Source organism: Silurus aristotelis, assembly GCF_946808225.1.
Source record: "Silurus aristotelis genome assembly, chromosome: 8".
NCBI classification, from domain to species: Eukaryota; Metazoa; Chordata; class Actinopteri; order Siluriformes; family Siluridae; genus Silurus; species Silurus aristotelis.
The window spans coordinates 2,339,164-2,410,276 of NC_139581.1; the positions used below are offsets into that span (position 1 = coordinate 2,339,164).

General features: G+C 40.5%; 4 protein-coding genes and 1 pseudogene across 8 annotated transcripts; 3 read left to right on the top strand and 2 right to left on the bottom strand.

The window, feature by feature from the left end:
• Positions 1–12,295: 12,295 nt before the first annotated feature.
• On the top strand, positions 12,296–14,407 carry LOC310730485 (tripartite motif-containing protein 16-like; annotated as a pseudogene). The gene is made up of 2 exons (XR_014538392.1): positions 12,296–12,341; positions 13,794–14,407. The product of XR_014538392.1 is annotated as a tripartite motif-containing protein 16-like (transcript).
• Positions 14,408–16,322: 1,915 nt separating this feature from the next.
• Positions 16,323–20,935, bottom strand: LOC310729618 (uncharacterized protein). Of its 3 annotated transcripts, none has more exons than XM_083548029.1 (3): positions 20,383–20,935; positions 19,179–19,470; positions 16,323–18,166 (listed from the first exon to the last, which is right to left on the bottom strand). In XM_083548029.1, the coding sequence occupies exons 2-3, from the start codon at positions 19,309–19,311 to the stop codon at positions 16,980–16,982; spliced, it is 1,320 nt and encodes a 439-aa protein (XP_083404155.1). In that variant the 5' UTR covers positions 19,312–19,470; positions 20,383–20,935; the 3' UTR covers positions 16,323–16,979. The 3 variants fall into 3 exon arrangements, with proteins under 3 accessions (XP_083404155.1, XP_083404156.1, XP_083404154.1); XM_083548030.1 differs by having other exon boundaries at positions 19,179–19,499; XM_083548028.1 differs by lacking the exon at positions 19,179–19,470 and having other exon boundaries at positions 20,383–20,932.
• A 215-nt stretch (positions 20,936–21,150) lies between these two features.
• On the top strand, positions 21,151–37,139 carry inpp5ka (inositol polyphosphate-5-phosphatase Ka). Of its 2 annotated transcripts, XM_083548011.1 has the most exons (14): positions 21,151–21,428; positions 22,090–22,181; positions 27,932–28,036; positions 28,807–28,915; positions 29,913–30,029; positions 30,810–30,985; positions 32,220–32,331; positions 32,406–32,515; positions 32,603–32,629; positions 34,180–34,423; positions 34,661–34,798; positions 35,643–35,726; positions 35,826–35,930; positions 36,308–37,139. In XM_083548011.1, the coding sequence occupies exons 2-14, from the start codon at positions 22,102–22,104 to the stop codon at positions 36,386–36,388; spliced, it is 1,488 nt and encodes a 495-aa protein (XP_083404137.1). In that variant the 5' UTR covers positions 21,151–21,428; positions 22,090–22,101; the 3' UTR covers positions 36,389–37,139. The 2 variants fall into 2 exon arrangements, with proteins under 2 accessions (XP_083404137.1, XP_083404138.1); XM_083548012.1 differs by lacking the exon at positions 32,603–32,629 and having other exon boundaries at positions 21,156–21,428.
• Positions 37,140–38,384: 1,245 nt separating this feature from the next.
• Positions 38,385–44,753, top strand: tekt1 (tektin 1). The gene is made up of 8 exons (XM_083548072.1): positions 38,385–38,492; positions 39,444–39,637; positions 39,757–39,922; positions 40,710–40,838; positions 40,930–41,076; positions 43,104–43,329; positions 43,450–43,646; positions 44,495–44,753. Exons 2-8 carry the CDS (start codon positions 39,448–39,450, stop codon positions 44,652–44,654), a joined length of 1,215 nt encoding a protein of 404 aa, XP_083404198.1. The 5' UTR covers positions 38,385–38,492; positions 39,444–39,447; the 3' UTR covers positions 44,655–44,753.
• A 15,328-nt stretch (positions 44,754–60,081) lies between these two features.
• On the bottom strand, positions 60,082–66,859 carry xaf1 (XIAP associated factor 1). The gene is made up of 8 exons (XM_083548158.1): positions 66,725–66,859; positions 63,919–64,054; positions 63,745–63,801; positions 63,443–63,638; positions 62,654–62,703; positions 62,392–62,574; positions 60,746–60,824; positions 60,082–60,574 (listed from the first exon to the last, which is right to left on the bottom strand). The coding sequence occupies exons 1-7, from the start codon at positions 66,760–66,762 to the stop codon at positions 60,765–60,767; spliced, it is 720 nt and encodes a 239-aa protein (XP_083404284.1). The 5' UTR covers positions 66,763–66,859; the 3' UTR covers positions 60,082–60,574; positions 60,746–60,764.
• Positions 66,860–71,113: the final 4,254 nt, after the last annotated feature.

Genomic DNA, 71,113 nt, shown 5'->3' on the forward strand with positions numbered 1-71,113 from the left:
CACGCCTGACTCGTGTGTGTAGAGCAGGTGAGATGAACACACACCTGACTCGTGTGTGTAGAGCAGGTGAGATGAACACACACCTGACTCGTGTGTGTAGAGCAGGTGAGATGAACACACACACCTGACTCGTGTGTGTGTGGAGCAGGTGAGATGAACACACACCTGACTCGTGTGTGTGTGGAGCAGGTGAGATAAGCACACACCTGACTCGTGTGTGTAGAGCAGGTGAGATGAACACACACCTGACTCGTGTGTGTGTGGAGCAGGTAAGATGAACACACACCTGACTCGTGTGTGTAGTGCAGGTGAGATGAACACACACCTGACTCGTGTGTGTAGAGCAGGTGAGATGAACACACACCTGACTCGTGTATGTAGAGCAGGTGAGATGAACACACACCTGACTCGTGTGTGTGGAGCAGGTGAGATGAACACACACCTGACTCGTGTGTGTAGAGCAGGTGAGATGAACACACACCTGACTCGTGTGTGTGTGGAGCAGGTGAGATGAACACACACCTGACTCGTGTGTGTGTGGAGCAGGTGAGATGAACACACACCTGACTCGTGTGTGTAGAGCAGGTGAGATGAACACACACACCTGACTCGTGTGTGTAGAGCAGGTGAGATGAACACACACCTGACTCGTGTGTGTGTGGAGCAGGTGAGATGAACACACACCTGACTCGTGTGTGTAGAGCAGGTGAGATGAACACACACCTGACTCGTGTGTGTGTGGAGCAGGTGAGATGAACACACACCTGACTCGTGTGTGTAGAGCAGGTGAGATGAACACACACCTGACTCGTGTATGTAGAGCAGGTGAGATGAACACACGCCTGACTCGTGTGTGTAGAGCAGGTGAGATGAACACACGCCTGACTCGTGTGTGTAGAGCAGGTGAGATGAACACACGCCTGACTCGTGTGTGTAGAGCAGGTGAGATGAACACACACACCTGACTCGTGTGTGTGTGGAGCAGGTGAGATGAACACACACCTGACTCGTGTGTGTAGAGCAGGTGAGATGAACACACACACCTGACTCGTGTGTGTAGAGCAGGTGAGATGAACACACACCTGACTCGTGTGTGTGTGGAGCAGGTGAGATGAACACACACCTGACTCGTGTGTGTGTGGAGCAGGTGAGATGAACACACACCTGACTCGTGTGTGTAGAGCAGGTGAGATGAACACACACACCTGACTCGTGTGTGTAGAGCAGGTGAGATGAACACACACCTGACTCGTGTGTGTGTGGAGCAGGTGAGATGAACACACACCTGACTCGTGTGTGTAGAGCAGGTGAGATGAACACACACCTGACTCGTGTGTGTGTGGAGCAGGTGAGATGAACACACACCTGACTCGTGTGTGTAGAGCAGGTGAGATGAACACACACCTGACTCGTGTATGTAGAGCAGGTGAGATGAACACACGCCTGACTCGTGTGTGTAGAGCAGGTGAGATGAACACACGCCTGACTCGTGTGTGTAGAGCAGGTGAGATGAACACACGCCTGACTCGTGTGTGTAGAGCAGGTGAGATGAACACACACCTGACTCGTGTGTGTAGAGCAGGTGAGATGAACACACACACCTGACTCGTGTGTGTGTGGAGCAGGTGAGATGAACACACACCTGACTCGTGTGTGTAGAGCAGGTGAGATAAGCACACACCTGACTCGTGTGTGTAGAGCAGGTGAGATGAACACACACCTGACTCGTGTGTGTGTGGAGCAGGTAAGATGAACACACACCTGACTCGTGTGTGTAGTGCAGGTGAGATGAACACACACCTGACTCGTGTGTGTAGAGCAGGTGAGATGAACACACACCTGACTCGTGTATGTAGAGCAGGTGAGATGAACACACACCTGACTCGTGTGTGTGGAGCAGGTGAGATGAACACACACCTGACTCGTGTGTGTAGAGAAGGTGAGATGAACACACACCTGACTCGTGTGTGTAGAGCAGGTGAGATGAACACACACCTGACTCGTGTGTGTAGAGCAGGTGAGATGAACACACACCTGACTCGTGTGTGTAGAGAAGGTGAGATGAACACACACCTGACTCGTGTGTGTGTGGAGCAGGTGAGATGAACACACACCTGACTCGTGTGTGTAGAGCAGGTGAGATAAACACACACCTGACTCGTGTGTGTGTGTGGAGCAGGTGAGATGAACACACACCTGACTCGTGTGTGTAGAGCAGGTGAGATAAGCACACACCTGACTCGTGTGTGTAGAGCAGGTGAGATGAACACACACCTGACTCGTGTGTGTGTGGAGCAGGTGAGATGAACACACACCTGACTCGTGTGTGTAGAGCAGGTGAGATGAACACAAGCCTGACTCGTGTGTGTAGAGAAGGTGAGATGAACACACGCCTGACTCGTGTGTGTAGAGCAGGTGAGATGAACACACGCCTGACTCGTGTGTGTGGAGCAGGTGAGATGAACACACGCCTGACTCGTGTGTGTAGAGCAGGTGAGATGAACACACACCTGACTCGTGTGTGTGTGGAGCAGGTGAGATGAACACACACCTGACTCGTGTGTGTGGAGTAGGTGAGATGAAAACACACCTGACTCGTGTGTGTAGAGAAGGTGAGATGAACACACACCTGACTCGAGTGTGTAGAGAAGGTGAGATGAACACACACCTGACTCGTGTGTGTGGAGCAGGTGAGATGAACTGGAAAAGCAGGCAGTGGGTCAAACCACTGTGAGGAAGGGGAGGGGGAACTGTTTCTAAATGCATTTTTGCGTTGTTTTTTTCTACTTACACAATTATTTAGGTATACATAGATATATTGTTTACAATAGAGAGTGCGATATTTTTTAGATATTTTTTTTTGGGGGGGGGGGGGGGCAGTACGCGCAGTAACAGGAAATCAGTTGTTCGGCTCAAATCAGCGCGCAGTGAAAAGAGAAATTTGATATTTCACCAAATCAGTGGATTAAAACTAAAGTAACGAGTCTGTTTTGAAAATGTAAGAAGTAAAAAGTACAGATATTTGTGTAAAAATGTAATGAGTAAAAGTAAAAAGTTGTCTGAAAAATAAATAGTGGAGTAAAAAACTGATACCAGAAAAATCTACTGAGGTACAGTAACGAAGTATTTGTACTCCGTTACTTCCCACCTCTGCTCCTGAGCAGTGCAGACGACTCGTCTCTCCATACAAGAGGCGTCTAGAAGCTGTAATCACCAACAGAGGCTTTTCTACAAAGTATTAAATAAAGTGTGTTTAATACTTATTCCCTGTGTCATTTCACTTTATTTATTATGACTCAACTTTTATACTTAAATGTTCTGATTTCTTTGTATGAATTCAATATTTGGCTTGATGGCTACATCTGGTGGAAATTTTGTGAAATCCCCTTAATGATTAAAATGCTGATGTGTTAAATATTTATTTTTCCTGCAGTTGGTTGTCCCCAACGAGCTCCATGAAGATCTGCTTTCCATGATTCGGAGTGGAAGATCTTCAGCGGCCTGCCATAGAGCTCTGATCTCAAATCTACCAAACACTTTTGGGATGAATGTGAACACTCCCCTCAGCATAGACATACCTTTAATCCCAGGCCTGTTCTACTCAGGAACAACATGCTGGCTGAAGAGTTGGAGAAACAAAAGAGGACTGAACTCCAAGCTGCTTCTGCTGCTCACCATTACACAGGATCTGGAGATGTAGACTGAGATTGCTGCACCGGGAGAAAACGCAAAGCCATTCAATCCTGTCTGGTGTGTCTGGTCTCGGTTTGTGAAGATTATCTTAAACCTCACCTCATTAGTCTGGGGCCTTTAAGAAGCACAAGTTTAGACTCACAAGTTCAGAGCTGTATAGCAGGAGATCTTCTACTCCAACCCATGTAAAGCAGATCTTCATGGAGCTGGCTTTGTGCACTGGTGCATCGTCAAAATGACCTCACATTAATATCTGTTCTGTCAGGAACAGGAGTTTCAAACGGCACGTGTGCTTCAAGATCGGAACAACATCAACGGAAGATGACGAGAGTTCAAAAAGACCTTCAACGAACTCGACCCCTGAAAATGTTCAAAACCGTTCACCAACTCCTGCATGACGATCATCTGAGAACAATCCACATCATCTCACTTCCGCACCCAACCTAGTCACCAGATTCAGCTCCTGCGGACTTCATCCTGTTTCCGTAGATATAATCCAGCTCGCCGTTTTGACACCGTTTCGAAGAGCCGGCGCGAATAGCAGAAGTTGTTTGACGCTTCAAAAAAGAGGACTTCCAGGACACATTCCAGAAGAACGCTGGAGGTGCGGTGTTGCTGTGGGAGGGGACTATTTTGAAGGTGATAATGTGTAAACATAGATAAATTAAGTACTTTCTTGAAAGCAGAGCTCTTTTTGATCCCACCTCGTACACTTCTTGGTGTCTCTGTGACTGATATTCCGAGCCTGTATTGGAGAAACTGACCAAGAACGAGTTGGATGACACACTCCATTTGGAGAAGCAGTTCAAATAAAGCATAAAGTGTAATATAAAGTATTTATCAATAAAGAAATGAATAACATTACAGGTAGTCACCAACTTGGATGTGTGTTCTAATGACCCATCGCCCCTGACCCGAGTCGAGACGTGGCCTGCTCTACCCAGGAGTCTTAAAGATTGGTGATCAGTATGGGGTTGTATTCCATAAGTTATTAATAATTTAACATATTACAGTATATAATTTAGAAAAACAAAGCAATATACAGTACAACTCTACAGTACGCTTGGACGAGCGCCGGTTTGCTACGTTTGCCTGCTGCGTGAAACTTTAAATATTTGTACATTTTTGTTGTTTCGTCATCACATGGACAAAACATCGTAACTCAGTAGCGTTCTTTTAAAAAGTCTATACTGAAGTTTTCTCTGAGATAAAATGGAGTAATTGTGTGTTTAATTGAAAAGTACTGAACAAGATTCATATCCAGCTCATGAAGGTGTCTGATTGATGAGTCGTTCATGGACGACTCGTTCAGTTTTAAACGAGTCTTTAATATGACTCAGAAGAAACCCAGCCATTAGGGGGGCACAAGCCAGTGTACTCTTAGTGCCGGTCCCAAGCCCGGGTAAATGGGGAGGGTTGCGTTAGGAAGGGCATCCAGCGTAAAACATGTGCCAAATCAAATATGCGGATCACAAATGAGAATTTCATACCGGATCGGTCGAGGCCCGGGTTAACAACGACCGCCACAGGTATCGTTAGCCGACAGGGTACCGGTGGAAATTGGGCTACTGTTGGCCGAAGGAGGAGAAGGAGAGGAGGAAGACGTCTACAGAGACGGCAGGAAAAGGAGAAGTGTAGGAGAGTAGAGGTTCGGGTTGGTACTTTAAATGTTGGTACTATGACGGGTAAAGGGAGAGAGATAGCTGATATGATGGAGAGGAGAAAGGTAGATGTGTTGTGTGTTCAGGAAACCAAGTGGAAAGGGAGTAAGGCCAGGAACATTGGAGGTGGGTTTAAACTGTTTTATCATGGTGTGGATGGGAAGAGAAATGGTGTAGGGGTGATTCTGAAGGAAGAGTACAGTAAGAGTGTAGTGGAGGTGAAGAGAGTTTCTGATAGGGTGATGATCGTGAAGGTGGAAGTTGAAGGGATGATGATAAATGTCATCAGTGCCTATGCTCCACAAGTTGGCTGTGAGATGGAGGAGAAAGAAAGATTCTGGAGTGAATTAGATGAAGTGGTAGATGGTGTACCTAGGAAAGAACGATTGGTGATTGGGGCAGACTTTAATGGGCATGTAGGTGAAGGGAACAGAGGTGATGAGGAGGTGATGGTAGGTATGGTTTTAAGGAGAGGAATGTGGAAGGGCAGATGGTGGTAGATTTTGCTAAAAGGATGGAAATGGCAGTGGTGAACACTTATTTTAAGAAGAAGGAGGATCATAGGGTGACGTATAAGAGTGGAGGAAGGTGCACACAGGTGGATTATCTTCTGTGTAGGAGATGCAACCTGAAGGAGATTGGAGACTGTAAGGTGTTGGCGGGGGACAGTGTAGCTAGACAGCATCGGATGGTGGTCTGTAGGATGGTTTTGGAGGCGAAGAAGAAGAGGAGGAAAGTAAGGTTTGAAAGAAGAATAAGATGGTGGAAACTGAAGGAGGAAGAGTGTAGTGTGAGGTTCAGGGAAGAGGTCAGACAGGGGCTTGGTGGTGGTGAAGAGGTGCCGGATGATTGGGCAACTACTGCAGGAGTGATGAGGGAGGCAGCTAGAAAAGTACTTGGTGTGACATCTGGAAATAGAAAGCAAGACAAGGAGACGTGGTGGTGGAATGAGGAAGTGCAGGAGAGCATTAGGGGAAAGAGGTTGGCAAAACAGAAGTGGGATCGACAGAGTGATGAGAAAAGTAGGCAGGAGTACAAGGAGATGCGGCAGCAGGTTAAAAGGGATGTGGCGAAAGCCAAGGAAAAGGCATATGAGGAACTGTATAAGAGGTTGGACACTAAGGAAGGAGAAAAGGATTTATACCGATTGGCCAAGCAGAGGGACTGAGCTGGGAAGGATGTACTGCAAGTTAGAGCAATAAAGGATGGAGAGGGAAATGTGTTGACTAGTGAGGAGAGTGTGTTGAGAAGATGGAGGGAGTATTTTGAGCAGCTGATGAATAAGGAAATTAAGAGAGAGAGAAGGTTGGAGGATGTGGAGTAGGTGAAGCAGGATGTAGATAGGTTTAGTAAGGAGGAAGTGAGAGCAGCGATTAAGAGGATGAAGAATGGAAAGTCGGTTGGACCAGATGACATACCGGTAGAAGCGTGGAGATGTTTAGGAGAGATGGCAGTGGAGTTTTTAACCAGATTGTTTAACAGGATTCTGGAAGGGGAGAGGATGCCTGAGGAATGGAGAAGGAGTGTGCTGGTACCGATCTTTAAGCATAAGGGAGATGTGCAGACCTGCAGTAACTACAGGGGAATTAAGTTGATCAGTCACACCATGAAGTTATGGGAAAGAGTAGTGGAAGCCAGGTTGAGAGAAGAGGTGACCATCTGTGAGCAACAGTATGGTTTCATGCCGAGGAAGAGCACCACAGATGCCTTATTTGCTTTGAGAATGTTGATGGAGAAGTATAGAGAAGGACAGAAGGAGCTGCATTGTGTATTTGTGGATTTAGAGAAAGCGTACGACAGGGTGCCGAGAGAGGAGTTGTGGTATTGTATGAGGAAGTCAGGTGTGTCAGAGAAGTATGTGAGGGTGGTGCAGGACATGTATGAGGACAGTGTGACGGCAGTAAACTGTGCAGTAGGTACGACAGACTGGTTCAGGGTGAAGGTTGGACTGCATCAAGGATCGGCCCTGAGCCCTTTCCTGTTTGCAGTGGTGATGGACAGGTTGACGGACGAGGTCAGACAGGAGTCTCCCTGGACTATGATGTTTGCAGATGATATTGTGATTTGTGGTGAGAGTAGAGAGCAGGTTGAGAAGAGCCTGGAGAGGTGGAGATATGCGCTGGAGAGAAGGGGAATGAAAGTCAGTAGGAGTAAGACAGAGTACATGTGTGTGAATGAGAGGGAGGGCAGTGGAGTGATGCGGTTGCAGGGAGAAGAGGTGGAGAAGGTGGAGGAGTTCAGGTACCTGGGGTCAACAGTGCAAAGTAATGGAGAGTGTGTTAGGGAAGTAAAGAAAAGAGTGCAGGCAGGGTGGAGTGGGTGGAGAAGAGTGACAGGAGTGATTTGTGATAGAAGAGTATCTGCAAGAATGAAAGGGAAAGTTTATAGGACTGTGGTGAGACCTGAGATGTTGTATGGATTAGAGACAGTGGCATTGAGTAAAAGACAGGAGGTGGAGCTGGAAGTAGCAGAGCTGAAGATTTTGAGATGTTCATTGGGAGTGACGACGATGGACAGGATTAGAAATGAGTTTATTAGAGGGACAGCACATGTAGGACGTTTTGGTGACAAGGTGAGGGAGGCGAGATTGAGATGGTTTGGACATGTGCAGAGAAGGGACATGAATTATATTGGTAGAAAAATGCTGAAGATGGAGCCACCAGGTAGGAGGAAAAGAGGAAGGCTAAGGAGGAGGTTCATGGATGTGGTGAGGGAAGACATGCAGGTAGTTGGTGTAAAAGAGGCAGATATAGAGGACAGGGTGGTATGGAGACGGATGATCCGCTGTGGCGACCCCTAATGGGAGCAGCCGAAAGAAGAAGAAGAATATGACTCAGAAGAACGAGTCGTCTCAAAGAGTGAGTCGTTTATTTTCTAATGGACGCTCATGAGCGAAGCTTCGCAAAATCTCTGTAGGTTGTGTACAGAATTACATTAGAATTCGACTCTCGATTTCGAATGAACTAAATGACTCGAACAAAGATTTGTTCGTTTTGATGAACCGTTTGAAGAACCGAGTCACTACAATGTTCCGATTTTCCCATCACAAAGATAATTAGATTGAATTAGTTATCAGCTTTTTTAGAGTAGTAGAGGAAAAGTGATCTAATATAAAATCAATGATAAAAATAGTCATTAATATGTTTTTTTTTTTTACATTAATTTCTATTCACACCATTGTTCGAAGTTGCCACTATGTATTCCAGTCCATCCCTGTAGGGGGCAGTAAAGCACCTTGAGCGTTGGTGAGAGAAGAAGAACTCACGCTTTCTCTCTCTCTCTCTCTCTCTCTCTCTCTCTCTCTCACTCACACACACACACACACACACACACACACACACAGCAGGAAAATGACAGAATCCAGTATTTCGATAGATCAATTATCAGCTGATCAGTTCATCTGTCCAGTGTGTCTGGAGCTCCTGAAGGATCCTGTAACTACACCATGTGGTCACAGCTTCTGTAAGGTGTGTATTAACGGCTTCTGGGATGAAGAAGATCAGAAGAAGGTCTACAGCTGCCCCCAGTGTAGATAAACTTTTACTCCAAGGCCTGTTCTACGCAGGAACAACATGCTGGCTGAAGTGGTGGAGAAACTGAAGATGACTGAACTCCAAGCTGCTTCTGCTGCTCAGTGGAACACAGGATCTGGAGATGTGGACTGTGATTCCTGCATTGGGAGAAAACACAAAGCTGTCAAGTCCTGTCTGGTGTGTCTGGCCTCCTTTTGTGAAGATCATCTTAAACCTCACTATCAGTCTCAGGTTATAATGTTACAGCAAACGTGGAAAGAACTGAAAAACAGGTGAGAACTGAAGGTTGAGTTGGTCACGTGACAGTATTATTGTTTTTATTGGAGGTGTAACGGTACACAAAACTCACGGTTCGATGTACCTCGGTTTTTGAGTCACGGTTCAGTTTCCTTTTTTTTTAAAATTTATATTATAAAATTAAATACTTTTTAATTAAAGCAGTTTATTGTTAACTTTTGTGAACATCAGCAGTTTATATATATTTTTTAACAATTTAATTAAAATGCCTGTTTGCTTAAATATCAAATAATATTTAATAAAAAAATACAATATAGGAAAATAAAAAGAGAATAAATCGAACGCAATGTACTTTGCTGTTATATTGATTTAATTGAGTAAACAATTAAATTGGCACAAATTAAATTGTTTAAATAAAATGAAATAAATAGAACATTTGTATTAAGTATATGGTTTGGTTGTTGGACCCCATTTGGGTGATACAGATGTGTATATAAGTGTGTGTTTGTTTTACATTTAATATAAAATCTTCTAATGATATGATCTACTTAACTGTTCATTCCATCCATCCTTCATTCTTTCACTCGCTTGATATGAAACCGTCGTTAAAAACTGACGTGATTTTGCGTTCGCTCAAACCGACACGCGACACGCTTTCTTTTTTATACCCCTGACATCGCTGTGTATGTGTTCATGTTTAATAATAATAATGGCGGTCCGCCGCTTAATACGTTCCTGAAGGAATTCCAATTGTAACTACGTTCCGCACGTCAAAAAGGATAGCGTTTGTTACACCTGAAACCCCGTACCGACACGTGTGCTGTTACACCCATACTTTTTATTATTGTATTACCATTCGCTCTTTTGTGTCTGCTGTCCAGAGCAGTGTATAAATACACCCTTATTATTGTGTATTCACTGGAACGCTGTACAGGTAAAAGGTGAAATCGTTATCCTGTAGAAGTACGAGATGGTGAAACGGGTCATAATCACATGGGCATCAGATCTACTTTCTTCTAAGATCGAAAGACCAATCCAAGAACATCTAAATGTGATCATTAGGTTCTTCGTGATTAGTATCGCAGGATTGAGCCTTTTAACATAATTGTGCGTTCACGTGTGGTCCATAGCAGTGCGATAAAGGTGCAGCACTGTGATTGGCTGGTGAGCGATACAGTAGCCAATAAGTACAAGGTTTGTTATTGCTGTAGAGCAGGAGTTATTGTTCGAATGTTATGTTATGAAGAACCTGGAAAAAAAAGTGACAGTTATTATATACAGGGGCAGGGGTCACCCAGAAATCACGTGGGTTACGTTCTAAAACACGCGAAAATCCGTAGATTTTGGATTATGGTATCTTAGGGATCCGTCTAGACACTATGTCTCAATAATACAATAATGTGTTGAAAATTTGTATGAAATTTGTTAGTGAAAATTGTTTAAATTGTTATTCCTGACGTTCCTGAACATTCGGTCCCGCTTCGGATTCCCGCCAATTTCAAAATAATCTGCTGTTAGTCAGGTTAGGAGATCTCTGTCGACTGGCACGTGAAGTTTTAAGTATTTTTTACAATTTTGTCGTACAGCCATTGTAAGAGTAAAAATTCGAAGTCAGACCATCATAACGTGGGGACTCGCTGTATATATAAACATTACGATCAATCGAGAAAAATATTTAATCGCACATTTTTATCTGTTGTAAATGTACCTTAAATGAAGCTTTTAATACTCTAATCAACATGGAGAAATATTGACGCTTTCTGCAAATGTGTGTTTGTTATCAGTGAAACAAAACTCCACATAGAGCATGAAGAGAAAATATTCTTGTGAATGTTTTAAAGTAATTATTGGTGTTTTAAATGACGCTAATCATCAGGACAGCAAACGGAACTTTTGCTTTGTTTCCACACGGACGGTTTTAATTGGCGGATTTTGGCGCTTGATTTAAAACCTTGCATCAGTCAAACATTTTTTTTTAATTTCCGAGTAAAAGGTTTCCTTTTCGTTTTCGTCTCTTTTATATTTACTTATTTATAATTTTTTAGAAAAATAATCAGAACTAAATGCAAGAAAACTCAAAATGGTAAATTTTTCAGTACTTATACTGCACTTGAAGGTTTTAGATGAGGGTGGTTGCTCAGTGGTTGAGGTTCTGGGTTACCGATCAGAAGGCCATTGGGTTTAAGCTCCAAAATTGCCAAGCTGCCCTCTGTTGGGCCCTTGAGCAAGGGCCCTTAACCTTCTCTGCTCCAGGGGTGCTTGTTTTATCGTGGCTCCGACCCCAGCAAAAAAAGAATTTCACTAACTTCTGATGCAGGAATAATAAACTGTATCTTCTTCAGTGGCAAAATAATGAGCTGAAGGATGAGAAGATCAAATCCCAGCAGAAGATCCAGGAGAAGCAGAAGAAGGTGCAGGAGTTGAAACAGACTGTGGATATTATAAAGGTGAGGAATGAGCTGCATATGTGTGGACAATAGAGTCACCATACGATGAAGATTTACTTGTTAACCAGACTTTCATCTTGCACGTGTGTTCTAACAGAGACGTTCCCAAGCAGCAGTAGATGATAACGAGAAGATCTTTAATGAGCTGATCCGTTCCATGGAGAAAAAGCGGCAGGAGGTGACGGAGCTGATCAGAGCTCGAGAGAAAGCTGAACTGAGTCAAGCTGACAAACTTCTGAAACATCTGGAGAAGGAGATCGCTGGTCTGAAGAGGAGAATTAATGAGCTGGAGCAGCTTTCACACACACCTGATCACATCCACTTCCTCCAGGTAACACTCACTGTCTGATCTACAGAGGGCGCTGTTTCTCACAAAGTTTAAATGAATCTCCCCGTCTGAGATTCAATCGTTCCTTTCCTTCTCTATGATTCGTTTCCTTCTCTGTAGAGTTTCTCATCTCTCTTTGTGCTTCTCCCGGACTTGACGACTCGCCCGGCTTCACCGTCAACGAACGGCTCTCGTTTGACGGCGTGAAAAAATGTCTCACGGATCTGAAAAAACGAGTCGAGAAAATCTGTCAGGAAGAATTCAACAAATTCCGTTCACAAGGTAACAGAAGCGAAGGTTTTTTTCTGAATATACGTGTCGTGTTTGCGTTTCAGTGCCATTATTCACGTCTCCATTTTTATCTCCACCCCTGCAGCAGTTCACCTTTAGCTGCTGATGATTTCACTTTCAGAACCGAAGAGCAGAGAAGAATTTCTGCAATGTAGGTCTAAACAAACAAACAAACAAACAAACAAACAAACAAACACGAATAAATGTTCGCAAAATGATTCCTCATAACATTTTAAAGCCATGATGTGCAGAACATAGAAGAACTTATATTTAAATCATTTTGGATCAATAAAAAATACAAAAAAGGGAAACTAATAAACAAGAAGAAACAAGAAGAATTGACCTTTACAAAAATTGCAGACATCGTCAAATATTTAAATCTCCGCCGCCTTAATGCTCCTGTATCGATTCATGGACCATTGAAAGTCAAACTTTCATGGACGGGGGGTGGATCTGTTCACGCACATTAATAATATTTATTAAAGGCTTCTTTCTTTTTAAATTTTTATTTTAAAAAAATAAAAATGTGTGTGTGTGTGTGTGTGTGTGTGTGTGTGTGTGTGTGTGTGTGTGTGTGTGTGTGTGTGTGTGTGTGTGTGTGTGTGAGAGAGTAATGTTGCATATATGGAAATGGAGACAGAAATATAGAAAACTTTTGCCGACCTTTCCACCACTGCAGCTCTATGGACTGCTCAGAATAAAAGTTCTCTGTGGGAGACACATGTACGATGCCATTACAGCAGAGAAGCAGAGAAGCAGAGAAGCAGAGAGAGAGAGAGAGAGAGAGAGAGAGAGAGAGAGAGAGAGAGAGAGATAAACTGCCACGGTCACTGATAAAAGCGTGAACTTTGTAAAAGCGTTCAGAATGTTTGAAGCTGATGATGAAGCAGAGAATGATGTAGACGAGGACGAGGTGATATTTACGGAATTGCACGATGTTTTACGAGATGACGGCGAAAGGTATGTTCTCCCTTCACATCACCGGTGTGCAGCCCACACCCTCAACCTTATATACACGAACGATAGTTACATTCCTGACGGCGAAGGCAGATTGAAAAGCAGTGTACAGAAGTGCGACTGGAAAGTGTTCAGCCTTGTGGTCAAACTTTAGTCGATCATCTTATTGTTCTCTAAGAAGTTATTAAACATTTTAAATGTTTAGGAAATGTCTTTTGCTCTAATATAACTTATTTCTTAATGGCAATGATCTATATGACACCTGTTACACCTGTAAGGCGTGAAAGAGATACAAGTAACGCAAAAGTAACGCAAAAGTAACGCAAAAGTAATATAAAGCACTACTTTCCATAAAAAGTAACTAAGTAACGTAATTAGTTACTTTTTTGGGGAGTAACTCAATATTGTAACGCGTTACTTTTAAAAGTAATGTTCCCCAACACTGTTGATTGGTAATCGAATCAGATGCCTCCTATCATCATAGCATCAAATCTTCAACGATTCACAGTTTAAATCTAAATCGCATTTCAGATAGAGCAGCATTGTGAGGACTGAAGGAGTGCATTATGAGGACCGAAAGACTGCATTATGAGGACGGAAAAACAGGTGAACTCTGTGACTAACATCTGCCCTTTGACTCTTTTAGATTACTGTCATCTGACTCTGGATCCAAACACGGCTCATCGGCAGCTCGTCCTGTCTGAGAAGAACAGAACCCTGACGTTCAGCCGCACCCGTCAGCAGTACCCTGATCACCCGGGCAGGTTCGATCTCAGGCCTCAGGTGTTGAGTACGGAGAGCGTATGTGGACAAGCTTACTGGGAGGTGACGTGGACCAGTGACGTCGGCGTGTCCCTGTCAGTCGCGTATAAAGAGATTAGCCGGAAAGGCCAGTTTAACGAGTGTGAATTCGGATACAACCCTCAGTCCTGGACTCTGGGCTGTTTCTTTCATTCTTTTTTTTTCCAGCACAACGAAATCAAAACGGAGCTCGAGGATCCTGTAGCCTTCACCGTAGGAGTGTACGTGGATCACAGTGCAGGAATCCTGTCTTTCTATGGCGCCGGGGAGCCCATGAGGCTCCTGCACTGAGTTTACACCACCTTCACGCGACCTCTGCACGCCGGCTTCAAGGTCGTTCATTTGGACTCGGTTATAAGTTTATGTGATCCTAAGGAGTTCAGCCTTTAATACACAATATGGACAAAAGTATCGGGACACCTGACCTTTTCTACAAGTTGTGGTTCTTCTTCAAACTGTTACCCCAAAGCTGGAGGTACAAAATTGTACAGGACGTCTTTGGATGCAGTGTAATAAAAGTTCTCGTTCAATTGAACTTGGAAACCCAAACCTGTTCCAGCATGTGCACAAAGCGAGCTCAGATTAGAATATGTTTTTTAAAGTGTGGAGAGGAAGATCTCCTGCTGTAGAGCTCTGATCTCATCACTTCCGAACGCCTTTAGGATGAATGAAACCGTTGACTGCACCCAGGCCTCTTCACCTTCTCACCTACATCGGTACCTGACTTCACTCAAACCCTTGTAGCTGATGAACACAAATGTCCACAAGCACACTCCAAAATCTAGAGGAAACATCTTCCTAGAAGAGTGGAGGGAATTGTGTGGAATGTGATGCTTAAAAAGCACATACTATCCTAATGGCCAGGAGGTACCAACGAGCTCTGGATTTGAAATGTCTGTGGACACCTGGCCATCATGATCTTATGAGCTTGTTGAACATCTCAGCCCAGATTTCAGACATGTTCCGTACACTTCGATTTCTCAACTGTAATGCAAAAACAATCTGATTGTCCTCAAACCTTGTCCATGTTCATCATGTCCATCACAGCGCACTGAGCTTTTCTCAAGACCTTTTGGCCTGCAGGTAGTTTACAACACTAGAGTTCATCCAAGGAGGAAAAAGTCGAAGTCAAATGCAGCAGTGCAAATAGTTTGTTTACGTTGGATTTTTTTATCCAACTGGATTTCAGCCATTGCCCAAAGAACCTCAGGATTCAGCAAAGTCAAGTCAAGTTTATTTGTATAGCACTTTTCACAACAGACATTGTCTCAAAGCAGCTTTACAGAAATCAACAGTGAAGGTGAATGGTGTGCGTTTATTCCTGAAGAGCAGCCGTGGCGACAGTGGCAAGGAAAAACTCCATTAGATGTAATGAGGAAGAAACCTTGAGAGGAACCAGACTCAAAAGGGGAAAACATCCTCGTTTGGGTCCGTACTCAAGCAAAGCTTGGTAACGTAAAATACACAATAATGAAACTGTTGCTTTAACCAGTCGTAGTGCGAGTTTGCGACACCGGGGCCGTCTAGCAGGCGTCCGAAAACGTCAGCATTTTCACGCCCTTTGACTGGATGAGCAGCTCGTAAACCACATCTGTAGAAAACTGCACAAGCTCTCAAATATTTATGTGGATTCAATAGCTGGTTTATTTTTCATTCCACAACACTGGACAGAGAAGAATTTAATTTGGACAAACTTTTCCTGAAAAGCTGGACATCGTGAGGAAAGATCGTCCAAAATGGAGAATTTGCACATTAATTCCTTCACTTTAAATCCCCAGGAAAACTGGACCGCACAGAAAAAAGGCAAGAAAAACCCGGGAACATTGTACGAGAATAATATCGATGCTTCCGCTAATTACTATCACTGCTAATAATACGACTGGTTTGAATTTGCTCAATTGATTTTTTTGAGTTGTTTAAAATGGGCATTTCTGTGTTAAAAGAAAATGTAATATTTACTTTAAATTGCACAATATTTGTTTACATTTAAGTACACCATGTTCACCACTTTATTTATGGCATGCCCACTACAAATACGACATTCTTTTAACCAGCTGTTTTTGTGAAATGACTAATAAAGAGACTGTTACTTGAGTCAGGTTTGGTACTGGGCTCCTACACATTTTTCCTTTTAAAGTTTAAAAATTCCAGACTCAAATATGCAGACTTCCCTAAAGATTTTTAAGACCATATTCAACATCTAAAATCATGACTTTAAACTCCAACATGCATTATGTTACAATCTCTGATTCTGTTCTATTATATTACCAAATAAATGCCAGAAGTTTGTAGCTACTGCGGCTCATACAAATTAATACCAAACCATCCTCAATTCAGTTCTAAAGCTGCGATGTAAATCACAGGGTTCCCACTCTTTCAAGAACACCAAATTTTATTTTTAAAGCACCATTTAAACAAAAACATACAGCCAAGACAACGTTCTGATGGTCTTGTAGCCCAATCCAGCCTTGTGAAGGTTTACAATCTCGTCCCTGACGTCCTTTCACAGATCTTTGGTCTTTCCCATGGTGGTGGAGAGGTTTGAATGGAAGAGGTTGAGATTCTGTGACTGGTGTTTTTCATACATTTGTTGATTTTAGTAGGACTTTCTACAGGATTAATTTGGGTGTGTGGGAGTCAGAATTCTTGCTGGTTGGTACGGGAACAAATACTTATTTCACTTCATCAGATACAAATTAATTTATAACCTTTAAAGTTTTTATTATTCTGTCTCTCTGTTAAAATAAACCTGCCATAAACTGTCTAGACTGGGTTCAGTTTTAAAATCAGCAGGGGATCGAATAATAATTTCACCCACTGTACTTTCAAGAAGTGTGGAAACCCAGTAATCATTTATAAATGACTTTTAAAAACATTTTAATTCTACAGCAATAGAAAAACACCTTTCAGTGTGCAAATTCTATGAAGAAAAACACCTTTCGGCCAGTGTGGAACGTGATTTTTATTTTCCCGCCCAACCCTAGTTAATCAATAACAAACGTTTTCTAACCACAAGTCGAAAATATTTTTCCTACTGAATTAATGACGTGTGCAAATTAGATAACGCAGAACATACGAGTAATATTTTATCGACAGTCGCCGCAGTGTCTTTGGGTCTCCGTTTGACAGAGTTCGCGGGAAGCGGTTGCTGTAAGATGCGGTAATGTTTAATGCGGCCGACGGCTCTTTCCACGTGAATCTTCATCCTCGACGTGTGACGGGACACAAACACATCCTGTCCTGGTGTGAGTAGCTGGACCCCTTTTGCTGCAAAATACATAGGGAACCTGAACCCTCTGGGGGCCATGACAATGTCTCCTTCTTCCAAAAGCTCAATTAAACCAGATGATGTGGTGATTATTTTGTTGCTGGCTCTCCCACTCCAAGACTTAGAAAGAAACGTGATGGACCCTGTTGGACTGATGCCAACCAGGAATTTGATGGTGTTGTGGGACTTGTAGTTGGAGTAGGCTGTTGTTCTCGCGCTCTTCGATGTCGCTCGGACAACAGGTATCTCGCTGCAGTCTATAAAACACCTGACTGATTTGAAAGAGGGGCTTCTGAACAAGGCGGGAAGATTTTGTTTAATTTCGCCCCTCGAAGGCCAGTGAATTAAACGGCTGAAACGCTGCGCCATTAGGTCCAACCATTCATGGAATATTGCGGAGATTGTCGTAGAGCTGCAACGAAACCTGAACGCGAGATCTTTATGAGCGAGCCCAAGTCTCAATTTCATTAAGACCAAATAAAACTGGAGCGCGGCTGAAGGACTCTGTATTCTCGGACTCCAAGCGGTGGTGAGGTACGTCAGGAGTGCGAAGAACACTTTTGACGAGCATAGGCCGGTGTAGAAGCGAATGATCTGATCATCCTGTAAATCCACGTCGGATTTCTGGAGTTTCCTCTCACGTGCGAGTGAGCGAACCTCGAACTCTAGGCTTCTCACTCGCTCTTGGGAAGATCTGTTCAGGTTCTGCATGTCTTCGATATCCCTCATGGTGAGATCTGTTCCCACACACGCGTCTCTGTGAAACGTGACTTCTGTTGCATTCGTATCCTTTATTTCCGGCGCAGGCTGAACTCTAGAGGGCGCCTTGTGCACCTCTGGTGCTCGTTTCAGATTCCTCTGATATCGGTCTGTTTTTCTGGAGGGCGAGGGTCTGTGTGGAAGCTTGGATGGAACGTAGTCTGGACTAAGAGGGTCATCTGATGGCTTTCCTACATACAAAAGAAGTAGAAAGACATTATTGGGATAAGCTACAGCTTTCACACATCAGAAATGTGTGGACTATTTACAGAAATAAACGCATCCTTTTCCGCCATCTGTTTTTCTCCGCTGCTACAATTCCATTTAACTTAATTTATACCTTAATATGTATATTTATACTTTGATCTTTTTATTTTAATCTTGACTTTGATCTTTTAGTGTGAGCAACTGCAACCAAGCAATTTCTCTTCGGGATCAGTGAAGGATTCTGATTTAAATACTCGCCAGGATGCACATTTTTGACATTAGTTTTTTATTAATTTAATTCATAATTATTTACATTTATCACATTTATCTTGAAGAGACGTCCTAATTCTAAGAATGTGGATATACATCATGTGTAGGCCTTGTAAAGTAGATCCACTCAGTAAAATATGAGTAAAGTAAAAGTGACCCTTAAAACACTGAGTAAAAGTACAAAAGTATTTGCCTTTAAATGTAAGTCAAGAAGCTTTTATTGTCATTTCAACCACATATATATCTGATGCAGTACACAGTAAAAATGAGAAAATGTTCCTCCAGAACACTGGTGCTACATTAAACAACATAAAGCTACATAACAGAAAACACAGAGCTCAAGACTAGTACGTGTCCTCGCCTCATAAAGTGCATCGTGTGCAACCTGGTGCAAACAGAGCGAGACAGACAGTGTAGGACAACACAAGACAAATACATTTACATCTGCGGCATTTAGCAGACGCCCGTATCCAGAGCGACCTACAAAAGTGCTTTGAGTCTCTAGTAATGAATAAATCTACACTGGTACACAAGATTACAAACTTAATATAAATATAACTCTTGAATTCTACAAACTTGGAAAGTGCTAATTTAAGTGTTTCAGGAAGATGAAGGTCTTCAATCGTCGCTTGAAGATAGTCAGGGACTCCGCTGTGCAAACATCTAGGGGAAGTTCATTCCACCACCTCCGTGCCAGAACAGAGAAGAGCCTTGAAGTGTACTTACCTCTCATTCTGAGAGAAGGTGGTACCAGTGGAGCAGTGCTGGAGGATCTCAGACAGCGTGGTGCAGTGCGAGATGTGATGAGGTCTCTGAGGTACGATGTTGCTGGACCATTTTTGGCCTTGTAGGCAAGCATCAGTGTTTTTAATCTGATACGTGCAGCTACTGGAAGCCAGTGAAGGAGCAGCAGTGGGGTGGTGTGGGGTGTTTTGGGAGAACTTGGGCAGATTGAACACAAACCTTGCAGCTGTGTTTTGGAACATTTGCAGTGAATGAATAGCGTTCAGGGGAAGACCTGCCAGCAGAGAACTGCAATAGTCAAGTCTTGGAATGACAAAAGAATGACAAGACAGTGCAGGACGACGCAAGGCAGTGCAGGACGACGCAAGGCAGTGCAGGACGACGCAAGGCAGTGCAGGACAAATACACAAAACACAAAATAGCACCACCAGTAACCCTGCTGTATACCACACAGTGCGGTGTGTAGCACATTCATATGATCATTTTATCACAAGATTCTTCACTGAATTTCCTCAGTTGATGTGTAAAGACTCGAATGTGACTCTCAGCACACTGATCTATTAATAGAATGATATTAATGACTCAAACACTGATTGATTTCTATTATAATCATCATGAACGAAAAAAAAACAAATGTGTAAATGAGGTCACGTGTGTGGTGGTGAGTTCGAGTCTGGAGTTTCTTCATCATTTATTCCTCTCTAAATGTTCTGCTTGATGTTGAACTGATGCTGAACTGTATGTCGGTGATCAGTAGATGCACCGAGCGCCGATCAGAACACGTGTAAAACAGAGCGTGCGCTCGATCCTGATTGGTGGCTTAAAAGGGAACGCAAAAAAAGAAGAAAAAAGTTCAATATTCGAACGTATTACATTCACTTCCTTACTGTCCGACGGCGATATACCAAATAACAAAATGTTTGGCTGTAAAAAAAAAGGAACAGGTGATTATATATATAAAAAAAATTTCAGTTGTTATCAACAATGTGTAACTGTGACATTCTTTTAAAAAAGTCTGATATTATTAGTGCGCTTTTTCTCTTTATTTTATATCGGATTATTTCTATTCGCAAGCTCGAATTTTAGATGCAATATATTTAAATATGAATATTCAGGAATGCAGATTAATCCAGAAATTATGATAATTCAGTAAAAAAACAAACAAAAAAAACCCTTGTTTATTTACCGGAGATAAAATGTGTGCTGCAGATCCTGGAGTTACTGGTGGGGATCCAGCCTTCTCGCTTCACGGCTGCGATCCACGCGTCACGCTGCGCTTTAGTTTTCGGGAATCGAAAAACTTTAATTTCCGACAGTAAGTTAGTTCCTGGCCTTAAAGAGCATCCAACTACCGAACAACACGGTCCTAGTTTTACTTTTGACATTTTTAATCGCAGGAATAAATCAACTTTCGCCTGCTAATGTTTTGGAATGTCTGCGTTTGCTAACCGGAAGTGACTGAGGACCAATGACGTCACTTCCGTGCACGAACGAACGGCGCTTGTAGCTACTCGAATCGCGCCGGAAACGCGATTTGTACTGCGCATGCGCGTAAAATGTCGAAACAATTTAAGACAGCGTCACGAAATTTATTTGTTCATTTATTTTTTTATTCAATTTGTTATTTTTTTTTTTTATTCCGAGTATTTATAATACTGTTCTGGTTGATTTTACCGGATCCGTACCGGAAATAGTTATTTACATGTGATTCTCTTGATATAAATAATTTTCTAAGGGGGGTAAAATATGTAAAAAATAAAAATAAAAATTATTATATTTATTAAATTTAGTAATCGAGTAGTTAAAAGTAAAATAAATCGATTAAATAAGTAAATAAATAGTTTACTTTGGTTAGACTTTATTTGGGCAATAGAGATGCATATGTGTGTATGTGCGCGTCTTTTCATGGGACTCTTATTTTAAAACTCGGCGGCCATTTTAAATAAAATAAAAAAGCAAACAAACATTTCCTCTAGTCCCGGTACGTGCTTAACCACGGGCCGGGTTTTAAATCCACCAGAACGGCAAAACAAGTGCCCTTGGTAGGTTGTGCACTTCGTGACGCGTAGTGTGCGAGTATAGGGAGCATTGCGTGATTGAGGAGTGATCCGGCATGGTGCTGTGAGTGAGGAAGTGGGCGGAGCTTTTGAAGAGTTTATACTCCAGTCCTGATCCAGGAGAGAAGATCAGAGAAGAGCTGTGGAGCTGAAGAGAATTATTCTGTATTTTATGGTAATTATTCGCGTGTTTATAATATTATATATATTTATATATATTTATTTTTATTTTGAATATGTTGCCAGGTGTTTGTTTATTCATTAATATTAGTTGTCGGATCAGACGCTGCTTGTGTCATAAACTGCAGCCTGTTTTCACTTCTGGATCATTTAATTAACGTTAAATATAATTTACAATTAAATACAGGTAGTTTTAAAACTTACATTTAAGTATATTGCTCCGTATTTTTATGTGGTCAAATAATATAGTGTGTTTAATGTACAGTGTTAATTGTATTATTAATTGATATATATAATGTATGTATGTGTGTGTATATATATATATATATATATATATATATATATATATATACACATACATACACACACACACACACACACACACACACACACACATATACATACATACACATATATATATATAATGTGTATGTATGTATATGTGTGTGTGTGTGTGTGTGTGTGTGTGTGTGTGTGTATGTATGTGTATATATATATATATATATATATATATATATATATATATATATATATATATAGATAGATAGATAGATGTGTGTGTTTATATATATGGGTGTGTGTGTGTGTGTGTGTGTGTATATATATGATTTATGTGTATATGTATGTATGTAATATATATAATTTCTTCTGTTTAGTGTTTTTAGGTGATGGAGACGGAGCAGGAGACTTTAAATGCACTGAATTCTCTCATTCTGGAGCCAAAAACGCACAATATGGAGACTTTCAGGTTAATTTATTAACTTGTTTTATTATTTGATTGATTGATTGATTGATTGCAAAACAATCGACAATCTGGCAACCAGATAAAAAAAAAAATCTATAAATATTTTATTAAATTAATCGCGGATAAATATTTAACTTGATTGACATCCCTAATGAATATATTTATATATTAGGTCTGTCATATTTAATATTATGTAATGTAATATTAAAGGCATATTAGGGCTGTCTATCGAGTAAAATATTTAATCGCGATTAATCACATGGTTCGCACAATCGTACCTGTTCTAAATGTACCCTACATTTATACTTTTCAACTTTTATAATCCTGTAATCAACATGCGCAGGGACAAACACTGAGGCTTCATGCAAATGTGTGTTTATTATCAGTGAAACCGAACTCAAAATAGATCATAAACAGAAAATATTCTTGTAAATGTTTTAAAGTAATTATGTTTTTTCAATGATGTAAATCATCAGGACGCCAAAGGGAACTTTTGTTTCCACACGGACGGTTTTAATTGCCGGATGTTGCATCATGGCGGATTTTGGTGCTGATTTGAGACTCGGCACAGGAGTAAAACAAATGTTTAATGATTTAAAATTATTTGTCAGTGGATTTTTATTTTAAATCTCAGTAAAGGATGTCATGAATAAATGTGTTGCGTTGAAGTTTTTAATTTCACCTCGTTTTTATTAATATTTTTATTTAGAGGGTTAAAGGAATCTGCGTTAATGTGTCGATTTTTTTAGCTCTAATATATATATATATACAGTGAGGAAAATAAGTATTTGAACACCCTGCTATTTTGCAAGTTCTCCCACTTAGAAATCATGGAGGGGTCTGAAATTGTCATCGTAGGTGCATGTCCACTGTGAGAGACATAATCTAAAAAAAAAAAAATCCAGAAATCACAATGTATGATTTTTAAACTATTTATTTGTATGATACAGCTGCAAATAAGTATTTGAACACCTGAGAAAGTCAATGTTAATATTTGGTACAGGAGCCTTTGTTTGCAATTACAGAGGTCAAACGTTTCCTGTAGTTTTTCACCAGGTTTGCACACACTGCAGGAGGGATTTTGGCCCACTCCTCCACACAGATCTTCTCTAGATCAGTCAGGTTTCTGGCCTGTCACTGAGAAACACCGAGTTTGAGCTCCCTCCAAAGATTCTCTACTGGGTTTAGGTCTGGAGACTGGCTAGGCCACGCCAGAACCTTGATATGCTTCTTACAGAGCCACTCCTTGGTTATCCTGGCTGTGTGCTTCGGGTCATTGTCATGTTGGAAGACCCAGCCTCGACCCATCTTCAATGCTCTAACTGAGGGAAGGAGGTTGTTCCCCAAAATCTCGCAATACATGGCCCCAGTCATCCTCTCCTTAATACAGTGCAGTCGCCCTGTCCCATGTGCAGAAAAACACCCCCAAAGCATGATGCTACCACCCCCATGCTTCACAGTAGGGATGGTGTTCTTGGGATGGTACTCATCATTCTTCTTCCTCCAAACATGTTTAGTGGAATTATGACCCAAAAGTTCTATTTTGGTCTCATCTGACCACATGACTTTCTCCCATGACTCCTCTGGATCATCCAAATGGTCATTGGCAAACTTAAGACGTGCCTGGACATGTGCTGGTTTAAGCAGGGGAACCTTCCGTGCCATGCATGATTTCAAACCATGACGTCTTAGTGTATTACCAACAGTAACCTTGGAAACGGTGGTCCCAGCTCTTTTCAGGTGATTGACCAGCTCCTCCCGTGTAGTTCTGGGCTGATTTCTTACCTTCCTTAGGATCATCGAGACCCCACGAGGTGAGATCTTGCATGGAGCCCCAGTCTGAGGGAGATTGACAGTCATGTTTAGCTTCTTCCATTTTCCAATGATTGCTCCAACAGTGGACCTTTTTTCACCAAGCTGCTTGGCAATTTCCCCGTAGCCCTTTCCAGCCTTGTGGAGGTGTACAATTTTGTCTCTAGTGTCTTTGGACAGCTCTTTGGTCTTGACCATGTTAGTAGTTGGACTCTTACTGATTGTATGGGGTGGACAGGTGTCTTTATGCAGCTAACGACCTCAAACAGGTGCATCTAATTTAGGATAATAAATGTAGTGGAGGTGGACATTTTAAAGGCAGACTAACAGGTCTTTGAGGGTCAGAATTCTAGCTGATAGACAGGTGTTCAAATACTTATTTGCAGCTGTATCATACAAATAAATAGTTTAAAAATCATACATTGTGATTGCTGGATTTTTTTTTTTAGATTATGTCTCTCACAGTGGACATGCACCCACGATGACAATTTCAGACCCCTCCATGATTTCTAAGTGGGAGAACTTGCAAAATAGCAGCGTGTTCAAATACTTATTTTCCTCACTGTATATATATATATACACACTTCGGACACTTTGTTTCTCCAGACATTCAGCTGAAACACTCTGCTGTGCCTCTTATAAAACGCTCCACAGATGTTCTTCACTAGTTGGACATTTCTTTCTTTCTTGTGATGCAGTTGATCTCAGAGCAGTTCAGTAGGATTGAGGTGTGGTGACTGTGCAGCTCGTTCCATAATAGATAAATAAGACGTACAGAACTCAGACGTGCGCTTCTGATCATCGTCTTGTTGTACGGTGAAGTCGCTTCTGATGAGCCGCAGTCCAGACGGAACTGTATGGTGTTGAATTGTGGAACGGGAGTCATGTTGGGCCGGAACCTTCACTGCTCCAAAACAACTCCAAACCATTAATCTAAAGTGTGGGGGTGAGGGAGTCTGATCACATCTTCTCTCCTGTTCTCCTTCTTACACAAGTTCTTCTGGTAGAGACACAAATGTCCCCTTTGGACTCCACAGAACATTCTTCCACTCATTCACTGTGCTTCAACTCTACTTTGAATGATGCTGTTGTTGATGCTTTTGTCTCGCAGTGTTATATTTCTAGTTTGAGGATAAACACCAGTCCTTAAATGTGCCTCTGTGTTGAGTATTTGGAAGTGGTCACCGATCTCCACACTGATATTGGTGTACAGTAGGACATGGTTGTGTCACATGAGTGTTGTTTTTTCTCCTAACTATATTTTTGCTGTAATTCACTGTTCTCTGAATTTACAGCCTGAACACTAAACTCTTTCATTCAGTTCTTAAAGAGGATTAGACCACTGGGATTACGCTCCTCAGGCGGAACAAGTGGATTAAGGTCTTGATTAAAGGCGTGAGTTGTGGTCTGTGGGAATGGCGTGCAGGTCCTGTAACACAGCAATGGCAATGGCAGGGTCACATGTCATCTAAAGGGGCTTTAGAGTATCACACCCCTATTTTTTTTTTTTAAATGTCACGTGTTTCGGGGTGAGGATTGAGTAACGGAGTTTGAACGCAGCGAACCTTTAAATGTTGCAGAACCATAAATGACCACTAGGTGGTGGTGTACCGTGTTTTAGAGCGTTGCGGTACATACTGCATAGAGGAAAATAAAACACAACCTCATTATGGGATTGATTGATTGACTGATTGAATACAATGGAAACAAGTGTAGTGCTTCAATTTCCAAGAGGAATCCAGTAAAAATTAGTGTATTGAAGAAGTTCACTGTGAACTAAACGCATCTTTGCAGTATGGGACGGTTTTGTGCTGTGTGAATCTGGACATGTTTACTGCATGTTTAATAGGTTTAATGTCGATCTCGTCTTCGGTTATTTATTACACGCTGAAAGACATGATTTTGTTTTGTGAAAACTGAAACTGGTCCAAAAATCAGAACACAAAACAGGATAAAAACCTGAACATCGTCGAACATAACTGTAATACTGCTTGAGCTCCTGCCACCATCATCATCATCATCATCATTATTATAATCATCATCATCATCATTATTATAATCATCATCATTATAATCATCATCATTATTATTTTTTTTCTTTCTTTCTTTCTTTCTTTCTTTCTTTCTTTCTTTCTTTCTTTCTTTCTTTCTTTCTTTTTTTCTTTCTTTCTTTTTTCTGTCCTACTATTCTTTCTTTCTTATCTATAGTTTTCTTTCTTTCTTTCTTTCTTTCTTTTTTCTTTTTTTCTTTCTTTCTTTTTTTCTTTTTTTCTTTCTTTCTTATCTATAGTTTTCTTTCTTTCTTTCTTTCTTTTTTCTGTCCTACTATTCTTTCTTTCTTATCTATAGTTTTCTTCTTTCTTTCTTTCTTTCTTTCTTTCTTTCTTTCTTTCTTTCTTTCTTTCTTTCTTTCTTTCTTTCTTTCTTTCTTTCTTATCTATAGTTTTCTTCTTTTTCTTTCTTTCTTTCTTTCTTTCTTTCTTTCTTATCTATAGTTTTCTTCTTTTTCTTTCTTTCTTTCTTTCTTTCTTTCTTTCTTTCTTTCTTTCTTTCTTTCTTTCTTTCTTTCTTTCTTTCTTATCTATAGTTTTCTTCTTTCTTTCTTTCTTTCTTTCTTTCTTTCTTTCTTTCTTTCTTTCTTTCTTTCTTTCTTTCTTTCTTTCTTTCTTTCTTTCTTTCTTTCTTTCTTATCTATAGTTTTCTTCTCTTTCTTTCTTTCTTTCTTTCTTTCTTCTCTTTCTTTCTTTCTTTCTTCTCTTTCTTTCTTTCTTTCTTTCTTTCTTTCTTCTCTTTCTTTCTTTCTTTCTTTCTTCTCTTTCTTTCTTTCTTTCTTTCTTTCTTTCTTTCTTTCTTTCTTTCTTATCTATAGTTTTCTTTTCTTTCTTTCTTTCTTTCTTTCTTTCTTATCTATAGTTTTCTTTTCTTTCTTTCTTTCTTTCTTTCTTTCTTTCTTTCTTTCTTTCTTTCTTTCTTTCTTTCTTTCTTTCTTTCTTTCTTTCTTTCTTATCTATAGTTTTCTTTTCTTTCTTTCTTTCTTTCTTTCTTATCTATAGTTTTCTTTTCTTTCTTTCTTTCTTTCTTTCTTTCTTTCTTTCTTTCTTTCTTTTTTTCTTTCTTTCTTTCTTATCTATAGTTTTCTTTTCTTTCTTTCTTTCTTTCTTTCTTTCTTTCTTTCTTTCTTTCTTTCTTTCTTTCTTTCTTTCTTTCTTTCTTATCTATAGTTTTCTTCTTTCTTTCTTTCTTTCTTTCTTTCTTTCTTTCGTATAATTTTCTTCTCTTTCTTTTATTTCTTTCCTATGTATCTATTTATTTAATAGTTGTTTATCTTTATTTTTATTTTTTCATCTCTCTCTCTCTCTCTCTCTCTCTCTCTCTCTCTGATCTAGTATATATTTACAGTGATGTTACAGTATAAGAGTATCACAGTAATAATGGTAAATATATCAGTGTTGTTGCTCACTGGGTTTAACACAAACTCAGTAAGTGTATGAAAATGAAGTGAACTTGTTGTTGGACTTGTTCTTATGGCAGCTTTCAGGAGAAAAGATCTCCCTGTTTTTCTGATGTAAATGATGAGGCGAGTGATTCCTGAGTGATATTTGAATAAAACGTGACCATGTTAAATGTTGGAAAGGGAAAAGAAACGTGCTGCTGAGGAGACGTGAGTTTTTATACTGCACGTTGTTTCCAATCACCAAAAACCTCTGGCTTTAATCGATTCATCCACACAAAGGTGTTTTTATTGTAACAATTTAATTACATATTAAAGTGACTGTAGAAAAGACTTGTGGGTATTTTAACATCCTATTCAGTAGCATGGCAGAGGTTTGTAACGACGTGAGCTGGAAACGTGACCCAAAACGAGACTTGAGCATTGAGAAGCAAACGGTAATTGGATTGCGGTATTCCTTTCTTCTGATGCATTTCTTTTCTTTTTTAAGGCTCTTTATGGTCACATGGAACGTTGCTACAGCAGAACCTCCAGACGACATCATGTCTCTTCTGCAGTTAAATTCTCAGGAGAAAGCAGACGTCTATGTGATCGGGTTCGTGTTTTTCACAATATATAATATGTGGAAAGAAGGTTTTGGGACACTTGACTTTTCCAGCATACACACAGTTGGAGTCACACACTTGTATAGGACAGCTTTGGATGTGATTCATGGAGATCTGCTTTTCATGGTTTGGAATGGAAGATCTCCTGCTACAGAGCTCTAAATCCTATTAAACGTGAACATGATGAATGTAAATGCTGACAGCACCCCAGGCTTCCTCAAGTCCCTCAGTACCTGACATTAATAACACCCTTGTTGCTGAATGAATCAAATCTCCACAAAATCTAGTGGAACATCTTCCCAGAAGCGTGGAGCTCATTATAGCAGTGAATGAAGACTAAATGTGGAGTTTCATGACACAAACATTTGTCTATATACATTATTTATTTCAACGGTCAATAAAATTGTGAAAATAATGGCTTTAATGGTGTTACATTAAAATGTGCTGTTCGGGTCACGGCACCAAGTTCCAGGAAGGATCGACAAGTCAGGAGATCGGATCGAGAAATCCAGATCTGCAATCTTAATGATTAAAAAAATCACAATTTCTTAAATATTTCTATATTCTTAGTTCTCAGTTCAGGATAAAAGGAATTGCGTCATTTTTTTGAGAACTTAAAAATGCATCTGTGTGGAGAGAAGGTCAAAAGATGCCTTTTCTGGTTCATCCAGATTCATGCAGATGTGGCTCCTTCGTTTCCATCTTTATATACATAAGTGTTTGTCTAAACCTCTGCTGATGTTCTGCTTTTCTTTTCCAGTTTACAGGAAGTGAGAGCAACACCTCTGAAGTTCGCTACAGATGTGGCTTTTGGAGATTCTTGGAGTTGCTTGTTCATGGACACCTTGACTCCTCTGGGCTATATTAAAGTACGTCTTATTGGGTTTTTTTTACTCTGGCCTGACCGAACATCGGAGGATATGGTTAAACCAGTGAAGTTCTACAGACCTTTTCACCCTTCTACACATTCCCTGTTATAACAAGGAGAAGGGAACCGATATCGATATCACTCCATGTAAAATAGTACTGAACTTTTATTATTTTTAAGCACTGACTCAGGAAAATGTATAATATATAAAATAAATAAAAACTTTAAAAGTTACATCCAAAAAAAAAAAAGACACTTCAACATAAAATATGGTGTCGGTGATTCGGCTCTTGAGGCTGCTCTCGTATAACGCAACCCTGAAAAACTATCTTTTTTTTTTTTTTGCCGATTTTTCCAGCAATCAACAGCAGATTAATCTGCAGAATCTATGATTCGGTCAACCATTAATGTAGAGTTAATCTGGCAAATGATGGAAAGCTCGAGATCCAGCAAGCAGGGTTTTGGAAAGGAGGAAGGAATGGAGAGAACAGGAGAAAATTTTCTAGAATACAGGTCAGGGAGAAACAGGGGTACTGTAGGAGGAGGCTCATGCATGCAGATGCTTTGAAGATGCAGAGATCTGTATTATCTACACCAGCCTTGAAGAGCAGAACAGTGATGTTTTTAAGAACAGAATTAATGAGATGTTAAGGTGGAGGGTAACAAGGAGGCCAGCAGAATTCTGGACCAGTTTTTGAGGGAATGTCTGATCCAATCATTTTTAAGAAACCTTGAGAGGAACCAGACTTTATCCAAGTAGACTAGTGATGCTCCAAAGCCGACTGATGAGATGTGGTACATATAATGAGAATAAGGTGTTAATCTGGATTCTGTGTGAGCATGAACATCTCCAGATCTTTGGTAGGAAGAGTATAGGCACAGGGAGGTTTAGAGTAAAGGAGAAACACAACAGATATCGGTGACATTTTCCCTGCTGATCTGGAACTGACTTGATCTCCTTTTTTTTCTTCTTCTCTGCTTTCTTGTTCTTCCCTCAGGTGTCGTCTGTGAGGATGCAGGGTCTGCTGCTGCTGCTTTTTTCTAAGTTAGAGCATGTTCCTTTTATCAGAGATATCCGGACCACATACACTCGCACTGGGATCTGCGGATACTGGGTAAGTGCATACCGTACAGTGGTTCTCCCAGGGGATGCATATGTTCTTGAACAGAGGCTTGTATTTCATGAAATCAGTGATAGAGGATGGGGGGATTAGTGGAGCTGTGGTGGAGGATGGAGGGATGAGTGGAGCAGTGGTAGGGGATGCAGGGATTAGTGGAGCAGTGGTAGATGATAGAGGGATGAGTGGTACAGTGGTAGAGGATGGAGGGATGAGTGGAGCAGTGGTAGAGGATGGAGGGATGAGTGGAGCAGTGGTAGAGGATGGAGAGATGAGTGGAGCAGTGATAGATGATGGAGGGATGAGTGGAGCAGTGATAGAGGATGGAGGGATGAGTGGAGCAGTGGTAGAGGATGGAGAGATGAGTGGAGCAGTGGTAGAGGATGGAGGGATGAGTGGAGCAGTGGTAGAGGATGGAGGGATGAGTGGAGCAGTGGTAGAGGATGGAGGGATGAGTAGAGCAGTGGTAGAGGATGGAGGGATGAGTGGAGCAGTGGTAGAGGATGGAGGGATGAGTGGAGCAGTGGTAGAGGATGGAGAGATGAGTGGAGCAGTGATAGATGATGGAGGGATGAGTAGAGCAGTGGTAGAGGATGGAGGGATGAGTGGAGCAGTGGTAGAGGATGGAGGGATGAGTGAAGCAGTGGTAGAGGATGGAGAGATGAGTGGAGCAGTGATAGATGATGGAGGGATGAGTAGAGCAGTGGGACTCTCAGATGCAGATTGAAAACACAGCACTGAATTTATGTAAAATGTCTGCTGATCTGTCCTTCTCAGGGGAATAAAGGAGGAGTGAGCATGCGTTTCTTCTTCTATGGTCATTCACTCTGCTTCCTCAACTGTCACCTGACAGCCCACATCCATTACGCCTCTGAAAGAGTGGAGGAATTCGAGCACATCCTCAACTCCCAGACGTTTGACAGCAAAGACGCCCCGTCTGTTTTAGACCACAAGTAAGTGGACAGTAATGTGCAGTGAGTCTCATTAGGGGTGTAACGTTTTCATACCGAACTGTTCAGTCCACATGTGTACCAGATGCAGTCCTTTCAACATGTGGAACATAGTTACAATCTGAGGTCTCTAAGGAACGTATTAAGCGGCGGGCCGAAGTTTGTTTAGTCTCCGCCTTTCGCTTCAAGAATTTCTCTTAAAAGGAAAAAATCCTGACAAATCCGTATCTCGAGGGAGTGAACGAATGAAGGATGGAAAGGATGAAGACATTCATTAAAGTATACTGAAAGCAGTAGAACAGTTAAGTAGATCATATCTTTAGAAAATTCAGTATTAAATGTAAAACACACACACACTTACATACACATCTGTATCACTCAAAAGGGGTCTAACAAATATAAAATATTTAATGAATTTTAATTTTACATTTGTTCATTTCTATTTAATCAAATTAATTTGTGCTAATTTAATCAATAAAATAAAAAAGTGTATTTCATTAAATGTATTTATCCTATTTAATTTGTAGAAATTCTTTTGATCAAATATTATAGAATTGTTTTTTTTATATATTATTAAACCAAGCCCTGTCTGTCTGTCTGTCTGTCTGTCTGTCTGTCTGTCTGTCTGTCTGTCTATCTATCTATCTATCTATCTATCTATCTATCTATCTATCTATCTATCTATCTATCTATCTATCTATCTATCTGTCTGTCTGTCTGTCTGTCTGTCTGTCTGTCTGTCTGTCTAATTTTCCAATTGTCCATCTATCTGTCTGTCTTTCTGATTGTCTGTCTGTCTATCTATCCGATTGTGTATCTGTCTATCTATCTGTCTGTCTATCTTTCTGATTGTCTGTCTGTCTGTCTGTCTGTCTGTCTGTCTGTCTGTCTGTCTGTCTGTCTGTCTGTCTAACTGTCTATTTGCATGTCTCTTTCTATCCATTTTAAAATATATTTTATTAATTCATATTTTCATTAAATAATTCTGTTCTTTTAGATGAAGGTGATGAGTAATATTTCCACTTTTACAAAGTATTAGATGCATTATTACAAAACTTTCCTTGTTTTGTTTTTTTTCCCAGACGATTATTGAAAATAGTCTTAAAGGTTTGCGCCTAACCATGAAGTTTATTTACCGTTACACCCCTATCATGTAAAACGAGACGTCGCTGACCGTGGTGCTGTTCTTACTCCCCGAGATCGATCCGCTTCGTGATTAACCCCGCTCTATTTACAGGCTTGTCTTCTGGTTCGGAGACTTGAATTTCCGAATCGATGACCACGGCATGCACTTCATCCGCAACTGCATCAACAGCAAGAAATTCAACCTGCTCTGGTCCAAAGACCAGGTACGTCCCGAGTCTTCATCTTCTCCACCCCCAGTGTTTGGACTTGCCAACTAATCTTCGTTTCTTCTCCTCAGCTGACTATGATGAAGAAAAAGTTTCCCAAACTGCAGCAGTTTGAAGAGGGACCTCTCGATTTTCAGCCCACATACAAATACGACTTGAACTCTGATGAATACGACTCAAGGTGGGTGTGACATGAGCGCCCCCTGTGGCGGGTTCTAGCAGTGTATACAGTGTGGTCACTCAGGTTTGTCCTCTCTCATCCTCACAGGCTACAGACAGCATGGTTTGGGCTTATGTAAGAACTCCATTCTTAAATAAAGCTCCCTTGTAGATAGAACTTCACATACTCTTTATTAACACTTCCCTCTGGAGTCTACTTTCGCCTTGACCAACTGACACACACACACACACACACACACACACACACACACACACACACACACACACACACACTTCACTGCTCCTGTTGGTCAGAGCTGAAAGTCTCCTCGTAGCCCCGAGCTGCTTTAGTATGTGCTGTGACATGCCGTGTGCTCTCCCTCCCTGTAACATTCCTCTACTCACTCTTTAACTGCGTGTGTTACGGGATTAACTGTAGCCCAGATCTTTACACCAACACTGATAACAGAAGGACTGTAGGAGAAAACGAAATCACATTGTGGAATAAAAGAGGTGAAGTGTAAAAGACATGCAATTAATCACATGTTGTAATAAACATTCATTAAAACACTGGGCACAATTCATTCATTCATTACACAAACATGTACGCGTCTGTCTGTCTGTCTGTCTGTCTGTCTGTCTGTCTGTCTGTCTGTCTGTCTGTCTGTCTGTCTGTCCAGCAATCGGATTGTCTGTCTGTCTGTCTGTCTGTCTATCTTTCTGATTGTCTCTCTGTCTGTCTAGCAATCGGGTTGTCTGTCTGTCTAGCAATCGGGTTGTCTGTCTGTCTAGCAATCGGATTGTCTGTCTGTCTGTCTGTCTGTCTGTCTGTCTGTTTGTCTAGCAATCGGATTGTCTGTCTGTCTGTCTCTCTGTCTGTCTGTCTAGCAATCGTATTGTCTGTCTGTCTCTCTGTCTGTCTGTCTAGCAATCGTATTGTCTGTCTGTCTCCCAGCAATTGGATTGTCTGTCTGTCTGTCTGTCTGTCTGTCTGTCTATCTTTCTGATTGTCTCTCTGTCTGTCTAGCAATTGGATTGTCTGTCTGATTGTCTAGCAATCGGATTGTATGTCTGTCTGTCTAGCAATCGGATTGTCTGTCTGTCTGTCTGTCTAGCAATCGGATTGTCTGTCTAGCAATCGGATTGTCTGTCTGTCTGTCTGTCTGTCTGTCTGTCTGTCTGTCTATCAGCATGTCTCTGTCTATCCATTTTGAAATATATTTTATTCATTCATATTTTCATTAAATAATTCTGTTCTTTTAGATGAAGGTGATGAAGAGTAATATTTACTTTTACACAGTATTAGATGCATTATTACAAAACTTCACCCTTTTTTCTTGTTTTTGTTTTTTTCCAGATGATTATTAAATAATCCTGCATGTACACTTTTAGATTCGCTGAATTCTTCCTCTGTGTTTTAACAGCAGAAACAGATCCATACTCGGAAAACAAACAAACCAATAAACCAATGAGCAAACAGATCACTCTAAAATATCTCTAATCAGACTGTGTCGTTTCCTCCATGTAAATCTGGCCTGTAATACATGCTACACCGCCACCTACTGGTCATTTAAGATTCTGTAATATTGAATAGATTCACTCCATTAAAAAACCTGTTCTCAAGTCCCACACCAGCAGCTGGTCTTCACACCTTTCTCTCTTCTCCATTCTCGTGTTTCTGAGCAGCGGGAAAAAGCGCAAGCCTGCATGGTGCGATCGGATCCTGTGGCGGATGAACCCCAAACCTCCACCTGAGAATGAAGATAAAGAGCACGATGGTGATGATGATGATGATGATGATGATGATGAGGAACGGTTTAAAGAGGCGATGGATGAATTTCCTCTCGGGATTGTACAGGACACTTACACCAGCAAGATGGAGTACAGCATCAGTGACCATAAACCCGTCATGGGCATCTTTAGACTGGAGGTGATGGACACGTTTATATAATGATATGTTTCATAGTGTTTAGGAGAACATTTAGGAACGTAGGGAACAATAGTGATACACAAAATGGACAAAAGTATTGGGACACCACTCTTTTTTTCTCCAGTCTTTCAGATACAATACTGACAAATAATACCTCGTGTGTGTGTGTGTGTGTGTGTGTGTGTGTGTGTGTGTGTGTGTGTGTGTGTGTGTGTGTGTGTGTGTTTATCCCTCCAGTTGAGGAAGATGTATGAGACTCCTCTGGTGCGTGTGAGTGCTGAGGGTGAATGGAGCCCAGACATGGACGCCGTGGTCACTTACAGAATTCTGGAGCAGTTTTTATCCAGTACCTGGGACTGGATTGGCCTTTATAAGGTCCAGTATCTATCTATCCACTATCTATCGTTCTATCTATCTATCGTTCTATCGTTCTATCTATCGTTCTATCTATCGTTCTCTCCCCCTCCTTTGACTTTCTTTCTGTTTCTCCTTGTCTCTCTCACACTGAGTTTCTCTCTCCCTTTCATCTATCTCTCTTTCCCCCTCCTCCGCTTTTGCTCTTTTCCTCCATCGACCTCTATCCATCTTTCCCTGTCTACCGTTTTTCCTCTTTTCCTTCATGTCTCTTTCCCTCTCTTCCTTTCTCACTCACTCTCTCTCCATCTCTATCCCTTTTTTCTTTCTTGCCTTCTTTTTTTCTTTTCCTTCATGTCTCTTTCTCTCCCTCTGCCGCTCCCTTTCTTTTCCCTTTCTTCCCTTCCCTCTCTCCCTCTTCTCTGCCGCTTTCTCTTCTAATCTCTCTTTCCCTCAATCTCTCTCCTTCTTTTTCTTTGTCTTTTTCCCTCCTTTTCTTTATATTCCCTTTTCTCTCTCTCTCCCTCCCTCTCTCTATCTCCATCTTCTTACTATAACTAACTTTCCCTCCCATCCTCTCTTTTCTTTATCTTCGCTCTCCCCCTTTCACTCTCAATGTCTCTCTCTCTCTCTCCCTTATCACTCCTGTCCCTTCTTGTTCTCCCTTCATCTCTCTTTCTCTCGCTTTTGCTCTTTTTCTCCATCTCTCTCTCTCTCTCTCGATAATGTTCTTTGAGTGCTGGGTTGAAAAATGTGCTAAAACTTTATTTTTTTTAAAGAAAAAATCTCCCTCCCTCCCTCTTTTTCTCTCCCTCTCTCTCTCCCTCTCTCCTCCCTCTCTCTCCCTCCCTCATAACAACCCCAGGTGGGATTCCAAAGCGTTTTAGACTACATCACCTACACCTGGGTAAAAGACGACCAAGTGGCCTTCAGTAACGATGTCATCCAGGTAACCTGCTGCGACTCGTCCACATTCCCTCAATTCTTCAACACTAGAACGTGTTCGATGCGTCTTTGTGCTTTTCTTTGTTTTTATTTATGTTTGCAGGTTTATGTGAGTAAGGAGGAGATTCCTGTCCAGGGCGGTGAATGTGTGCTCTGCTACTACAGTAGTAACCTGCAGTGCATTGTGGGAATCAGCGAACCTTTTAAAGTGAGTAAAGTATAAGCACTTACAAATACACGCAGGGACCAGAAGTATGTGGACACACAACTATAGGAGTCTGTGATGTATTTATTTTGTTTTGTTTTTTTAAACATCACATTTAGTCCTCATTTGCTCTAATAAGCGCCACTCTTCTGGGAAGATGTTTTCATTCGTATGAGATGAGATCGTATGTTCAACAGGGTTGGAGATCTACAGCAGAAGATCTTCCACTCCAACCCATCCACTTGATGGAGCTGGCTTTGTGCACAGATGCATTGTCGAATACTTTTACCCACGCCGTGTAAACCCTGGTTTCCGTAGTTACTGTAGACCTGGTCATGTGATCATGAATTGGGGTTGAACTTCCCGTTTTTGTCTTGTAGGTTCACGAGTCACAAGCGGCGATCGAGGAAGGTTTCCTGTTTGAGAATACGAGCCGACTGGACCGGGCGTTGCAGAGTTAGGACCACCACACGTAGGAAGCTGATCATCCGTGGAAGCTCTTCCTGCATGAGGGGGGAGGAGGAGGAGGAGGAGGGGGGTGCTGAGCAATTTATTAAGCAAGTGCAATTTTATCTCAAAACGAAGGCTTTTGTTTTAAATCAGTTTCGAATGTTGATGTTGATTTTTCTTTAACAATGAAATGTTTTTCTCCCCGTGCTGCCTTTTTCCTACTGATGATCATGATTTTATTTCCAGAAGTCTATTATAATTGTTTTTTTTTTAAGAGAATACATTAACTATGGAGCGGGACATTTTATTCGAATAGCGTTAGAGTAATATTTATATAGAGAATATTCGACTCCCGGCTCTGTTTCACTGTCAGTGTTATCACGTTTCTTTAAATCCGTTGAATATTTCTTCTTTGCACTGATTTCTTTGGCACAGGATGTGTAGATTGAATTAATTTACTCGTATTTTCGTTTATTAATGTTGTTTTTTCCCTAAGCCAGATGTGCTGGATTTGTCTATTATTACAGATGTTGTTTGTACATAAACAGGTGGACGCTTATTTAAACATATTATCATTTGTATAATTTATATAAACATATACACACAAATAGAGAAAGAGATATATATATATATATATAGTACATTGTGTGTGTGTGTGTGTGTGTGTGTGTGTGTGTGTGTGTGTGCGTGCATACTGTGTACTATGCAAAAGTCTTATGCAGGTGTTAAAAAAAAAAAATGCAGTAAAGATGCTTTTAAAAATACGTGTTTATTTATATTTTTTTATCAATCAACATTGGAAAGTAAATAAACAGCTTCAGTTTTTGAAGGAACTCTGCAGGTAAGTTGCTCCAAACATCCTGGAAAACGAACCCCAGATCTTCTTACTAGACTCCTTCTAGTCCTTCCGTCTCTTCATGTAATCAATAATGTTGAGATTGAGGCTGTGTGAGGGCTGAAACTTCACTTCCAGAACTCCTTGCTCTCTTCACTGAAGATGTACCGTTCCTGAAGACATTACCTGGGAGACACCTTGCTGATGCAGTAGAACTACTTTGTGTCTTATTAATGTGCTCAGTCTTGCCATGGTGTAGGACCTGGGGTATGAAACTCCTCTTAGTAGCAGAGGTTGGATGTTTCTTATCAAGTCTGAAGCTCCTACACAATTGTTCCTGTTTCAATAATGACTAGGTTTCAATCTACAGATGAAATTAAGGATCTGTTTGGTAGAAATGGTTCTTCACACACTTGACACCTCTGATCCTACAAAATCCCTGACTTTGTGCAAGTGTAAGAATTGAAAGCGAAAGTGTCGAGACACTAAATATTAATTTGATTATATGAAATAAGTATTGTTTTCTTAGTAAATAAAAAAAAAATTCAAACGCATTCTTAAAATGTTTTGAAGTTATTTTGGTATTTTAAATTAAGTCAATCATCAGGACACCAAACGGACCTTTTGCTATGTTTCTACACAGACGGTTTTAATTGCCGGATCTGTTGCATAATTTTGGTGCTGATTTGAGACGTGGCTCGATGGTAAAAAAACAAACAAACAAATGTTTAGTGATTAAAAAAAAGATTTTTCAGTGGCGTTTTTTGTATTTTGTCGGGATGTCGTGAATAAAAGTTTATTGCATTATTTATATTTTTTATTATATTTATCACGCACTAATAAAATGTGGGCTATAAAATAAATTAAAATAATACAAAAATAATTACATTGCGTTAACTCGTTATTAACGTTAATTTTGACAGCGATTTTATTTTATATATATATATATATATATGATTGAGATGTTATACCTGATCAAATAGATTTGACTTTTATGATTTTTTTGCCACAATTTATTTCCTAATTCTTTAATATTGTTTCGTTAAATTGCTTTTAAACAAATATACAAATAAATAAATAAAGAGGGGTTTCGCTGGCCGTAGCCCCGCCCCATCCGCGTTAATTTACACCAGTTTCCATAGCAACTGTTGTTGTCCCGCCCCTTCCCGGAACTGACAGTGACGTTGCTACGGCAACCGTTTGTTTACTGGGTGGAAAGTTAATGTCGGCTGTGTATCTCAGGAATTAAACTTCTTTTACCCCTGAAATCATCCAGAAAGGTGAGTTTAACCTCATAAGCATGTATATATAGTGTCATTTTGTGTATATCGTCATTTTAAAATAAATTAAACTAATACATTTATTACAAGATTTGATCGAAGTGTGCAGGCAGGACCCCCTGCTCAGACTACAATCAATCAGACCCGGAAGTAATTTAGAGCTTATTATAGTTATGATTATTATTGTTAATATCGTACAGTGATTATTATTAAAATTATTATTAAAACAAATTTGAATGTTGCTCTACATCTAAAATCAGGAACAAACATTGTTTTATTGATTTCAAAAAATATTATTTTTATTATTATTATTATTATTATTATTATTATTATTATTATTATTATTATTTACTACTTTCAATATAATCTTGTAGCTGAAATGGGTTTCACACTCAATCATTCAGATTTTTTTGTCACCTATTAAAATTAATCCGAATATAAAATGAATATTTTCTAATTGAAATTAAACTCTGATCAATCTTTAAATCCTTTTGCTTCTTCTTTTCTTATCAGATTTCTTGATTACAATATCATAAACATGAAAATAGCTATAAATCATAATAATATTTAGGAAAAATGAGTTTGAGCTGGAGATTATTATTATTATTATTATTATTATTATTATTATTATTATTATTATTAAAAGCCCAATTGCAAAAAGATGGGACACTGTGGCACATCATGAAGGGAAAAAATGTAACGCAGTAAACCCAGAACTGTTGAGCAGGTCGAATGGTGTAGATGCTACACAGTGGGAAACATGAGCCTTGTTCTTTATGTTCTTTATGTTCAGTCGTGAATACATTTTGGGTTTATCAGATTTGCAACTGTTATTTTACATCGAACTTTGTTTGGAATTTGGGTTTTATTCTTCTTATTATTATTGTGTTATTTCTGGACCTTCTAACTGCTTGGTCATCTTATCTCAGATCTTTTTTATTTATTTTACAGTATAATGTCTCAGTTATTAAAAGCACCTCCTAAGTTCCTGCCTTCTGAGTGGAAATATGTGAACCACATGCTCTTCAGGAGCGCGGAGGCCGAGCAAGAAAGCTCGGAGAGACTCACGGCTGAGTGTAAGAGGCTGATCGAGGAGACCGAGAAGTCGGTGAGACGCATGCAGCAGGAGGCCAAAAACCAGCTGGGTAACTGTGCCATTAAAGCAGTCAAAGATTTATTTTAGTATAAAGCTGCTGAGTGATACCATCTGATGGTGTGTGTGTGTGTGTGTGTGTGTGTGTGTGTGTGTGTGTGTTGATCTCAGAGCAGAGAATCAAAGATGTTAAGTTCTGGAGGCAGGAGTTGGAGCAGAAACTGCACGAGATGGTGCAGGAGATCGAGCTGCTCCTGACCGTTAAGAACCGAGTAGAGAGATCTCTGGCGAGTTGCTCCGAGCCTCTCCAGGTCACTCTGGACTGTCTGAACGAGAGGTGAGACGTTAATGGAACTCGTAAGAAATTTTCTTTTGTGAAAGAGCTCTTTACAAACGGTTACTCATGACACTCGTTGTGACAGTCTTTTTTCTTAGGACCAGTTTTTTAGATGTTTAAGGAACTTTCTGGCAGTATTATTATTTTAAGACTTGCACAGTGGCTGTGAAGAGTTTGAGTTTATGGTTTTTGAGACACATGCGTGTTCCTTTCGTTTCTATGCAACAAATTCAGCAAAAGACAAAAACACACAAGAACTGAACAGTGAATGAATGGAAGAAAGTAAATGGTAAATTTTAGGTAAATGGAATCCTGAACCAACATGACTCCCGTTCCACACTTCAACACCACACAGTTCCGTCTGGACTGCGGCTCATCAGAAGCGACTTCACCGTACAACAAGACGATGATCAGAAGCGCACGTCTGAGTTCTGTACGTCTTATTTATCTATTATGGAACGAGCTGCACAGTCACCACACCTCAATCCTACTGAACTGCTCTGAGATCAACTGCATCACAAGAAAGAAAAATCTCCAACCAGTGAAGAACATCTGTGGAGCGTTTTATAAGAGGCACAGCAGAGTGTTTCAGCTGAATGTCTGGAGAAACGAATTGTTCAAATGTGAAAAGCTGTTCTTCATGCTGAGGAAGGATTTTATAGAAATAAAGTCTGGACAGTTTCTAGATTTGTTTGGTGAATGTTAAAGGAACATGCATGTGTCTCTCAAAAAACCATAAAAGAGTTGTACACCCTGAGATTGCTAAAACCTGTTGAGGGTTCCTCAGGCAGAAGCGAGTGGCGATAGACCTGGTCCATGATGAGGTGGAGAAGGAGCTTTTGAAGGAGAAGGACGTGATCGAAGGAGTGATGACTCTCCTGCAGCGCACTCTGGAGCAGGTCACCGAGCAGATCAGGTGAACATGAACAAACTTTACAGTCGTGTGTGCAAATACGAATGAAGAATCTATCTGTATTTCAGTGTTTGCTCATTCGCACTCTCTCCAGACTCAGCCGCTTAGCCAAATACTACCTGGAGAAAGATCTGCGTGATAAATTTCAGGCCGAACGCATCGATGATTTCTGCTCCCTGCTCAGCAGCACCACGGAGAGCGCTGACTATCCGTCCGGAGCGGGACAGAACACTGACGTAGGGTAAAGACATCATTCTGTAGAGCAGAGGATGTTATTTAGGAAACACCTGCTCTTGGCTTTTATAGTATAATCAGTGGTGGATGAAGTAAAAAGAGAGTTGAGTAGATCCACTTGGTAAAATGTGACTCCATTAAATGCAAAAGTGCTCCTTTTAAACTTTAAGTAAAAATACAAAAACATTCGACTTTAAATGTATTAATTTATCCAAAGTAGTGATTTATTATAACTATAATGTTCCTATGATCATTTTTATCACAAGACTCTTCACTTAATCACCTCAGTTGACGTGAAAAGACTCGAATGTGACTCTCAGCACACTGATCTATTAATAGAATGATATTAAAGACTCAAACACAAGTAACAGTAAATGGCGAGGTTTTGACTGTGGTTTCGTTTTTAAAGGGGAATTGTACATGTACTGTAGTGTAAACTCAACAAAAATTGTGAATTACTTGTCATAAATGTTTTATTTAGTACTTTAAATGAATAATAAAATAGTACAAACTCTGTTTTGAAATGTTTCTCCGAACTTCCGAGCCGCTCGCGGCTTCTCGCCAACTCGCCAGTTCGAGTCTGGAGTTTCTTCATCATTTATTCCTCTCTAAATGTTCTGCTTGATGTTGAACTGATGCTGAACTGTATGTCGGTGATCAGTAGATGCACCGAGCGCCGATCAGAACACGTGTAAAACAGAGCGAGCGCTCGATCCTGATTGGTGACTCGCTGCGTGTTTCACCAGTTACGTTTTTATTCTCAGAAATAAAAAGAAACCACTGATTTCGCTAAAGTGTAGTTGAGTAAAAAGTCAAATATTTGACTTTGAAATGTAGTGAAGTTTTAGTAAAAGTGAGGTAGAGAATAAAACTGTATATGGTAATGTTTGAGCTTTTATTGCTAATTGGATTTTTTTTTTGATAGATTTTTTGTAGTTTTTGTCGTATTCGCTAATCTGATTGTGTATGTGTAGCATTATGCTCGTCATTCAGGGTTGATATGAATGTTCAATGAATAATTAAATTTTTATTGTATATCATTTGGATGGACTTTGTCTTAAAGCAGAAATAATTAGATGACAATTTTCATCATTGTTGAGGTTATGAACTGTTCAGTGATTTATATTATACATTTATAGCATTTATTTAACGCTCTTATCCAGAGCAACCTACATTTACTTACTTCTGAGCAGTTAAGAGTTAAGGGCCTTGCTCAGGGGCCCAGCAGTGGCTACATGGTGGTGGTAAACTTACGACCCTGCAATCAGACGTTCAACATCTTAACCACTGAGCTTACACTTTCACACAAATCCCTACATGGCAACTGTAGTAAAGCATGGACTTTTCAGTTAAACCCTCCACAGTAACCTCATGGATCTTCAAACAGGTCATGTCGAGAACATCTTGAATGATTTCTAATTAAAAAGAACTCCATCCAGATGTGAAATCGGGTGTTCCATTGCTCCTGTTCCCTTCTTCTCGATTCTCGGATCGTCCCGATTCATCCCGACACCCTACCTCTGGATGGAGTTTTCTTCACATGTAGACCACTCTGTGTGAGGAGGGTTCCACATAAACAGCCTTAAGATCCATGAAGCTACTGAGCAACTCAAAAACTTTGAGGATGGATTTGGATCGTAATTGGGATCAACAGTCTGCTACATTGTTCTCAGGACCACAAGTTGCCTGAGCAGTTCTGCATTTAAGCGTCCATCACTGAACACCTCAACAGTGATGGAACTGTAATGAATGGACTTTAGGTGTTGAAGATGAGATTCTCTGAAGGCTTCTTTCTCAGGGAGTTTTCATAATGAAGAACAAACTTGAACTAAAGATGCTTTGAGACCATGTCCATCATTAAAATCACTGTACAAAAAAAAAAATTCATTGAATTGAATAAAAAAATTACCAGACATGTGACACAGTTCTATTGCATGGGAATTAATGAGCGAAAGAATAAAACATTATATACCGATTGTTCTACTATGATATTTTGCTTTTACCATTCCTCTCATCGCTTCCCTTGTTTTCCAGACTTGCCGTGACCCCTGAGGAATGGGAGACGTTCTCCGACGTGAACATCATCCAGGCTGAGAAGGAGAGGAGCAAATCTTCGTCTCTGCGGGCTCTGGTGGAGAACCTGCTGGTGCAGACGGCGGCAGACATGCGCAGACAGCACGAGACCACCGGCTCAGCACTGGCGCTGCGCATACAGGAGACCAGAAACGCTAAGGCCGAGCTAGAAGATCAGCTGTTCAAGGTGCACTTTCATTCTAACTTGGGGTTCATTAGCCATCAGTCAATCCCTTTATATGCGACATATGTTTCTTGAATGAAAGAATAACCGACAGTCCCGCGTCCCGTTTCCTGTCTGTTAAAGCTCCTCGAGGAGATCGCGAGCCAGGAACAGAACCTCGACGCTCTGAAAAGGGCCGTGGCGGAAAAAGAACTGCCACTGAAGGTGGCGCAGATGCGGCTGCAAACGCGCAGTCAGCGGCCCAGAGTGGAGCTGTGCAACGATCACGCTCACACGCGGCTGCTCTCTGAAGTGCAACAGCTCACGGACCACATCTCCAGGTGAAAACACTGACACTTTTACTCTTCAACTCAATTCATGTTTACTCGTATTGCGCTTTTAACAATGGACACAACACAGCTTTCCACAGATAATGTGGTGATAAAGAATAAATAAGATTGTTCTTTAGAAGTGTAAGTCTGTCCCTAATGAGCAAACAGGTGGCGACTGTGGCGAGGAAAAAACTCCCTGAGTCGATTTAATGCTGGTGGAGGTCATTTCAGTTCATCCCAGTGATGCAAATCTTTTTATTCTGTTCACCAAAATCAGTTGAAACTCTTTCACTGATCATGTGACCCAACAGCACATAAGCCTTATTTTACTCGACTTTCTAAACGCACTGTCGTCCCCTCTCTAAATGTGGCATGATTGCACTATATTAGAGTCTGTAGACACCTGTGCTTTTTAAACATCTCTAGTTTGAGCAACTCTGTTTTAGAAGGTATCTTTCTGGATTTTAAATTAGGTTCAGGACCACACAGTGGGCGAAGGTGTTGCTGCTATAGTAACACCTCATTCAGAGGAACCTCTCAAACTACCTCCGCGTCTGGAACGCTAATTTCCCTTAGTTATTAACGTAGCCTAATTATCAGACAGACAGACAGACAGACAGACAGACAGACAGACAGACAGACAGACAGACAGACAGACAGACAGACAGATAGATAGATAGATAGTTAGAACGAATAACGGATAAGTACCGAGGTATTACTGAAAATTTTCTTTCAAACTTCACGTCACGCCACTGTTCCAAAAAACAGCACCCCCTAGTGTTTTATTGACTGTTTCCTTGTATGAAGTAAATTGTTATCCCTAAACCCTCACACTCACTCTATACGTTTCCGTGCAGGCTGAAAGATGGTCTGTCCGAGTCAGAGATGGCGATCCGAGCCCTGACCAGAAGCCAACTGCTCCTCGAGGAGGAGATCCAGATCAAATCAAACTCTCTGTACATAGACGAAGTGATCTGCACTCAGCTCCGTGAGCCGATCACCATTCACGACTTCTGACGAAATCATACAATTGTCTAGGAAAATGAATGGTTTAAGACGAGTGCACCGGTCTTGCCCACCTCTAAAGTATAATAAAGTCTTACTGTAGGATAAAAATTTGATGTTGGTGTGAAAAGTGATGGGTATTGATGGGGTTTTAAATCAAATGTTCTGAGAAGAAACTTCATACATCATCTGCATCTCAGCCTTTTGCTTCACTCTGGGTGGAGCTCAGTCTCACACGTTAAAAATATTACCACTTCTTTCTTTTAACATTTTTATTTAGAGCATCATAATAGACTGTATATTAATTTATTGGGAGAAAAACAGGTAGTTCTATGTGAACTTAGACATTGTGCACCCCCATATAACCAAAATGGTACATCCCTCATTTTATAACAGCTCTGTGAAGATTCAACTGTGAGATTGGAAGTCGAATCAGGATCCTCCTATCAAACATCGAATCTTCCACTATATAAGGCCATGAATCCCGTCAAGGTCCCGGCAAACAGTTTTGTAAACAGTTAATCGGATCCAAAAATAACAGTTAAATCAATCAGAAATACGGGTCATTTCGAGCCCCTTTTTTGAAGAAAGATGTCACAATATCAACACTAAACCTTTTACCATACAATGGGCATTAATTATAAATTCATGAGTGTCGTCTTCTTCTTTCGTCTTCTCCCATTAGGGGGCGCCACAGCGGATCATCCGTCTCCACAACCCCCTGTCCTCCACATCTGCCTGTCACCCCAACTACCTGCATGTCTTCCTTCAACACATCTATGAACCTCCTCCTTGGTCTTCCTCTTTTCCTCCTTCCTGGTGTCTCCATCCTCAGCATTCTCCTACTGATATACCCCATGTTCCTCCTCTGCACATGTCCAAACCATCTCAATCTCACCTCCCTCACCTTGTCTCTAAAATGTCCTACATGCGCTGTCCCACTGAAAAACTCGTTTCTAATCCTGTCCATCGTCGTCACTCCCAATGAACATCTCAACATCTTCAGCTCTGCTACCTCCAGCTCCACCTCCTGTCTTTTACTCAATGCCACTGTCTCTAAACCATACAACATCTCAGGTCTCACCACAGTCCTATAAACTTTCCCTTTTACTCTCACAGATACTCTTCCATCACAAATCACTCCTGCTATCACTCTTCTCCACCCACTCCACCCTGCCTGCACTCTTTTCTTCACTTCTCTAACACACTCTACATTACTTTGCACTGTTGACCCCAGGTACCTGAACTCCTCCACCTTCTTTACCTCTTCTCCCTGCAACCGCACCCCTCCACTGCCCCCCCCTCTCATTCACACACATGTACTCTGCATCTCCAGCATCTCAGCCTGCATTTAGACGGTTGTTCTGTAACTACTAGTTCAACGGTAAAAGACCTGGGAGTTATTTTAGACAGCAACTTATCTTTTAAAAATCACATCAATCAAGTTACAAAAACAGCCTTCTTTCACCTTAGAAATATTTCTAAGCTAAGAAATATGTTATCTATATCTGATGCAGAGAAGCTCGTCCATGCGTTTATGACCTCTAGAATAGACTACTGTAATGCATTACTAGGTGGATGTCCTGCATCATTAATAAACAAGCTTCAGTTAGTTCAGAATGCCGCAGCAAGAGTTCTTACTAGGTCAAGAAAATACGATCATATAACCCCAATCTTATCGTCCCTACATTGGCTTCCTATTAAGTTTCGAATAGACTACAAACTACTGCTACTCACTTATAAAGCACTAAATGGTTTGGCTCCCATGTATCTATCCAGTCTCTTAACACGCTACAATCCGTCACGCTCCCTGAGATCTCAAAACTCTGGGCTTCTAGTAGTTCCTAGAATAGCAAAGTCCACTAAAGGCGGTAGAGCATTTTCACATTTAGCTCCTAAACTCTGGAATAGTCTTCCTGACAGTGTTCGGGGTTCAGATACACTCTCCCAGTTTAAGTGCAGATTAAAAACATATCTTTTTAGCAAAGCCTACACATAACACACATCACACACATCACATCACAACCTTGTGCTCCAGAACATCTGATCACATGCACATTATCAACTTGTGCTGTTAATATCATGAACAGCAGCTACGCTAATTCCTCTCCACTGCTTCTCTTTCTCTCCCCATCCCGAGGCTTCCTGAGGTTTGGCCAGCTCCAGTCACGTCCCACCTCGTGAAGATTATGGACCTATGGATGATCATGGAGAAGTAGATGCCGAGTGTTTAAAGGCCCTGGCATGGAGAAGCTGATGCTGGATCTATGATGATCACAAATTGTTCTGTATTGTTGAAAGATTTATGACCAAACTTTTGATGTCACCCATATGAGGATGGGTTCCCCTTTGAGTCTGGTTCCTCTCAAGGTTTCTTCCTCATATCATCTAAGGGAGTTTTTCCTTGCCACTGTCGCCACGGCTGCTCATCAGGGACAAACGCACACCATTCACCTTCACTGTTGTTTTCTGTAAAGCTGCTTTGAGACAATGTCTGTTGTGAAAAGCGCTATACAAATAAACTTGACTTGACTTGACTTGACTCTGTCTTACTCCTACTGACTTTCATTCCCCTTCTCTCCAGCGTGTACCTCCACCTCTCCAGGATCTTCTCAACCTGCTCACTACTCTCACCACAAATCACAATATCATCCACAAACATCATAGTCCACGGAGACTCCTGTCTGACCTCGTCCTTCAACCTGTCCATTACCACTGCAAACAGGAAAGGGCTCAGAGCCGATCCTTCATGCAGTCCAACCTCCACCTTGAACCAGTCTGTCGTTCCTACTGTACACTTCACTGCTGTCACACTGTCCTCATACACCACCCTCACATACTTCTCTGACACACCAGACTTCCTCATACAATACCACAACTCCTCTCTCCACCCTGTCGTACCCTTTTTCTAAATCCACAAACACACAATGCACCTCCTTCTGACCTTCTCTATACTTCTCCATCAACATCCTCAAAGCAAATTATGCGTCTGTGGTGCTCTTCCTCAGCATGAAACGATACTATTGCTCACAGATGGTCACCTCTTCTCTCAGCCTGGCTTCCACTACTCTTTCCCATAACTTCATGGTGTGACTGATCCAGAGGTGGGAAGTAGTGCAGTACAAATACTTCGTTACTGTACTTAAGTAGATTTTTCTGGTATCAGTTTTTTACTCCACTTTTTATTTTTCAGACAAATTTTTACTTTTACTCATTACATTTTTACACAAATATCTGTACTTTTTACTTCTTACATTTTCAAAACAGACTCGTTACTTTAGTTTTAATCTACTGATTTGGTGAAATATATATTTTTTCTTTTCAATACTGATTTCCTGTTACTGCGCATCTTTTTCAATCCGCTGGTGTATAAAGTCCTGACCCTCACTCTTTACGAAGATAAGAATCAGCAGGCAGAAGGCAGTAAGAAGTTTGGGGTTCATGTGGATGAGACAGAGGGAGTCAGTGATGTAAAAATGACTGAGAACAGAGACATTCCTGATCATCATCATCTTTTCTCTGCTTGTGTTCTATAAGTGGATCTTCAGCCTGGATACATTCATTAGGTAACAACATTTTTAATTAGTTTTGTATTAATATATATATATATATATATATATATATATATATATATATATATATATATATATATATATATATATATATATATATATATATATATATTTGGCTGTCAAAATTTTATTTATTTTAAACGGCACTAAATGTTATTAACACGCCATCAATTCAGCATTTCTGTTGTTACCATTTTTATAAAAAAGCATAAATACAAAAATAAATAACTAAATATAAAAAAGACGAAATTAAAACCTCCAGCAAAACATACACTTATTCACGACGTCCCTTCTTTACTTAGATATACAATAAATAAATAAACTCCACCGAAAACTAATTTTTAATCAGTAAACTTTTGTTTTATTTCTGCACAAAGTCTTAAATTAAACACCAAACCTGCCATGTTTTACACAATTTACCCTCTGGGTGGCGTTTTGTGGGGTTTTCCCTCATAATGGCGACACGAACATAAAATACTGTCTTTACTGATCGTACAGATAAAAACAATACATCATTAAAATCTGTAAAATGTCTATAATCATATATAAAAGCTTCTTGACTTGAAGAGGTGCAGTTTCTCCGGTATCACCTCATTAACTGTCCGTGTGGAAACATCGCAAAGGCTCTTAATGATGTCCACACATCTCTGCACTGTTATAGCCTTTATATTTAATCACTGTACATATGCTTACATACATATCACATGCTGTACATATGATACATGTTTATCTGCACTATTTGCACGATTGCTACTTTTTGCACTTCTGGTAGATGCCAAACTGCATTTCGTTGCTGTGTAGCTGTACTATGCAATGACAATAAAGATCTATCTATCTATCTATCTATCTATCTATCTATCTATCTATCTATCTATCTATCTATCTATCTATCTATCTATCTATCTATCTATCTATCTATCTATCTATCTATCTATCTATCTATCTATCTATCTATCTATCTATCATTAATATGATGTAAGGTCCAGTTAACAGCTAAAACAGGTGGAAGTAATAACTACTTTTTACTTAAGTACATGTCAGAGCCAAGACTTCTTTACTTTCACTTGAGTCTTCTTCTTCTTCTTCTTCTTTTGGCTGCTCCCATTAGGGGTCGCCACAGCGGATCATTCGTCTCCATACCACCCTGTCCTCTACATCTGTCTCTTTCACACCAACTACCTTTCTACTTTCTACACTTTACTACTTTCACTTGAGTAAAAACGTTTTATCAGTACTTAAACTTTTACCCGAGTATTTTAAAACATGAGTATCTGTACTTCTACTTAAGTAAAGGATAAGTGTACTTTTGCCACCTCTGGACTGATTCCCCTGTAGTTACTGCAGGTCTGCACATCTCCCTTATTCTTTAAGATCGGTACAGTAAAACCCCGTTGGACGAGCATAATTCGATCTTGAAAATTGCTTGTAACCTTCTTGGTTTCCATGGTAACTCTATTTACTTTCGTTTTCACAGCACCATCACTGATTTTCTTGGGAGACATTTTTCAAGATTTCTAGTGAAATAAAAATATAAAACTAAAAAAAGTTATGTTTTTGCTGGACTGAACGAGAGCAACCGAGTGATACGTCACCAACTAAGCGACTGATGCTTCCCTCCGGCAAAAACGGGGAACCGGCAGCGTGGGTTTGTTCGTGCCTTTGAAATTTGCTCGTGAAATAGGGTAAAATTTTGCGAGTAAGGTTGCTCGTATCTCCGTTTGCTTATACTATTAGTTGCTCGTACAACAGGGTTTTACTGTACCAGCACACTCCTTCTCCATTCCTCAGGCATCCTCTCACCTTCCAGAATCTTGTTAAACAATCTGGTTAAAAACTCCACTGCATCTCTCCTAAACATCTCCATGCTTCTACCGGTATGTCATCTGGTCCAACCGACTTTCCACTCTTCATCCTCTTCCTCCTTACTAATCCTATCTACTTCCTGCTTCACCATTTCCATCTCCATCCTTTATTACTCTAACTTGCAGTACATCCTTCCCAGCTCGGTTCCTCTGCCTGGCCAATCGCTACAAATCCTTTTCTCCTTCCTTAGTGTTCAACTTCTCCTACAGCTCCTCATATGCCTTTTTCTTGGCTTTCACAACATCCCTCTTCACCTGTTGCCGCATCTCCTTGTACACCTGTCTACTTTTCTCATCACTCTGTCGATCCCAATCCTCTTTCTCCTTATGCTCTCCTGCACTTCCTCATTCCACCACCACGTCTCCTTGTCTTGCTTTCTATTTCCAGATGTTACACCAAGTACTTTTCTAGCTGCCTCCCTCATCACTCCTGCAGTAGTTTCTCAATCATCCAGCACTTCACCACCACCGAGCCTCTGTCTGACCTCTTCCCTGAACTTCACACTACAGTCTTCCTCCTTCAGTTTCCACCATCTTATTTCTTCTTTCAGTCCTTACTCTCCTCCTCTTCTTCTCCACCTCCAAAACCATCCTACAGACCACCATCCAATGCTGTCTAGCTACACTGTCCCCTGCCAACACCTTACAGTCTCCAATCTCCTTCAGGTTGCATCTCTTGCATAGAACATTGTCCACCTGTGTGCTCCTTCCTCCACTCTTATACGTCACCATATGCTCCTCCTGCTTCTTAAAAAAAGTGTTCACCACTGCCATTTCCATCCTTTTAGCAAAATCTACCATCATCTGCCCTTCCACATTCCTCTCCTTAAAACCATACCTACCCATCACCTCCTCATCACCTCTGTTCCCTTCACCTACATGCCCATTAAAGTCTGCCCCAATCACCAATCGTTCTTTCCTAGGTACACCATCTACCACTTCATCTAATTCACTCCAGAATTTTTTCTTCTCCTCCATCTCACAGCCAACTTGTGGAACATAAATTCATGAGTGTAATATGAGGAATTCATCAAATATCGATGCTTAAAACGTACATTATTTACATTAACATTTACTGATAAAATCACACCTTATGAGGCATTTTAAGCCCTTTATGCATTCTTGGTTAAAGCATTATAAATCTTTTAGATTTAAATAAACTTAGTTTAATCTGTGAAAAAATGCAGAGAGTCATTTATGAATTTTGTGACACATGCAGGTTGTTTCTTTGCAACAAACTTTGGGTAAAAGGCAAAAATCAAGAATTAAACAGTGAACGAGTGAATGGGACATTTGTGTGTCTACCAGAAGAACTTGTGTAAGAAGGAGAACAGGAGAGAAGATGTGATCAGACTCCCCTCACCCCCACACTCACACATAGAGGTGGGTGATTAATGGTTTGGAGTTGTTTTGGAGCAGTGAAGGTTCCGACCCAACATGACTCCCGTTCCGCACTTCAACACCATACAGTTCCGTCTGGACTGCGGCTCATCAGAAGCGACTTCACCGTACAACAAGACGATGATCAGAAGTGCACGTCTGAGTTTTGTACGTCTTATTTATCTATTATGGAACGAGCTGCACAGTCACCACACCTCAATCCTACTGAACTGCTCTGAGATGAAGAAATCTCCAACTAGTGAAGAACATCTTTGGCGAGTTTTACAAGAGGTGAAGTGTTTCAGCTGAATGCTGTTGAATGTTATGTTGATGGCCGTTATAGCTCCACTGCGCTGCTACAACAAACTCTAATACACGTTACAGCGCCAAATACTGGTCATTTATGATTCTGCATTCTACATTCACATATTCACTCAGTTCAAACTCAAGACACAACTAAAGAGAAATATAATTGCAGGTGGACTCGATAGTTTGTATAATCATATTATCACTATAGTTTTATAGTTTTATTCGTTGACAATAATAAGCTTGGAACAGACGTTTGTGTCAAACTTGATTTTGTCAGTAAACCTTTAATGAACAAAACCCAGAAATAATGATTAATGTGTGTGTGTGTGTGTGTGTGTGTGTGTGTGTGTGTGTGTGTGTGTGTGTGTGTGTGTGTGTGTGTGTGTGTGTGTGTTGTGTTGAAGCTTCTGTAAGCATCGGCTTCCATCAGATCTAAAATAAACTTCTTCCTTGTCCCTATAGTCGTCCCGGTGTCATTAATGATTTGGCGTATTATAATAATGACCATTCGGGCCGTAAAATGTCTTGTAAATCATCATTGCAAGGGTTTTGTGGACATTACTGCCATCATCAGCATCAACGCTAACGCTAGACTTCAGCTATTTACTCTAGATTAGGCTTAAACATATCAAATAATATTGACAAACAGTAAATATCTGAGGAGTAAAGTTTGTTTTTTAACTCAGGTGGCTGACTAAAGGTCGTTTCAAGGTTGTTGGGCTCCGACGTCGCAGGATGTTCAACCTATGATGGATCAATACATGTTTTTTTTTTTTATGCGGCGCACCGACAGGACTTTCATCTTTATCCTCAAGGACATCGTGGGGTCGTTTTAGGATGTGCCATATTACGGCCTCCCGGGCCTTACATTTTCTGGCGAATCATCGCCATGGTTTTGAAGTTGTTGTCGCCGTTTTCACCATGACAAGGAGACTTGTGCTTACATTTATGTTGCTCTGTATTAACGCTAGGTTTTGGCTGCTTAGTAACAGTCTCAGACGTATCATCACTGACCTCTGACACCAGAGGATGACCAACATGTGATGAGTCTATCATCACTGTTTTTGCAGGTGGTTGGCTGACAGGACTTTCATCTTTATGATCATTTGCCATATTATAATAACGACCTCCCGGGCCGAAAAAACTTTCATCTTGATCCTGAAGGTCATCCTGGGGTCGTTCACGATTTGCCACTGTATAATAAAGACCATCCAGTATCTGGCGATTCATAATCGTGGTTTAATGGATGTTACTGGTGTCATCAGCATCACAAGGAGACTTGCGTTGTTCGGTAGATGGGACCTCTGTAACGTTGGACTCTAGTTGGCTGTTAGACGGCTTCGGCTCAGACGTATCAACAGTGAGCTTCGAAACTGCAGGATTTTCAACATATGATGAGTCAGACCTTATTTTTGCAGGCGGCTGACTGACAGGACTTTCATCTTTATCCTCAAGGTCATCGTGGGGTCGTTTATGATGTGCCATATTATAATAAGGACCTCCCGGGCCGTACATTTGCTGGCGAATCTGTGCCATGGTTTCGAAGTTGTTGTCATCGTTGTCGCCATGACGAGGAGACTTGTGCTTACATTTACGGTGCTCTGTTCTAACGCTGGACATCGGCTGGTTAGTAACAGTCTCAGACGTATCACCACTGACCCCTGAGACCAGAGAATGTTTGACATATGATGAGTCTATCGTAACTGTTTTTGCAGGCGGCTGATTGACAGGACTTTCATCTTTACCCTCAAGGTCATACTGGGGTCGTTTATGATGTGCCATATTATAATAACGACCCTCCGGGCCGAAGGGACTTTCATCTTTATCCTGAAGGTCATCCTGGAGTCGTTCATGATTTGCCACTGTATAATAAAGACCATCCAGTATCTGCTGAATCATAATTGTGGTTTTATGGACGTTACTGGTCTCATCAGCATCACAAGGAGACTTGCATTGTTCATTACATGAGAACTTTGTAAAGCTGGACTTAAGTTGGCTGGTAGAAGGCTGTGGCTCAGACGTATCACCAAAAAACTTAAAGATGGCAGGATTTTTTGAATATAATGAGTCAGTCCTTGTTGTTTTTGCAGGCGACTGACTGACAGAACTTTCCTCTTTATCCTTAAGGTCATCCTGGGGTCTTTTACGATGTGCCATATTATAATAAGGACCTCCCGGGCCATACATTTGCTGGCAAATCTGTGCCATTGTTTCGAAGTTGTTGTCGCCGTTTTTACCATGACAAGGAGACTTGCGCTTACATTTATGGTGCTCTGTTCTAACGCTAGGTTTCGGCTGGTTAGTAACAGTCTCAGACGTATCACCACTGACCCCTGACACCAGAGGATAATCAACATGTGATGAGTCTATCATCACTGTTTTTGCAGGTGGTTGATTGACAGGACTTTCACCTTTATGATCAAGGTCATCCTGGGGTCGTTCACGAATTGCCATTGAATCACAAAGACCATTCAGTTTCAGGCGATTCATAATCAAGGTTATATGGACGGTACTGGCGTCATCAGCATCACAAGGAGACTTGCGTTGTTTGGTACATGAGAACTTTGTAAAGATGGACTTTAGTTGGTTGATAGAAGGCTTTGGCTCAGACGTATCAACAAAGAACTTAAAAACGGAAGGATTTTTTATATATGATGAATCAGTCCTTGTTGTTTTTTCAGGCGGCTGACTGACAGGACTTTCATCTTTATCCTCAAGGTCATCGTGGGGTTGTTTACAATGTGCCATATTATAATAAGGACCTCCCGGGCCGTACATTTGCTTGCGAATCTGCGCCATGGTTTCGAAGTTGTTGTCATCGTTGTCGCCATGACGAGGAGACTTGCGCTTACATTTACGGTGCTCTGTTCTAACGCTAGGTTTCGGCTGGTTAGTAACAGTCTCAGACGTATCATCACTGACAGGACTTTCATCTTTATGATCATTTGCCATATTATAATAACGACCTCCCGGGCCGAAAGAACTTTCATCTTGATCCTGAAGGTCATCCTGGGGTCGTTCATGATTTGCCACTGTATAATTAAGACCATCCAGTATCTGGCGAATCATAATTGTGGTTTTATGGATGTTACTGGTGTCATCAGCATCACAAGGAGACTTGCGTTGTTCGGTAGATGGGACCTCTGTAACGCTGGACTCTAGTTGGCTGTTAGACGGCTTCGGCTCAGACGTATCAACAGTGAGCTTCGAAACTGCAGGATTTTCAACATATGACGAGTCAGACCTTATTTTTGCAGGCGGCTGACTGACAGGACTTTCATCTTTATCCTCAAGGTCATCATGGGGTCGTTTACAATGTGCCATATTATAATAAGGACCTCCCGGGCCGTACATTTGCTGGCGAATCTGCGCCATGGTCTCAAAGTTGTTGTCATCGTTGTCGCCATGACGAGGAGACTTGTGCTTACATTTACTGTGCTCTGTTCGAACGCTGGACTTCGGCTGGTTAGTAACAGTCTCAGACGTATCACCACTGACCCCTGACACAATTGCAGGATGTTTGACATTTGATGAATTAATCCTCGTTGTTTTTGCTGGCGACACACTGACAGGAGTTTCATCTTCAAGGTCATCCTGGGGTCGTTTTGGCGTATTCACAAAAGGACCTCTCGGGCTGAACATTAGCTGGTAAATCCTCGCCATGGATTTGGATTTGTTGCCATGGTTGTCGCGAGGAGACTTATATTTTCGTTTACGTGAATCTTCTCCAACATGTCCATAGTTTGGAAAATGGCGTATCATAACACGGTTTTCTAAGTGAAAGAAAGAAAATGCTGCACATTAAAAAACATTATCGAACACAAATCTTTCATTCTAATTACAGTGGAACCCACTTTTCTCAACCTCGGTTAACTCGACAACCCTATTAAGTCAACGTTTTTGAAGTGGAACCGCCAAATTCTCGCTTTGTCTAAGCATTTTTTTTTCGGTTATGTCGACTTTTTTATGTCGCTGAACCCTGATATCTCGAGCACAAGGGGGGAAAAATTTGCCATTTAACGTCGGTTATCTCGATCAGCACTGTGCAGCCGCAGAAGAACTCGCGAAAGTGGCGGAAAAATCAAACCTTACAGCTGCTACAGGTGTTGAATTGTATACTGGTTAATCGCTGCTTCAAAAGCGCCTGAGAAAGCACCTGCCACGCTGAAGGGGGCTGAAGGGGGCGTGGCAGGTGGATTCCTGACAGATAAACATGTACTGTATGTATTTTTATAGCATGACTTCATCAAACAAATCGCGGCAACGCTGTTGTGTAAAAAAAACCTTCAGAAACACGTGCATGCACATTCTCATTTATTAACGCACATCATGTACATAAAGAAATTTCAAGCACGTTAATATACTGCCGCCATTTTGATTTTCGTTTATCTCGATCATCGGTTATCTCGATGCTTTTTGGCGACCCCCCTAGGACATCGACATAACCGGGTTCCACTGTATATAGAGTTGTAGAAATAAAATTCACAAACTGAAGCAGCTCCAGCAAATATTTTGACTCTATAATCTAAATATATATAACTGCATTTCGTTGCTGTGTACCTGTGCAATGCAATGACAAAGTTCTATCTATCTATCTATCTATCTATCTATCTATCTATCTATCTATCTATCTATCTATCTATCTATCTATCTATCTATCTATCTATCTATCTATCTATCTATCTATCTATCTATCTCTACACTGTAAAATAATAATTTGCTATTACTTAAAATTGTTTACTTAAGTGAGTTTAAAATGATAACTTTATTATAAATTAATCACATTGACACACTGACTAAATTACCCAATAAACATTTTTGCCTCATCATATACAGTCAAATGGGGTAAAAAGTCATTGCCATGTAACTGGATATGGATATAATTTCCACTCCTCCTGAAACAATACAGACTTTAGATATAATAGGCAAAAAGCAGAGGTGGCAAAAGTACACACATCCTTCACTTAAGTAGAAGATACTTGAGTTTTAAAAAAAACTCTGACTGCACTTTTATACTCGAGAAAAGTAAAGAAGTTTGGGCTCCGACATGTTCAGTAAAAAAGTACTCATCGTGTTTCCACACGGACGGTTAATGAGGTGATACCGGAGAAACTGTACCTCTTCTAAATTTCATACTGATTCAATTAACAGAATGCCTTTCATCATTATCTACGTTTGGATAATCTGAATCTAATCTGCGTAAGGCGGCACTTTTCAACATGCGGTCTGTGAATAACAAGGCGTGATCCTATTGGATTTCAGCAATCGAAGGAAAACTCCACCTGGTGCGTTTAACGGAAACATGGCACAAACATGAGATGTTCATTGGGAGTGACGATGATGGACAGGATTAGTAATAAATTTATTAGAGGGACAGCGCATGTAGGATGTTTTGAGGACAAGGTGAGGGAGGTGAGATTGAGATGGTTTGGACATGTGCAGAGGAGGGACATGGGGTATATCAGTAGGAGAATGCTGGGGATGGAGACACCAGGAAGGAGGAAAAGAGGAAGACCAAGGAGGAGGTTCATGGATGTGGTGAGGGAAGACATGCAGGTGGTTGGTGTGAAAGAGGCAGATGTAGAGGACAGGGGGGTGTGGAGATGGATGATCCGCTGTGGCGCCGCCTAATGGTAGAAGCCGAAAGAGCAAGAAGAAGAAGAAGAAGAAGAAGAAGTAGAAGAAGAGGATGGCACAAATCTTGGAATCTTGTTTAATAAACTTACCCCCGCTGACTACAGACTGTTGATGTCCAACCAAAAAAAAAAAGAACTCCTGCTATTATTCTTCAGATTTGTCATGTTGAGTTTGTTTTTTTATGCCGGAGCAAATAAGAAGGTCGTGAATAAACGTGTGTTGCGATTTTTCAATGGTTTTAATTTCTCCTCTTTTATAGTTATTTATTTATTTCTCTCTATTTGCAATAATTAAAAAAAATCTGGTCAAACTGAAATGAAATGAATTGCCGTAAAATGAAAAATTTGTCCGAAAAATCAAAGTGAATAAAATACTGATACCAGAAAAATCTAAAGTACACGAACGAAGTGTTTGTACTTCATCACTTCCCACCTCTGCTTAGCGCCGGCCCTGAAGGAACCAGACTCATAACGGAACCCATCCTCATCTAGGTGTGTGTGTGTGTGTGTGTGTGTGTGTGTGTGTGTGTGTGTGTGTGTGTGTGTGTGTGTGTGTGTGTGTAATCTCACGTACTCGAATTTCTGCCTTCATCATCAGCTTTTTCAGTATCTAAACTCTTGACAGTCATGATGTAAGATGTGAGGTCTCGAGGAGAGAAAGAGAGAGAGAGAGAGAGAGAGAGAGAGAGATGTTTCACACATGAACTCTGAAAGTCGGTCTGTCACCTGCGCCCCTGCGGCTCTTTCATACTGGATACGCACTGTGACGTCACTCCGACCCGCTACGTCTTCTAGAGCGCGGGAGTGACAGGCGGAATGAAGAAAAAAAAAAAATAATAAAAAAAAATAAAAAAACAAGAAAAGAAAAGAAAAGAAAAACGAGGAGCCTCGCGGAGAACAGAAACATGGGCGCCGACCTCAATTCACGTGAAGCACTGATGGTGTTCAGGGTCTTAGTTTAAACACCGAGTTGATTTAATCCGAATTCAACTCGTTTCTTTGCTCGGAATTTGCTCGGTTCGTAAAAGATTGATTTTACCTTATAACAACAACAACAACAACAACAACAACAACAACAACAACAACAATAATAATACTAATAAGAGTATTATTTGTTAAATAATGCTGAATAAACGCATTTTTCACTGCTGTTCATTCCCTCCGAATAGACACATTTCACTCCGCATTAAAGCACCAAAAAAAGCGGAAAAGAATCCGGATTTATTGAACACTTGCACGTGCTTCATGAAGCATTTGAATGTAAACGACACAAACAGGAGCAGTGTTGGGGAACATTACTTTTAAAAGTAACGCGTTACAATATTGAGTTACTCCCTAAAAAAGTAACTAATTACGTTACTTAGTTACTTTTTATGGAAAGTAGTGCGTTATATTACTTTTGCGTTACTTTTGCGTTACTTGTATCTCTTTCACGCCTTACAGGTGTAACAGGTGTAATATAGCTCATTGCCATTAAGAAATAAGTTATATTAGAGCAAAAGACATTTCCTAAACATTTAAAATGCTTAATAACTTCTTAGAGAACAATAAGATGATCGACTAAAGTTTGAGCACAAGGCTGAACACTTTCCAGTCGCACTTCTGTACACTGCTTTTCAATCTGCCTTCGCCGTCAGGAATGTAACTATCGTTCGTGTATATAAGGTTGAGGGTGTGGGCTGCACACCGGTGATGTGGAGGGAGAACATACCTTTCGCCGTCATCTCGTAAAACATCGTGCAATTCCGTAAATATCACCTCGTCCTCGTCTACATCATTCTCTGCTTCATCATCAGCTTCAAACATTCTGAACGCTTTTACAAAGTTCACGCTTTTATCAGTGACCGTGGCAGTTTATCTTCCCACAAAGAGCAAATGAGCTGTGAATTTACTCTCTCTCTCTCTCTCTCTCTCTCTCTCTCTCTCTCTCTCTCTCTCTCTCTCTCCTGTAATGGCATCGTACATGTGTCTCCCACAGAGAACTTTTATTCTGAGCAGTCCATAGAGCTGCAGTGGTGGAAAGTCGGCAAAAGTTTTCTATATTTCTGTCTCCATTTCCATATATGCAACATTACTCACACACACACACACACACACACACACACACACACACACACACACACACACACACACACACACACACACACACACACACACACACACAAACATCTGTAGTGCTGTGCTTTGCATGCAGATGTTTTTTTTTTGAAGTGCTATTTTTTGCAGTTGACAAGAGCTTTTCACCAACACATAATCTACACTTAACCATTATTCCCTTCTCCTTTTCCTCCACTATTTCATAATAATAAGAACACTTCCATCACAGTGATGTAATGCTCTGGTAACTCGCATTATTAAAAAAAAAAAAGTAACTCAGATATTAATGTGTACATTTATAAAGTATTAAACTTTACAGGTTACTCCAGAAAAGTAATATTATTACGTAACGCACGTTACTTGTAACACGTTACCCCCAACACTGAACAGGAGCATGTTTTACACATTCAAGAGCAGCTGATGTTGGGATCAGGGGGAGTGTGTGTTGCTGGAGGTGGATCCAGGTTGAGATCATGAAGAGAAAGAAAATCATCTCCTGCCGCATCTCCTTGTACTTCTGCCTACTTTTCTGTTATTCTGCCGATCCCAATTCTATATCAAACATTTACTGACGCTGATACAATTTTATTCTGCCAACATTTTTATTAAACTATAGTGTCATTTCTTTTACTACCAATGTATTTTTTACACATTTTTTTATACAAACAGTCTCTCCCAAGCCATTTAGATCTTTCTGAATGGAATAAGACAGAAATGTCCCAGTGCGTGGAAAACATCGGCATTAAATCTCCTTTAGTGACGGCTAGAGATTTTACCAGCAAATTCACATCGATAGTGGAAATGATCATATAATTGACCTATCTATCTATCTATCTATCTATCTATCTATCTATCTATCTATCTATCTATCTATCTATCTATCTATCTATCTATCTATCTATCTATCTATCTATCTATCTATCTAATTTTATATTTGGCGAAATTCCTCCGATGTAATAAAGCAAATAAAAGAAAATCATATATAATATTTTAAATGTAATATTTGTGTTTTCGAGGAGTAAAAACTTTTGAAATCAGCTCTGATGTCGGCACTTGTGTTCTTGTAAGCGGTCAAGCTGTGATAATAAATAAATGAAAAACAACAACAATAATTGATCAATAATAATTAACAACAATAGTATAATAATTAACAACAACAACAACAATAATAATAATAATAATAATAATAATAATAATAATAATAATAATGAATGAAAGTCTCTATTCGAGTGTATTTGGATACTCACCGTTTACAGTTTCTTCCCCTCACTTCTTCACATTTGCCCCACTAACCCGTTTCAGACTTTCGAAAATCCTGCACTTGCCCTTGAATGGTGACAAATCACTCCATTTAAACACATGCTACTTCTCCGTCTTGATAATATGGCAATCTGTAATCCATACACTCCGTACACACACCGTATACAAGGCCCCACACTAATATTGGCATCTGGCAGAAAAAGAGCCCTGAAACATCAAAGAGCCACCACCATATTAAACCATGTGCATGAGCTACTTTTTCCATGAGGCTTCCTCTGTGTGTGTCCACCAAACCCACATCTGGATTTATTTCCAAAAAAATCTCTTTTGAGTGTCAACAGTGTCTGGCAAGCTGAAGAGTTTGTAGTTTGGATGAGAGTACAGCATTTTTCTTACAACCCTTTCAAACAACCTGTAGTGGTGATTCAGGAGACATCAGATTGTAGTTTTGGAGACTTTTTTGGGCCCAAAAGATTTTCTGCAATTCTCCAGCGGTGATCCTTTGAGAATTCTGACCACTTGAACCAATGAATCCTCTTCATAATATTGAGGCAATTGGGGTTGATTCTAAACATTTTTAGTACACTTTAACTTCTTAATCATTGCCCTGGTGGTGGAAACAGGCATTCCTTATTCTATTTCTATTTCTTTTGTGAAGCTCAACAACGTTTTTTGCTGCATATCGCAACATATTCTATTTTCTTACACACAGTAATAAATGAATAACGGAATTTGGAGGTTGTGTTTCCTCATATTTACACCACTGTGATGGTTGAATTTCCTGTTCATAATCCAAATAATATCAATAGTAATATATATATATATATACACACACACACACACTGGGGTCAGGGTCAGCCTTGATACAGCACCCCTTGAGCACAGAGGGTTAAGGGCCTTCCTCAAGGGCCCAAGATTGGCATCTTGGCGATACCAGGGCTTGGACCACCAGATCAGTAACCCAACACCTTAACCTCTGTGCTACCACTCCCCAATGAAGATACAGACACAATTCACTCCTATTAATATTCAGTGTGATCTGATTTTAAATCAATTTAATACAAGCGGAATTCTTTTTGTTCAATTAAACTTATTTGGTTCAGACAGACGGCAAATCAACAATTCACTTAAGAGCCTTCTGGCTTTTTACACATGGCCCTTTCACAAACATGCCTTTGTAGTGCAAAAAAAAATTAAATAAAGATCAAATAAAAACAGAGGCTCTATTCCTGTTCTGTCTGCAGGAAGTTGCAGCTCTACCTCTGCCATGTAAATCTGTATATAGCGGTGCTGATCTACATAGAAAATATTGGTCACAAATGATTGGTTTCTAAATAATAAAAGTAAAAAACATCTACAAATAATTTTATGAAATTTTTAAATAACGCAAATATGCTAAAAGCTATACATTGAGATATAATTACCAACTTGCACAATTTATTAAATCTATATAAAACTTATTTTATTATTCATGAGATATTTTTTTTGTGGATTTTTTTGACCGTAAAATCCAGAGTTTAAAAATTAAAGACGATTTTCACAGTTTTCTTCGCTCCTGGGGTGCCAATATTAATGAAGGGCCATGCATTCGGGTGTATAACGCTAAAGGCTGTGATACGTAGCATGTACATACCTCGTGCCATTGCAGTGTGCGTATCGGCAGAATGAGGTGACAATGTGGACAGGTGCTGGTCTGATTCTCGTCCATCCAACCCTTTTTCTCATTCCTCTTCTTCTTCTGCAGATCCGACAGTGACAGAACCGTGTCTTCGGGCTCACAGTGATCTCTCCAATCTTTTGGCAAATCCTTATCAAGCTGTGTATGAAGGGCTGATTTTAATATCATGATGTAAATATCATTCCAGTAATGAAATATGATATAAAGAGAAGCGTACCTGATCATCCTGCAGAGTGTTCACTGGCAGAGGCTTTACATTTTTATTATCTGATCATAATAAACAAAATAAACAGTGGTGTTACAGGTGAGCGTGATGCTTCATTCATGAACAGCTCAATGCTCAACACACAATGTGTCTCATGATATACAGAATGTTTAATTAGAACTATATGGCCAACAGTTTGTGGACATTTTGACCATAAAATCCATTTTTTATTATTTTTTTTTAACATCCCATTCTACATTTAATCTCCATTTGCTCTTATAATAAGCTCCGCTCTTCTGGGAAGATGTTCCACTAGATTTTGTGAAGATTTGTGTGATATTTATTCAACCACAAGGGTATTGAATAAATCAGGTCAGGTACCGATGTAGGTGAGGTGAGGAGGCCTGGGTTCAGTCAGCGTTCATAATCATCCCAAAATGATTGGATCTCTAAAGCAGGAGATCTTCCACTCCAACCCATGTACAGCATATCTTCATGAGCTTTTTGTGCTCAGGGATATTGTGATGCTGGAACAGGTTTGGGTCTCTTAGTTCAACTGAAGGGAAAGTTTTCTCCACATTTTGGTGGAGGAACCACATATGGTTAGTAAAGTCAGGTGTACCAATACTTTTGGCCATATATTGTATATTCGCTATAAGGTAAATAATGACGTTTATATTTCTCTCATACCTTTTTTGCATACGTCAGGATGCACCACACCTTCATCTGAGCTCACCGTAGGATTATTAGATGAGACACAGGACATGTACTACACTCCACAGACTAAAATCAGACACTCACGTTTAAAGCTGAAGTCTTCCTCAGAGCTGCAGATCTTCGCATGCTGGAGCTGATCTTTCAGCCTGACGTACTTCTTACAGTCTGGGCAGAGTTCTGTCCGACTCCCACAGGCCACGGTGTGCTCCTTCAGATCGCTCCAAGGGAGATCCATCTGACAATACTCGCAACTCTCAAGCCTCTTCGTGCATTTGTTTGCCTAAAAGTTGCCACACAGTGAGACAGAAACAAACATGTCGTAAATTTCGATGAAATTTGTCCTCGTTGGACCGAGTGCACGAGTGTAAGATGAACGATGCGTTTACTTCATGATCTGCAAGCTTGCACTTTTCCATCTTCCGATTGCACTTCTTGCATTCGATCTGTGACGAAAACAAACAAATATGACAAACACGATGAGATTTAGCAGAGACAAACAACATAAGAACAATAATAAACAGAGAAAATATAATGATATTGATGGGTAAGGTGTTAGTGACCACAGTGTGCTGTTCCTTTCGATGTTCTTCAAGCTGATCCTTAGGCACCTGGTCATCACAGTCGGGGCAGAGACACAGGAAACGCTGGCAGTGAGCTTCATGCACAGGAAGATTCGTCTTCACCAACTCTTTATTGCTGTGGAGTGATGTGGATATTTAAACTGCAGTCTTACAGAAGCGAACCTGCTGATGTGTATTAGTCTGTTTGATCTGTCTGTCTGTCTGTCTGTCTGTCTGTCTGTCTGTCTGTCTGTCTGTCTGTCTGTCTGTCTGCCTGCATGCATGCCTGTCTGTCTGTCTGTCTGTCTGTCTGTCTGTCTGTCTGTCTGTCTGTCTGTCTGGTCTGTCTGCCTGCCTGTGTCTGTCTGTCTGTCTGTCTGTCTGTCTGTCTGTCTGTCTGCCTGTCTGCCTGTCTGTCTGTCTGTCTGTCTGTCTGTCTGTCTGGTCACACCAATGACAAAAAAACAAAAAAAACATGAAAAGAGTACAGCCATAAAAACAAATCTTTTGTTGCATCACTTTCCCATCATTCCATCAGTATAAATTAATCAGCAGAGTTTAGCTTTTTTGCTCTCTTACAGAACAAATGCTTCCTTCTCCTACCTTTTCACTGTTATTTAAATTCTTGTGTTAAATTTGTGTGTTTCAGGATGGAAATTCCTTTTATCTTTGAGAGGCTTTAGATAATTTCTCCAACTGAGCAAATGGGCAAAAACTCGCACAGTTTCACTTAGATAATAAGCCATGATCAGATGTTTGAATTCTTAATCCTAATGCAAATGACACATCAAATCATAACCACCAGGTGACAATCAACAACAACATTTAAATAATTTGGTCACGGGTCAAAACTAATAACAAAATGATAGTTAATATTTTTAATAATAATAATAATAATAATAAGAAGAAGAAGAAGAAGAAGAAGAAGAAGAAGAAGAAGAAGAAATGAAACCAACAGACATCAATATGATAGATATAATAACATATTTGCTGCAGATGCTATAGCCGATTACAATTCCTTTTAAATGTAGTTATTAATTCTGATTTATGAATTTTTGTTTCTGTTACTCCAAAACAAGTCAATGTTTATTTTTTTTAATAACATAAACATCATTTTGCATTTATTCCTACAGAGATTTGAGCCTCATAGAGTAAGAACAAATCATTACATTACCATTTCTAAATCCTAAATATCTACCGTGTTTAATGAGCCATAACATTTACACTTACACCTATTCACTGCAGCAACACTGTGTAATAGAGTGTCTGCTTTCAGTAGAAAACTTGGACTAGGAGACCAAAATCTGTTCCAGCATTACTGTTTAAGAGCTGCAGTGAATCTCCTTGCTATAGAGCTCAAAACCGCAATTCTACTGGATAAACAACCTACATCACCTACACACCTACCACAAACAAGATCTGGTAGAACATTTTCCCAGAAGAGTGGAGGTTAATATAACTGCTTCTGCTTCTTCTTCTTTCGGCTGCTCCCATTAGGGGTCGCCACAGCGGTTAATCCGTCTCCATACCACCCTGTCCTTTACATCTGCCTCTTTCACCCCAATCACCTGCATGTCTTCCCTCACCACATCCATGAACCTCCTCCTTGGCCTTCCTCTTTTCCTCCATCCTCAGCATTTTTCTACCAGTATAACTCATGTTCCTCCTCTGCACATGCCCAAACCATCTCAATCTCGCCTCCCTCACCTTGTCACCAAAACATCCTACATGTGCTGTCCCTCTAATAAACTCATTTCTAATCCTGTCCATCGTCGTCACTCCCAACGAACATTTCAACATCTTCAGCTCTGCTACCTCCAGCTCCACCTCCTGTCTTTTACTCAATGCCACTGTCTCTAATCCATACAACATCTCAGGTCTCACCACAGTCCTATAAACTTTCCCCTTCACTCTCACAGATACTCTTCTATCACAAATCACTCCTGCTATCACTCTTCTCCACCCACTCCACCCTGCCTGCACTCTTCTCTTCACTTCTCTAACACACTCTCCATTACTTTACACTGTTGAACCCAGGTACCTGAACTCCTCCACCTTCTCCACCTCTTCTCCCTGCAACTGCACCCCTCCACTTCCCTCCCTCTCATTCACACACATGTACTCTGTCTTACTCCTACTGACTTTCATTCCCCTTCTCTCCAGCGTGTACCTCCACCTCTCCAGGATCTTCTCAACCTGCTCTCTACTCTCACCACAAATCACAATATCATCCGCAAACATCATAGTCACTGCAACCGGGTTAAAATGTGAAATGTTTCAAACACACACCAATCTTATGCTCAGGTGTCCACATACTTTTGTCCATATATTGTATTATATTGTACACAATATTAAAAAGGTGGTTTTATTGTTATGGCTGATTGGTGTTTGTATGAAAGAATGAATGAATGCTAAGCAGTACTATAGTACTTTAAAATGAATATTAAATAGAAATAGAATTGATTGTTGACCTAAATGTATCCAAATCACTTTCATTTTCATTTCACACTTCAAATGACGACGCTCACATGTTGATCTTCTCACTCAGAGCTTCACTATGTTTATGTTCATGTTTACTGGTGAGATTTTTGTCGGGGGAAAAACAAAACAAAACAAGGTTAATAGATAAAAATAAACAAATAAATAAAAAAAAACCTGTTACAGTTTACCTTCTTTATGTCACATCGCATGACAGCATTCATGAAAATAACTTCAGACAAACATAATATAATCTGTGAAATATCCATTATCTACATTACATAATACACTTTATATACATGGATATAAAGATCAGCTTAACTCTCACCAGTGGACACAGATGTCCAGCTCCTCTGCAGTGTCCATGTCTCCTGAGCGTCTCACTTGTAGAACAGAAGAACAGCAAACGACGTCTAGTTTCGTTTCGTGATTCAGTTTATCTACGCGCGCATGCGCACTTTCACTTTCCGCACCGAGCAGTTTATAAGCGCTTACATATGCTGTTTGAGGAAGTGCAGGACTGCCTAAGGAGAAAGAGGTTGGAGAAACAGAATTGGGATGAGAAACGTAGGCAGGAGTCCAAGAAAATGCGACAGCAGGTGAAGAGTGATGTGGGGAACAGTGTTGGGGAAAGTTACTTTTAAAATATTGAGTTACTCTCCAAAAAAGTAACTAATTGCGTTACTTTTGCGTTACTTTTGCGTTACTTGTTCATACCTGGTTAAGGCTTGATCTCTTTCAGGACTTACAGGTGCAACAGGTGAGAAGTTCTTGTACTAGTGTTAAATGCAGTTATGCATTAAAACAGTGTAATATATATCATTGGCATTAAGAAATAAGTTATATTAGGGCAAAAGACATGTCTTAAACATTTAAAATGTCCAATAAGTTGATACTAGAGAACAAACAAACATCACCCATTAAAAATAAATCTGTCAGCTTTAAAATGTAAAAAAATTCACATGGCTAAAACAAGTGTATGATGATTCCAATAGATCAAATCTCTTTTTTTCTATTACGTGTCCTCAAAAACAAAATGTGTTTTATGCAAAAAAAAAAAAAAAGTCTAGATCACGTCTACAATGCAAAATAAATATTGTCTTAATGTAATGTTACGGAATTATCCTAATACTGATTTCACAGTAATGCAGAAGAAGAAGTCATTGTCATGATCTTTGCTTTCAGGAGACTGCAGTGGCTCTTTCTGTGGTATCTCCATGGTGAAAGCACGACTCTGTGCTGCCAGAATCATCCTGATGTTGTCTTTTCTTGTTTCATCCCTCAGCCTCCGCAGCTTGAATTTTGGCAGGGTTACTGCAGCAAGCAAAGCTTCGTCAATGTCAAGGATGGAGCTAAACCGTGTCTTGATAGCCTGCAAGAGAATTTTAGACATTTTACACAGTATATAAACTACTAGACATGCATTTATACCAGAATAATTACATTTATGTCAGGAAAAAAGTACTATAAACCGCTACTTTTTTCCCACGGTTTGAACCCCGCGGCTTTAACAACGAAGCGGCTAATTTATGGATTTCGCACCTCACCTGTGTTCTGAGCTTCACGGCTTCGGGAGAAAAAACGTTTTTTTTAAACGCACGACAATGCCAAAAGATAAACTCTCGAGAGAAGTAGTTGTGAAAGGAAGGAGGAAGACAGTGAACAATGACTTTCTTGGTAGGCTACTGTTTAGATACAAGCCGTTGTAACGCGTTGAGTCTGGGTGAAGGGAGAGCTCGCTAACTCCCGTTACAACAGAAAACATATAAGCACAGACAGGTTTCCAAAACTCATGCTTTTTTATTTTTCTTGGCAACAGCGTTACGGGTTAGTCAAAGAAACTTAGAAATGAGCATCAGAAAATAATAAGGACATATTCCTCAGTCTTGCACACATGCAGTAATACCGGAGAATGCAGTGACAGGCTGTTCCCAAAATAACGCTATGCTCCTAAAAGAAGAGCAACATATTTCACCCGTTACACCGTGTGTAACGTGTCTTTCGTTAAAGCCTGTGTAAAGTACATTATAGACAGGTGCGGCTTATAGACAGGTGCGGCTTATTTATGTTAAAAATAAAAATATTTGTAAAATTCAGTGGGTGTGGCTTATATATGGGTGTGCTTTATAGTCCGGAAATTACGGTAAGTAGAATTAAAGTTAAGAACAGATACATAGTGTAAACATACTGACATGAATGCACTGACACTTGTATGAGAACTGAACTGAGCTGGATGATGACATCACCGTTTTCTCCAGAGCCACTTCAGCTATATTCAACTGAGTAGCGGCACCTGGCGCTCATCATCTCCCACCCTACTTAAGACACACTTTCCCAGAAAGTCCCCATCTGTTCCACAGATTATTCTGAGAACTTTCATGGACTATCACCAGGTGGATCCTACTCTTCAATGGACTTTCCTCCCTTACGGATTACCCGAGTTCTGATGGACCTCTACGTTCACAGAACCATATCGGTTCACTCGGATCCTGTCTCGCTCCCTCCCAAAGATTCAGGAGGACATTGGTACAGTGGATTCGTTCTGTGTTCTGTCAAATAAACTCTGCTTCTTAAGTACCTTCGGTTTCATGGCTAAGTTCTTTCAGCCTAACAATAATGACCATGTACCATTTTCTTTTCAGAGCTGCTTTACAGCAAATTGAAGTTTCTTCGCATCATTGAATCATTATTTTCTTGTTGTCCCTGTAAAGCTGCTTTGAGACAATCTATATTGTATGAAGTGTTAAAGAAATTTAAGTAACTTGACATGAAATTAAACTACAATCATAATAATATTAATAAGACTATATTGAATGTTGGAGGTCAGCCATCAGACGAGAGAGGACATCTTTCAGTGCCAAGATTTTGGCCATCAGGATTTCAAGGGTAGGTTGAAGGGTGCCATAGAAACATCATCTTCACCTTGAAGTATATCCAGTGCCATACAGACACGCTTCAGAACCTTGCAGTATTCTTTAAGGAACTGATACTCTCTCTCCATAATGCATCTGATGTCCAGGCGACTGCAACGATGATTGAGGTCCACTAAGGGCATGTCCGTGACTCTGCTAAGCGCATCATGAAATAAGTTCCACCTTGTAGTTGAAGGGACCAGCAACTTTCTTTTGCTGAATTCCTCCATGCTCTCTGATGCCACAGTTGATCGACTGTGGGATGCACACAGGTGATGTGGAGGGAGAACATACATTTCGCTGTCATCTCGTAAAACATCGTGCAATTCCGTAAATATGACCTCGTCCTCGTCTACATCATTCTCTGCTTCATCATCAGCTTGAAACATTCTGAACGCTTTTACAAAGTTTGTGCTTTTATCAGTGACCGTGGCAGTTTATCTTCCCACAAAGAGCAAATGAGCTGTGAATTTGCTCTCTTTCTCTGCTGCGATGGCGTCGTACATGTGTCTCCCACGAAATCTTCTGCAGGCGATTGCAGAGTAACAGGATCGATCCAGTGTACAGTAATGGCCAAAAAGGTTTATTCTGAGCAGTCCATAGATCTGCAGTGGTGGGAACATACTTTAGTTCTTTAGTTTTTTTCTTTAGTTCTGTCTTCATTTCCATATATGCCTTGTCCAAAAAGGACAAAATTGTAAAGTAATGCTTTAGCCTGCCATCTCCGCTTCTGACCAGCTTCTGTTCCCGCAGCTCGCACGTATGAGTGCGCGATTCTACGTGACTACGTTCGTTTTAATTCTGTATTTGATTTTTTTCATGCAAAATAATTTCACTGAAAAGTAACTCGCATTACTTTTTTAAAAAAGTAACTCAGATATTAATGTGTAAATTTATAAAGTAACGCGCTACTTTACACGTTACTCCAGAAAAGTCATATTATTACGTAACGCAAGTTACTTGTAACGCGTTACCCCCAACACTGGGGAAGCTGGAATAGAAGTTGGACACTGAGGAAGGAGAAAAGGATTTGCAGCGATTGGCCAGGCAGAGGAACCGAGCTTGGAGTGATGTGCTGCAAGTTAGAGCAATAAAGGATGGAGAGGGAAATGTGTTGACTAGTGAGGAGAGTGTGTTGAGAAGATGGAGAGAGTATTTTGAGCAGCTGATGAACGAGGAAAATGAGAGAGAGAGAAGGTTGGATGGTGTGGAGATGGTGAAGCAGGAAGTGGATATGATTAGTAAGGAGGAAGTGAGAGCACCAGAGATGGCACCAGATGACATATTGTAGAAGCATGGAGATGTTTAGGAGAGATGCAGTGGAGTTTTTAACCAGATTTTTTAACAAGATTTTGGAAGGTGAGAAGATGCCTGAGGAATGGAGAAGGAGTGTGCTGGTACTGATCTTTACGAATAAGGGAGATGTGCAGACCTGCAGTAACTACAGGGGAATAAAGTTTATCAGTTACACCATGAAGTGAAGAAGGAGTTCAGGTACCTGTGCAACAGTGCAGAGTAATGGAGAGTGTGTTAGAGAAGTGAAGAAAAGAGTGCAGGCAGGGTGGAGTGGGTGGAGAAGAGTGATAGCAGGAGTGATTTGTGATAGAAGAGTATCTGTGAGAGTGAAAGGGAAAGTTTATAGGACTGTGGTGAGACCTGAGATGTTGTATGGTTTAGAGACAGTGGCATTGAGTAAAAGACAGGAGGTGGAGCTGGAGGTAGCAGAGCTGAAGATGTTGAGATGTTCGTTGGGAGTGACGACGATGGACAGGATTAGAAATGAGTTTATTAGAGGGACGGTGCAT

What these genes read in the sequence shown, in the direction of transcription:
- LOC310729618 (XM_083548028.1), bottom strand. Translation starts at nt 20,581, where the DNA reads ATGTCAAAAGTAAAACTAGGACCGTGTTGTTCGGTAGTTGGATGCTCT. An exon ending in CAGCACACATTTTATCTCCG is followed by an intron (nt 18,167 to 20,382) that starts GTAAATAAACAA and finishes TTTTGTATGTAG; the next exon opens with GAAAGCCATCAGATGACCCT.
- inpp5ka (XM_083548011.1), top strand. Translation starts at nt 22,102, where the DNA reads ATGGAGACGGAGCAGGAGACTTTAAATGCACTGAATTCTCTCATTCTG. An exon ending in CCGTCTGTTTTAGACCACAA is followed by an intron (nt 30,986 to 32,219) that starts GTAAGTGGACAG and finishes CTCTATTTACAG; the next exon opens with GCTTGTCTTCTGGTTCGGAG. An exon ending in TCAGTAACGATGTCATCCAG is followed by an intron (nt 35,727 to 35,825) that starts GTAACCTGCTGC and finishes TTATGTTTGCAG; the next exon opens with GTTTATGTGAGTAAGGAGGA.
- tekt1 (XM_083548072.1), top strand. Translation starts at nt 39,448, where the DNA reads ATGTCTCAGTTATTAAAAGCACCTCCTAAGTTCCTGCCTTCTGAGTGG. An exon ending in CTGGACTGTCTGAACGAGAG is followed by an intron (nt 39,923 to 40,709) that starts GTGAGACGTTAA and finishes AGGGTTCCTCAG; the next exon opens with GCAGAAGCGAGTGGCGATAG. An exon ending in GGACAGAACACTGACGTAGG is followed by an intron (nt 41,077 to 43,103) that starts GTAAAGACATCA and finishes CTTGTTTTCCAG; the next exon opens with ACTTGCCGTGACCCCTGAGG.
- xaf1 (XM_083548158.1), bottom strand. Translation starts at nt 66,762, where the DNA reads ATGGACACTGCAGAGGAGCTGGACATCTGTGTCCACTG. An exon ending in GAAAGGAACAGCACACTGTG is followed by an intron (nt 63,802 to 63,918) that starts GTCACTAACACC and finishes TTTTCGTCACAG; the next exon opens with ATCGAATGCAAGAAGTGCAA. An exon ending in GCAAGCTTGCAGATCATGAA is followed by an intron (nt 63,639 to 63,744) that starts GTAAACGCATCG and finishes GGCAACTTTTAG; the next exon opens with GCAAACAAATGCACGAAGAG.